This window comes from Eumetopias jubatus, unplaced genomic scaffold (assembly GCF_037043125.1).
Source record: "Eumetopias jubatus isolate StellerSeaLion01/CBP00866 unplaced genomic scaffold, mEumJub1_p1.0 scaffold_12, whole genome shotgun sequence".
NCBI classification, from domain to species: domain Eukaryota; kingdom Metazoa; phylum Chordata; class Mammalia; order Carnivora; family Otariidae; genus Eumetopias; species Eumetopias jubatus.
This window is the reverse complement of record NW_028274818.1, coordinates 55,976,722-56,048,810: the sequence shown is the minus strand read 5'-3', so window position 1 is coordinate 56,048,810 and position 72,089 is coordinate 55,976,722. Positions and strand designations below refer to the sequence as shown.

The window sequence follows — 72,089 nt, the reverse complement described above, 5'->3', positions numbered from 1 at the left end:
ATATGATACCATTTTCTCTAATTCTATCTACCATTTATAGTCAATTTACCATGTCATCAATAATTATTTGTAGACATTAAATAACTTATTGGTTCCTGCTTTGTTATTTTAATAAAAAATTATCTTATGGTTTAGATTTTCATGTTTTCATTTTTTAAATAATATTTCAGTGATTGTCTCTGCACATAAATTTTGTCCACATTTGCATCATTCTTTGGGAAAGATTTCTAGGAAAGAAATAGCAGTTAGGTTAAAGGATAAAGGAAGAAGATATTTTAAAGTGTGGCTCCTAATTTTCTGGAATTTGACTTGTAAGTATTCTACTTAGAAACTTAGCCACAGGGGCACCAGGATGGCTTAGTCAGTTAACTGTCTGCCTTTGGTTCTGGTCATAATCCTGGAGTCCCTGGATCAAACCCCACATACGGCTTGCTGTTCAGTGGGGAGTCTGCTTCTCCCTCTGTCCCTCCCCCAACTCATTCACTCTCTCTCAAATAAATAAATAAAATCTTAAAAAAGAAGAAGGAGGAGGAGGAGGAGGAGGAAGAAGAAGAAGAAGGAAGAAGAAGAAGGAAGAAGAAGAAGGAAGAAGAAGAAGAAGAAGAAGAAGAAGAAGAAGAAGAAGAAGAAGAAGAAGAAGAAGAAGAAAGAAAGAAAGAAGAAGGAAGAAAGAAGAAGAAGAAGAAAGAAAGAAGAAGGAAGAAAGAAGAAGAAGAAGAAGAAAGAGAGAAGAAGGAAGAGAGAAGAAGAACAAGAAGAGAGAAAAGAAGAAGAAGAAGAAGAAGAAGAAGAAGAAGAAGAAGAAGAAGAAGAAGAAGGAGGAGGAGGAGGAAGAGGGAAGAAGAAGAAGAAGAAGGAAGAGAGAAGAAAAGAAGAAAAGAAGAAGCAGCAGCAGCAGCTTAGCCACATTGAAAAATCTGGCCTGTGATTCTTACATCAAGGTAGTGATTTGTTTGGGAGACACATTATGGTTAATTGGTCTCTTAGGAATTAGGGCAAGATCTCAAGGAACAGTTAACCAAAGATAGTTGCAAAATGCCCGTGGAAGGTCCGTTCTGTTGCTGGTAGACCCTTTGCTTCACTGAGTCCCATAAGAATTCATCTACAAACATTGGTGGCAGGAGCTAGAGTGGACATGAATTGTTCCACTGAGTCCTCATGGTTCCCTCTCCTTATTCCTTCAGGTATCTCTCAGATGTCTCCTTACCAGAGAGGTAAGCCTCCCTATGTAATTTAACAACCTTCCCAGCTCCTATACACACACACACACACACACACACACACACACACACACACTTTCTGTCTTCTTAGCCCTTAGCCTGATACATTTTTTCTTCATGCACTTACCATCACTGACATCTACCATACACACCACCCCCACCCCTTGGGAGAAAGTAAGCCCCACAGGGGCAGGGAAAGCAGGGATTTTGTTTTGTTCACCATCATATCCTTATTACCTGGAATGTATCTGTTCACAGTAGGCAAATGACTGCCTCACAGTATGTCCTCAACTATTTGTTGAGTGCAAGCTTGAGGAGTAAGTTGCTGACAGAAAATCCCAGAGGAAAAGAAAAATAATACAAGAATGTTATTGTGTTTGAGAAGAGGAAACCAAAACAAAACAAAGCAAACAATTATTGGAGAAGAATTAAAATGTCTATAGGGGATATTTGTTAGCTAAGAGTTGTATTTAAATTTTTTATCATAAATTTATGATGGAAACTCAACAGCTACCTCACATTCTCTACAAAATCTTTAGTTAAATGTACAAAGAGTGGATCTTGGGGGCAAATGTGAAATGGTCTGAGGTCTACCACAAGTCTGACAAAGGAAATAGAGTCAAACAGCAAATTTTTTGAAAGCACTTCCTGATTCCTTAGTTCTTAACCATAGATGAAGTTGTAAAGAATGATTCATCACTTGTGATTATGAGTACATGATTTTTCACTTACACACATTACAGGTATAGTTGCTATACTTTTCAGAGTCACACAAGAGATGTAAGAAGAAAATGAATTTTTATCATGGCAGACATTAGAACAGGATAAATAACCAAAGGCACTGACAGTAACTGAATGATAACTTAAAGTCTTAAAATTCATAAACCATTCAAGTAGTAACTTGAAAACCATATTGGAAATGCTAGGCTAAGCCCGTGATTAATGAAGACAATTCGACATGATCATATTTTCTATTTTAAAATTTTATATTAAAATCAATTTAGTTCCCTCTTTATCCTGACTAGGTAAGGCTGGGAACACCATAAAATGAGTATCTTTACAGGAAGTCATTTTCTCATCATTTTCTCATGATAACACATTTTTCAGATTCCTAGACTATGGTAGTAGTAAAAATTCTAGTTGATTGCTTATTAGTTCAGGGTTTATGTCTAATGAAATCAATAGCTACCATATTTTCTGGATTCTAAGATGCCTTGACTGTCATAGGCACCATTAATTTAATAGCAACTGTGGACACAAAAATAAGTAGTCACACTGAATATGAGATGCATTCTAACCATGAAAAAAAAGTCAAACATGGCCAAAGTGCATCTTATCATTGAGGAAATACTGTACTTTGAAAATAGAAGATTTGAATTCAGCAAGTTCATTGTTTACTAGGTTTGAAACCTGTATTTTGAAAAGTTTTTTTGGCTCAGTTGTCCAACTCTAGAAGACCATTCTCTTTTTATTTGTGAGGCAGAGGAAGGGAGGGGCTGAAGAAGAAAGAGCAGACCAGATGATCTCTGAAGGAGTTTTCTAGCCCTTGGGTTCTAAGGTTGTGGTTCCATGTTTCTTAATAATACAATTATTGAAAAGAAGAAGATCCTAATTTGATTAATTCATGCAAATACTTGTGTTTTTTATTCTCACCCAAATCTTGATCACAGTTCTTAGAAAATTTCTAACATTATAACCCCTGATTTTAAGAGGGCCCCTGAAGTTGTTGATTTTAGGAGTTGGTAAGTTGTTCTTTCTACATAAAATCTTCGACGACAAGCTCCAATAGCTAAAGCAGACACAGCTTCCAATGAGCAGGACGGCAGCTCCACTTCTAATAAGTTAATCCAATGGTTTTTGTCATGAGCAAAACAAGAAATCATGTTTTTAATCATACTAAAAGGTCTCTGCATCTTGTTAACATCTGGAGTTCAATCACTTCTGTGCTAAAAACTGGGGAATGCTTCAGCAGGGCATAAATCTTGCCCCTCATTGTACATGTGATCCAGATGCTAGAGGAGAATTAACGTTCATTTATAACACATCTGGTGTCGGCAGCTTTGAGTAAACTCTAATAGAGTGCGGAACTAACGTGGCATTACACCTTCCCTCGGGCCAGGGGTTCTAGACTGAAGGTAAAAGCCTGCAGGTGTCCCTTGGGGCTTAGCAATAAACTGCACTAATCAGCTCTGGCATTGTGTTAAGTGCAGGGTGTTTTGAATTTTCCACAGAAATTTCACAGCCGAGTAGTTCTACATTCCAACTGTCTGCTTTTGACAACTCTTTAGATTTGCCACCATCTTGAAACTCCAAATAAAGGGAAGGTCCAGAACCACTGTCAGGGTTGGGCTATCCCAAAAGATGCAGGAGGGTAGATCATGACCAGAGCAGTAATGAGCAAATAACAAGACTGGCCTAAATGTAAGTATAAGTAGTGGCTTGGATTCTGTTGAGAAAGGCAGTCTGGCAGAGTTGAAAGAGCATCAGATTTAAATTGGGACATCTGAGCTTAAGTCCCACTTCAGGTATGTGTGCAAAAGTCCAAAATTATCTGGGTCAGTTTTTCACAAGGATATTTGAGAGCCAAATAAGATGATGGCTTTTTGTAACAAAAAGCTCAAGTCCTAAATTCTTAGAACAGCCTTTTAATTAACTTTGTGGTATAGCCTTCCTTTCCAACCTCCTTTATCCTCAATATACACTTAAGATTTAAATTACCACAGATACCTTGTTTTTTCAAAACCTATTGCACACTTTCGTGCTTTGGGGTCTTTGTCCATGCTATACCTATGGGTATAGGTGGTATCTATTGGAAGCATTTAATAAACTCTGCAGGATACATTTCATGTTGTTGCAGGTGGCCTCTGATTTACGTCACACTTCCATGAGAGAAGTATTTGTGATAGTCAAATGATCAGGCATGCAAATGCTACTGGGTAATTGGAGGGTTTAAGTTAGGATTTAAAAGGACATCTAGTAAACTATGAATGTGTTTGTATGATGGCATTGTGCTCTGTTGGGGGTCAGGCTCTGAGGTCAGGGAAGTAGGATGCTCACTCCACAAAAGCATCTAAAGGAAGATCAGATTCACATTTCCCCATTCACACTCTGCCTGGCTCTTGCGCTCATTAAGGGAAATTGTGGGTGAAACCTTCCACCCTATTCTAAATGTTCCTTATTTTAAGTTGGCGCAGCATGTATGGTTGAATTTTATGAGTTAAATGTGCATATGACGTGACCACCTATCATATGTTTTGAATTTGGTATTTGTAACTATAAGTAGAATGCCAGAAGAAGCTACTTTCCAATTTAAACTTGAAAACTGCCACACCACAAAATGAATCATATAGAATAAAAGAGATAAGACATGAACACTGATACACGTTTATAATCTCATTACAAGAAAAAAAATGTGAACTAAAAAAGTAAGATTGACAAGAGTATTAGTGTCTTAAAGAGATAGATCTCTAGGAGTGCTAAGATCCTGGTAACTTTCCTTTGCTTTTGGATAGCATGTATGCTTTCCCCAGTACTTTCCTATGTGTCATTCATTCATTCATTCATTCATTCATTCATTCATTTGTATTCTCTGTCTACCTGTGAAGTAATGCCCAAGATCGCCTGGGTGGCTCAGTCATTAAGTATCTGCCTTCGGTTCAGGTCATGATCCCAGGGTCCTGGGATTGAGTCCCATATCGGGCTCCCTGCTTGGCGGGAAGCCTGCTTCTTCCTCTCCCACTCCCCCTCCTTGTGTTCCTGCTCTTGTTATCTCTCTCTCTGTCAAATAAGTAAACAAAATCTTAAAAAAAAAAAAAAAAGATCAAGCCTAGGGAAGAAGGAAAACCAAAAAATTATTATATCCATCTAAAAAAAAAAAAGCCAGATAGAAAATTCATCAGTTGTTCAACAGAAAAGTTTCCTAATATCAACCCCTTATTGGATATGCCATTTGCAAATATCTTGTCCCATTCCATAGGTTGCCTTTTAGTTTTGTTGTTTCCTTTGCTGTGCAGAAGCTTTTAATTTTGATATAGTTCCAATAGTTTCTTGTGTTTTTATTCCTTTTATTTCCCTTGCTTCAGGGGACACATCTAGAAAAATGTTGCTATGGCCGATGTCAGAGAAATTACTGCCTGTGCTTTCTTCTAGGATTTTTATGGTTTCAGGACTCACATTTAGGTCTTTAATCCAGTTTGAGTTTATTTTTGTGTGTGGTGTAAGTGAGTGGTCTAGTTTCATTCTCTTGCATGTACCTGTCCAGTTTTCCCAATACCATTTTTGAAGAGGCTGTCCTTTTCCTGTTGGATATTCTTTCCTGGTTTATTAAAGGTTAGTTGACTGTACAACTGTGGGTTTATTTCTAGATTTTCTATTATGTTCCATTGATCTGTGTGTCTATTTTGTGCCAGTACCATACTGTTTTGATTACTAGAACTTTGTAATATAACTTTAAGTTTGGAATTATGATACCTCCAGTTTTGTTTTTCTTGTTCAAGATTGCTTAGGATATTCAGGGTCTTTTGTGGTTCTATACAAATTTTAAATTGTTTGGTCTACTTCCGTAAAAAAATGCTGGTGGTATTTTGATAGGGATTGCATTAAATCTGTAGATTCTTTGGGTAGCATAAACATTTTAACAATATTTGATTTTCCAATCCATGAGCACGGAATGTTTTTCCACTTCTTTGTGTCATCTTCAATTTCTTTCATCAATATTTTACACTTTTCAGAGTACATGTCTTTCACCTCTTGGTTAAATTTATTCCTAGGTATTTTATTTTTGGTGCAATTGTAAATGGGCTTGTTTTCTTTCTCTTTCTGCTGCTTCATCATTAGTGTATAGAAATGTGACAGATTTGTGTACATTGATTTTATATCTTGCAAATTTACTGAATTCATTTATCAGTTCTAGTTGTTATTTGATGGCATCTTTAGGGTTTTCTATATATAGTATCACGTCATCTGCAAATTGTGAAAGTTTTGCTTCTTCCTTACCAATGTGGATGTCTTTTATCTCTTTTTGTTGTCTGCTGTGGCTAGGACTACCAGTACTGTGTTGAATAAAAGAGGTGAGAGTGGACATCTTTGTCTTGTTCCTGACCTTAGAGGAAAAGCTCTCAGTTTTCCCCAATGGCTTATGATGTTCACTGTGGGTTTTTCATATAAGGCCTTTATTATGTTGAGGTATGTTCCCTCTAGACCTACTTTGTTGAGGGTTTTTACCATGAATGGATGTCATACTTTGTCAAATGCTTCCTCTGCATCTACTGAAATGATCATATGGTTTTTATCCTTTCTCTAATTGATGTGATATATCACGTTGATTGATAAGCAAATATTGAAGCACCCTTGCATCCTGGGAATAAATCTCACTTGATCCTGGTAGATGATTTTTTTAATGTATTACTGAATTTAGTTTTTTAGTATTTTGTTGAGGATTTCTGCATCTATGTTCATCAGAGTTATTGGCCTGTAGTTCTCGTGTTTTTTTTGTCTGTCTAGCTTTGGTATCAGGGTAATACTGGCCTCATAGAATGAAATTGGAAGTTTTCTTTCCTCTTCTATTTTTTTTGGCATAGTTTGAGAAGAGTATTTATTAACTCTTCTTTAAACATTTGGTAGGATTTGCCTGTGAAGCCATCCGGTCCAGGACTTTTGTTTATTGGGAGTTTTTTGATTGCTGATTCAAGTTCATTGCTGGTAATCAGTCTGTTCAAATGTTCTATTTCTTCTAAAAGCAGTAAATGTATTAAGATAGACAAAGTTGTGTCTTGTAATTTTTAGGGTAACCACCAAAACAAGGACATTAAAAACTATAACAAAAGTCTAACAGAGGAGATAAAAAGGAATATTTTTTCATTGATTTTTACAAAAGAAGGCAGGAAAGGAATAATTTAAAAAAACAGAAAAAGGGGAAAAATAGAAAACCGATAGCAAAATGGTAGACTAAAACCCAGCTATATCAGTAATTGCATCAAATATATATTGATGCAAATATAATTGCATCATATATATATATATACACATATGAAACATTTCAGTTAAGATTTTCAGATTGGATTTAAAAAAAATACAATTACAGCTGCATAAGAAATAACACCACAAATATAAAAATAGGCAATGTTTCAAAGTATAGAAAAAAGACACACCAAGTAAACATTAACCAAAAAGCAGTTGATATGACTACACTGATATCAAAGTAGACTTTAAGGTGAGAAGAATTAAGAGAGATAAAGAGGTATATTTCATAATATTAAAAGGGCCAATTCATCATAAGAACACAGAAACCTGAATAATCTCTATCAAGTTTGACTTAAAAAGCAAAAAGGGAGAGGAAGGGAGAGAGTGAGAGAGAAGTGCCCAACATTAAGATAAAATGGGATACATCATTACAAGCTTTAAAAGAATGAGAAATATTAGAAACAACTTTGCATCAATAATTTAACAAATTAGGTTAAATAGAGAAATGTCTTTAAAAACATGGCATTAGTAAAGCTTATGATTAGGCGGAAGAGAATGTTTTTGGTCATGCTATGCTCAGTACCTCACAACAGAGCTGAAAGAGCTACATGCAGCTTACGTTCTTCCTGCCTATAGGGACACTGGGACCTGCACAGACCCTGCTGCACCCAGACTGCCCTGATGTAGGGTGACAGTATTCTGGTTTGTTTCGGACTGAGGGATTTCCCAAGACACAGGACATTTAGTTCTAAAACCAGGAAAGTCCCAAACAAACCAAAATAATTTCATCAGCCAGAGCCCTCCCTCCGGTGGAAGGGCCCAGTCCATGTCTCTCCTGGAATCCTCAGGGGTCCAGCGGGTCAGTATCTCATAGCAGACCCATATCCTGCGGTGGCAGCTTTGGGGAAACTCAAATGAGATAACATCTTTAAAAAGTTTCTCACCTAATTTACATAATAAAATGGCTTAATCATTGTTAATTGTCAGGAATGATGGTATTCTCTATATTAACTCAGAATATCAAGAACATCTTACCCTGCACCCATGGGTACATGTATTTTCTAAATGGAATTTTGTGTTCATATTCCCAGTGATCTACAGCTGCTCTGGTCTTACTAAGCTTGCATCCTGTACCTGTCCTAAAAAGTCTTTCTCCAAACAGCACATTATCGTTCTTAAATGTGAACACAAACAGCTGTAATCCTATGCAATATCTAATCATTCTTGCATTAAATCAGGTAAGAGAAGATAATGGCGAAAGTCCATATTCTCATTTTTATGCAGGTTGCCTTTTTTTGTAATGAAGGAAAAAACCAACAGCCCCTACACAGACCTTTCATTTCAGCTTACCCTACAGTCTGTTCCTGCGGTCATTCATTTAATGTTTTCCCTTAGACAAGAAACTCAATAGCTAACTTCAGCGTGAGTGAGAAGTAATTTGGTAAACATTAACAAAATAACAGCTTAAAGCGTTTGGTCCTCAATTCAATGGTAGGTTTCTTTTCATTAAACAAGGACAGGACAGGAAAGGAGAACTAGCGATGTGGTTTAATCCTTTGGGCATAAACCTCAAGAGCCAAAAAACAAAAGATATGAATTGTTACTTTCATAACAATGTGGGGGGTCATCTCTGTTTCTGGACATAATGCCAGGATTCATTTGAACATAGGCAACACTCACTTTCCTTTTTGCTTCCTCTACAAATTAAATCCCTTGAGTGATAAGCAAACCTTGATTTGCTTAGGAACTGCAGAGACAAGGGTCATACCCTAGTAATTCAATATAGGCGCTTAAACTTGGAATTGAATACTTATTCAAATAAATTGGGATTCCCTAACTGCTTCTTAGCTGGGGTTCCAGGGATTTAAGTTGTCACCACCCAAAAGGAAGAACCTCAGTGTCACTGAAGAATATTTCCTTAAGATAAAGGGCCATTTAATTCTGGAAATCACCAAAACACCACACAGAAATTAAGCAGAAAACATTGTCTTAACCCTGAAAGGAAAAACCTCCATGCTATTATACCCGCATATCCTGGGTGAACGTTCTTCAGTAAAAATAAAGTGGAAAGAGGCACCAGGGAGGCTGAGTGGGAGGGGAGACTTCCGTCTGAATATGGGCTTTTAAAAAATGACAAAGGTTCTCTTTAACCCAAAAAGGGGAAGACAAAAAACAACAAAAAAAAATGGCCTAAGCCTACCAAAAATAAATAACTAAAGGTATGTAGGATTCCCTCCTAACTTGAGCAAATTAGCTTGTATGTCAATATTTTAAAGTTTTTTTTTTAATAAAAGGTCAAAAAGACAGAAAAATTCCTCTCTAATTGCACATCCCTGGTTAAACAGTAAAAAAGGAGCCTTTAGATAAATTTATAGGTGATGGATTCAATCATTTATTAAAGCCTGGAAAATGTGGAATAGGTGCTACTTTACATTTTCTTTGGTTTGATGCAAATACACTAAAGGTGTGTTCCCTGAGCTGGTTAATCTTGGCCGGGTGTACTTCTGTCTCTTATTTTCAGATTTACATCATTTGGTTCTATTTTGTAAATAGCATATCATTAAAAACCTTTTCTTTTTGAACTCATTTACTTTTTGCATTTGTATATTATAGATATGGTCAGTTTTATGCTAATTTATTTTGTTTTATTAATCATGGGCTTTTTCTCTGCTGCCTCCTTTCCTGACTTCCATGGGCTACATCACAATTCTCTTTATTTTCACTATATACTTTATTATTTTACCCATTCTCTTTTTTATTTTTCCTTACATACATACATTTTGCTTTAAAAAGGGGAGGAAGAATTAGTATTTGTATTTGTGCCCAAATGAGATTAGTTCTCCATTCAGCAGAGTAAGAAGTGAGTGTTATCTAGATTTAGATGTATGTTTTAAAAGACTGTAACAAAATATTTACTTAGAATGATCACTGTTTTATTGATTCTGACAGTGGCTTCTTGCATTCCCCTCTTTACAAGAAGACACAATAGAACAGGAGCCTACTGGGAACAGGGGCTCTGCCATTAGCCTGCCTACATGCAAACCTACAGTCCTTTTCTATTTGTGTGAACTTGAGCAAACGATTTCATCTCTCAATATTTCCAATTCTCACCTGTAATCTAGAGATATTAATGGCACCTACTTCATCAAACTTTTGTGAAGGTTAAATTCGATGAGATATTGAAAGCCCTAAAAATAGTGTATTAGGCATTATTAACATTGACTATTGGTAACCGGCATTAGTGCTCTTTCTTGAGGGAATATATTCTTAATATTTCTTTCAGCAAAGGTATGATGAAAACAAAATTTATGAGACTTTTTATCTGTTTGAAATGACTCTATTTTGTCCTCACTCTTAAAAATGTTTTTTGAATGAGTAATGCAAATGACACAAAATTCAACACACACAGAAGGATATACTGTGAACAGTGAATATGCGTTCTACCTCTGTTTCCCTACCCAGACAACCAGTTCTCCTCCCCAGAAGCAATCACTCTGAACAGTCCTTAGCTGTCTCTACAGAAATAACCTATGTAACTGCAGGCATGTGTATGCACACATGTGCACATGTGAGTCTGGGTATGTGCATATGTACATACCTTTTAACACTAAATTATAATGCTCTTTAAACTCAAAAATGTACTTCAAAGATAATGATGTATCTATCTCTTACTCCCTTTTGAGGGATTCATATTATTACATTGTATTTATGTGCATAACTTATTTAATTGGGGCCATATTATTAAACATTTAGACTTTAAAAACTCTTCTATTATAAACAATTCTGAAACAAATATTCTCAGAAATACACACATTTAGTGTGCTCATAAATTTCTATAAATAGAAACATGAAAACAAAATCCTGTATGCACTTATAATTTTTTTTCAAAGATTTTATTTATTTATTTGACAGAGAGAGAGCGACAGCAGGAACACAAGCAGGGGGAGTGGGAGAGGGAGAAGCAGGCTCCCCACTGAGCAGGGAGCCCGATGCGAGGCTCGATTCCAGGACCCTGGGATCATTACCTGAGCCAAAGGCAGACGCTTAATGACTGAGCCACCCAGGCGCCCCTGCACTTATAATTTTGATAGCTATCACCATATTGGCCTCCAGGGAGGTTTAACAACATACACACTCACTAATTTTGTATAAGAGTGCCTGTTTCACTCGCCCTTACCAACATATCATGCTATTAAACTTCACGATTTTTGCCAATCTGGTGTCTAAAAAGGGATATCTTAGTATTGTAATTTGTATGTTTCTCTTGTATGGGTCAGATGAAGCATCTTTTTAAAAGAGATCTGAGGGTTTTTTTTTTTTTAATTAACTATTCATTTGAGCTCTTTCAAGACACCTATTTTAAGCATAATTCATACAAAACATAGATTTGGGCTTTTTGTTATGACCAAACATGGCTTTTTTTAGTAGGTAATTTATCCATTTATATTTATGGAGGCCAATCTCTTTTGGTCTTTATTCCATCATTTATGTCATGCTTTCTGTTTTTATTGCTTCTACTAAAACATATTATACTACAGACCTATTTTCTTCCTGTTGTTCTCTGTTTATGTGTTCTTGATTTTAAAAGCTCTTAATAAAATGGGAATGACAGTTATATTTTATAATGCAAAGAAGTATATATCTCAAACATTATCTGACTTAATGGGATATGTCTACCAAATCTTTAAAAAATTGAAAATTCCAATGACATTTTAGCTGTTCCAGGGAAACTTTACTAAAGTCACAGGTAAGATATAAATGTTTATTACCACTACTTCCATTTCACATTGTCCTAGAGGTATTAGCCAACACAATTCAATAAGAAAAATAAACTATGGTATAAAAAGGAAAGAAAGTAAAATTATCATCATTTGCAGATGATATGATTGTATAATTGGAAAAAACAAGATAATTAATTTTAAAAAGTATAACTCTGTAAGGTGGCTGGGTAAAGAAATTAACATACAAGGGCAGCCCTTACACATACAAACAATTTCCATTTAGATTACCTACAGGAGAAAAGACCCCACTTAACCAAGTAACAGCCACAAAACCTAGTAATATACTTAACCAGAAATAAATACAATGTAAAGACAGTTTAAAACTTCTCTTGAGAATCACAAGACACACTCAGACACACATTCACATACATATACATACACACACATCCACATATACACACTTACACATAATGGTATAGAATGTGCTGGAAAGGAATTTCTAAAAACATTTAAAAAGTCAAAGTCACCTAAGTTAATTCATAAATTTGATACATTTATTCTAGAGAGTAGGTGTGGGACTAGGCTAATTGGCTCTAAAAATCACCTAGAAAAATAAATAAATAGCCAGAAATTTTCTGAAAAATTAAAGCAAGAGAAGGAAACTATTTCTACCAGGTCTTATAAATCTAATAAAAATTTAAAATTCTCTATTTGCACATGAATAGGCAGACAAGCCTATAAAAGAAAAAAAAAATCCAGAAGTAGATCCAAATACATACAAGATCCAAGAAACATTTCAAAATGGCATTGAAAATAGGAATTATATAACAATTTGTGATGGGAAAGCTGGATAGCCACTTGAAAAATATAAATTTGGATTCATAACTCTCACCAGAATAAATTTAAAATTGATAAAAAAATTTGAGTATAAGAAATAAAATCATAAAAGTAGTAAAATAAACCATGAAAAAAATTTTACTCCCTTGAGTGAGAAAAGAGTTTGTAAGTACAAACAAAATCCAGAAGCCATACAAAAATGAAAAATTTGACTATATAAAATTTACTTAATGTTTTGTACAGCAAGAATCACAATAATCAAAGTCAGCATCAAACAAAAGACTGAGAGAAATTGTTTGCATAAGAAACAAAACATTAATTTCTCTAATATATAAAGAATTCCTACTAATCAATAAGGGAAAAAACCAAAACCCATTAACCTAATGAGCATAGACTGTGAACAGACAGATCACAGAAAAGGAAATATAGACAACTCTCAAATACATGACAAAATGATCAAGGATTGCTACTTTAAAGCACATTATAATAGCATTTTTTTAATCTAAAAGGTTGGCAAACTTCAGAAAGTATGATACTTCTGTTTTGGCTAAGTTCAGGGAAACACTCATAAATAAACTATGTGCACTGAAATCAATAATACCTGTTTGTAGGGTATTTTGACCATAATAAACAAAATTACAAATACACATACTGGCAATTTAACTGGCAGTTCCACATTTAGGATTCTATCCTACAGATTTACTCACACATGTAGAAAAGGATATATATATATATACACAATATATAATATTATATAATATATACAATATGTATATATATACACACAAGATTACTCACTGCAAGTTTGTATGGAAAAGCAAAATATGCTAACCACCTAAACACTTTCCAATACAGTACTCCTTATATAATTGTAGCATTATACATATAATCATATATGATAACTAAAGAGTTTTATGTACAGATATGGGATTATCTTCAAGATATGTTTTTTAAATTATTTTTTTATTATTATGTTCAATTAGCCAGCACAAGACATGTTTTTAAAAGAAAAAAAAAAGGATACAGGATATTGTGTGTAATATATAAACATTTAATAAAATTAACTGATAGATTGAGAGGAGCACATAAAATATATATCTTAACCCTGGCCACTGTGGGCCACATTCCAGTAGTATCAGACTCTTACCAGTCTCCATGTACACCGATTTGTTAGAGTCAACATACTTTGGATTATATTCTTCCCTGTGTAGACTGTCCTCCATCTTTATTTTTGCTTGTCAAAATTCAACCCGTCTTTAGATGCTCCTGTAAAATTAACCTTTTGCTTCTTTTCTTTCAACATTTCCATCTGAACCTGGGCTTTTTCCTAATAAATGGTAGTAAAATCTATTAAGTCTACATAATGCTGGAAGAAGAGAAGGGAGGGAAAAAGAACAGCTACTAAATACATGCCTGCCAGACACTTTAATGCCCTATGTCATTTAATTTTATAACAACCATAAAACTCAGGTTTTATTCCAGTTACAAATGTTGAAACTAGCTTGAGGAGATTAAAGAATGTTCCCAATGTCACACATTAGTAATTGGAAATGCAGAGGTTCGAACTCAGGTATCTAGGATCCCAGGGATTTCCCTTTTCCACCATACAGCCTTATACTTAAGGGATTTTTGCCACTTTTCTGGAGAACCCAAACCTTAAGATCATCTAGTTCAACACTCTTGATTTACAAACGAGGAAAAGAAAGCTGGAGGGGTTAAGTGCTTTGCAAACTAGTTTGTTAGTGTCATTGGGGTTGGATAGAAGGTTTATAAAAACACATGTATGTAATTAGGACTAGGGATGTAAGGTCAACCTGGTACTTTACACTTTTATAGTAGAATTTAGAATTAACAGGATAATTGATAGACTTTAAAATTAAAATGTTGTCACATACCACTGACCGTGGAGGTTCAGGAACAAAAGCATAAACATCTGAGAATGAATATCCATCTGTGAAAATTAATGTCCATCTATGACATATATAAAAATGCTTTAGTGTAATTAATTTTTTGCCAAGCATCTTTCTGTGCAAAATGAGTTCTTGACATTCTGATACAAAGTCCATGTGCCCAACAATAAAATCCTGAGGTCTCCAGTGCTTACTTGCCTCCTCCCTCCAATATCTGGCTCCCATCCCGCAGCCTCTACCACTCTGGCTCAGGAAGTAGGCAATTTCCTGCCCTAGCTGAGCCGGATATTAAGACCTCTTTGTTCCTTATCTCTGAGAAATAACACCTCTCTGTAATATTCCAAATGGCTGGCTGACTCATGGTCATACCTACCTAAAAGACTCTCTGCTATTCTTTAACATTAGCGTTGACTGAGGGAGAGCTATTTGCCCACATTCTAACTGTAATTGTTGTGGGGCGATATGGAGCATAGACTGGATTATTACAGTTTGTAGATTGATTTTAGGATAAACGAGATTTTTAAAAGAATGGTAAAGCTAGAGGATCTTCCTTTCTGCCCCTCTGCTGCCCCCCAGCTCATCCACAAACAAACCTACCATTTTATGGCAATTTGCACTTGTGGAAGCATCCTCTCTCATAGGAGACATTGTAAGTAAATTCATTCATATTGGTACAGACAAAACTGAAACTTCTCGGCTATGTAACACGGGCAATTTGACTCTTCTCCTTGGAAGCAATACATACAAAGATAACAACTGCTGACAACTTCTTGGTACATCCCAATGTATAAAGACATGACGTATCGATCTGTACATATAGGCTGTGTTCTCTACTTGACTGATGGTTAGTAATACCATCTGCACATCCACAGCTTGTCCAGTTTCCAGGCTTCTTCCATTTGGTGGAATGTTCTTAATACAATATTCCTATTCAACACTTCAAAGCCCTTTCAAAACATTTCACTTTTCATGTAATGCATGCCCTACATTCCAGCTTCTTCTGTTTGGAGCTCTGGTACCAGAAAAGCTAAAAACAGTTCATCATGATAACCAACCACAGAAAATACAATTCAGAAGTAAAAAGGTAGGGAGCACAATCTACTCTCTTCCTTCATTAGCAGGGTTAAAGAAATTAAAATGTTTTAAAGGAGAGAAATCTTAAAGTTCATTTAGTCTCATTGTGTAATTGTGGAACCTAGGCAGGATGATTAAGAGCATTTTAAGTACTGGTATAAAAAAGGTTGCAGGTAAAGGGAATTACATCTACATGGACACAGGGATGCTGACTGGGCCACCAAGACACTCTGATTAGATGGGCCAATCAGGGAGGAACAGAATGTAAGATTAAATAAGTAGGGTTGAACACATTTACAAAGGATCTTGAAATTTCCATTTCCAAACTTCCAATTTGGGGATCAATTTACCGCTTTTCTGTAAATTTAGACATTGAATCATATAGTTTAGATTTGGAAAGGAACTCAAGATCTCAGCTCTTATTTCTTTTCTTCACTACACTTTATTTAGTAATATTTTTAAAATTTAATTTAAAAATCTTTGCCATCCACTAGATTATAATCTTTATAGCATCTGGCACAGTTAGGCATATAGTAAGTACTCCAGAATTATTTGTTGAATGAATGAGATCATTCATTCAACAAATCTACATAGAAATGATATCTTTTTGGAATGAGATCTTGCCATTTGCAACGACGTGGATGGAACTGGAGGGTGTTATGCTGAGTGAAATAAGTCAATCAGAGAAAGACATGTATCATATGACCTCACTGATATGAGGAATTCTTAATCTCAGGAAACAAACTGAGGGTTGCTGGAGTGGTGGGGGGTGGGAGGGATTGGGTGGCTGGGTGATAGACATTGGGGAGGGGATGTGCTATGGTGAGCACTGTGAATTGTGCAAGACTGATGAATCATGGATCTGTACTTCTGAAACAAATAATGCAATATATGTTAAGAAAAAGAAGAAGAAGATAGCAGGAGGGGAAGAATGAAGGGGAGTAAGTCGGAGGGGGAGACGAACCATGACAGATGATGGACTCTGAAAAACAAACTGAGGGTTCTAGAGGGGAGGGGGGTGGGGGGATGCGTTAGCTTGGTGATGGGTATTAAAGAGGGCACGTTCTGTGTGGAGCACTGGGTGTTATGCACAAACAATGAATCATGGAACACTACATCAAAAACTAATGATGTAATGTATGGTGATTAACATAACAATAAAAAATTATTAAAAAAAAAGAAATGATATCTTTTTTATAGCTTTCTGAATGGTTGACTTCCTAACTGTGGTCTCTATGAATACCCTTGGCGATGAAGCCTGGCCATCACCAAGGTATCCCATGCCCTTATCAAGCTGCCATCATTGAGAAGGAACCAATTTCTTTTGAAATGAAGGGGTCAGACTTTAGATTATCAGGATATTGTACGTCAAAGTACATGAGAATATTGAACGCTTCTTATGTTTCTGGCAGGCACTAGGCTTTAGGCAAGATACAAGGAAATATAATACATGGGGACCTTTTAGCACTTCTCAGAAAGCCTAATGGAATTGGACATTCCTATCCCCATTTTCCACATAAAATAACTGAGGCTAACCTTTGAGTACTTAATTAAAGACAACATAGCAGTGAAATTGATTTGAAACCAGGTCTGGCTTGGAAGTTCAGATTCTTTCTAAATTGCTACACTGCTTCTATTGTATAAAACAAAATTGCTACCCTCAAAAAAGTCACAATATAGCTGGAGAGACAGATTTGTAAACACTCAACTGTAATTTTTCTCACTAGTGGGTAAAATGCACTAAGCACCCACAAGAAAGCTATTAGTTTGGCTTGGAGTTTGGAAATGTCAGGGAAGTTTTCTCCAAAGAGATGGCTTCTGACTGGAACTGTGAAAATGATCATCAGGTGGAGTAAAACTGACTCGTCAGAAAAAGTCTCCCAAAAGGAGTCAGAGAACACAGTGCAGCCAGAAGACTTTCTCATGGGGCATAATATGTTCCAGCCAGGCTGAAGACACACCCAAGTCAACATGTAACATCTTCAGTGAAATTTTTAAAAGGTTTTTTTACTTGGTACATAAGTACCACCTTAAATCTGTCCACCTATGCAAACTCCGTAGGCGCAAGCCCACCCCACCCCCTGCCCATACATTCCGTAGTTGTGCCTGGACAGATTGTCAGTGAGCTTTCTACTAAACGCACTGCTTCTGAGCGTTAATAAACAACGCGCTCAATGTATGTGATGTAAGAGTACCACCAAAGGAATTTTAAAGAGGAGACATGGTGAACTGACTTCATCGTTACAGACACTTGTCTAGCACCAAAATTTGAGACACCAAAATTTGAGATAGGGAGTAAATACAGATTAGGCAGCAGTAGAAGAATTTCCTTAACTTTTTAAGTTAGTAACAGAAATTGGTGACTGTCCTCGGCAATTTGCTCTTTTTTTTTTTTTCATTTACTTATTTGACAGAGAGAGAGAGAGCACAAGTAGGCAGGCAGGCAGAGGGAGAAGCAGGCTCCCCGTGGAGCAGGGACCCGGAGGATGTGGGGCTCGATCCCAGGACCCTGGGATCATGACCTGAGCCAAAGGCAGCTGCTTAACCAACTGAGCCACCCAGGTGTCCCTGCAATTTGCTTTTAATGCAGATGAAACCAGTCTCCCATGGAAACAGATACCTTCCTGTACGTTTAGTGCACATTAAAAAAAAAGAAAAAGACTGTGCCTGGATTTAAGGCAGCTACACAGACCACCTCACTCTCTTGCTTAGAGGAGACTCAACAGGGAATTTAAAACTCCAGCTTGTTCATCACACAAAATACTATCTAATTCTAATGGGCTAAGAGCAAATCAAACTTGCTGGTATTATGCTATTCAAGCAGAATGACAGGAGTTATTTGAGATATTCAGTGAATGGTTGCTTTCTGGTTACTGCTTGGCTGTTAAGAATTCATTACGGAATGCAAGAGTGATAACCTTTCAAAGAAAACACCCCTGCTCCTGAGCAATGCCCTTGGTCACTCCATAAACTTGGAGTCTTTGGCAGCAAACATTAAATTTTAAGTTTCTTCCACCCGACACAAATCCATCCAGCAACCAATGTGCAGGAAGTGATTGTGTATCCAAGATGGCCTGGAGGGAACACCCACTTTATAGTTCAGCAATGATACTGAGGCTGAGGGTGGCACACGTCAGAGATTTTGGCACATTCTACTACCAGGCTAAGAAAAATATTGAAAAATGATGGTGGGCAATGATATGAAGAGTATGTGGAAAGGAGTCTAATTTGAGAGCGGACCTGATTTCCTTAGTCTTAAACTTGATATGCCTCAAATTCCCAACACTCCATGGCTTGTACAACTGGCAAGTCTTAATGAGGTCATGGAAGATGAGGTGGAAGTGCTATTAAATCCTTACAATGAGTCCTAAGAGAGCAAGTGCTACTGCTGAAGAGAATTCAGAGTTTTCCAATGCAAAGAGAGCTTTAAATGTGTTCAGAGAAGCCAGATATACTTCTGAGAAAGAGGTCCTAGAAATGGGAAGCACAGCAGGGAGTCATTAAAGAAGATGCCGAAAGCACTGACCTATATAATTAAGCGAATTAGGAAGCACGGAGAAATGGTACATCTTTAGAAAAACTCAGTTCTCTCTGGAATCACAGAAAGAAAAAAGAATATTAACCCAGGAAAAGAAAGTTGAGGAAAAGATGTCTCTAAACAGCATGGCCTTTGTTCCAGCTTGTCACATTACTTTCGTTAGGGAAAACCACCTGGGAGCTGTAGAACCAGAAGGAGTATTAGACATCATCTACCTCAACCCAGTTATTATACAGCTGAGGAAACTGAGGGCCCAGAGGTAGTGACTGACCCAAGGCTGCACAGCTAGTTACTGGACAACCAGGACTACACTCCCTCTTTCAGACTTCTGGTTTAGATTTCTGTCCTCTGGTTTGGATCAGAAGACTCTGGATCTAGTGTTTATTTCCTTAACAACTAACTATTATATAATAAAATCATTCTACAAGTTCTCTATGCTCAGTTTTCTCATCTGCCCTGTTTCATTGAATTATTAGAATAAAATGAAGATGTGTCATGTAGTGTTCATTGTAAATAGCACTATTCAAAAATAAAGAATTCCAACCAGATGGTATCTCCTGGGAGGTTAGGGACGGGAATTAACTTTGTATCTTTCCCAGGTCCTAACATACATAAATAACAATGAAATGAACTGAAATACTTCCATTATAATAAAGTCAAAATAACTTAAGATTATGTATAAGAGGGAAGCCATCTAGTAGCGCTACTTCCAAGAGGCTATATTTTCAAAATAATAAATATACCCTTTGGAAAAGCAATGCCCCTCTGCCACGTAGTCTTAGATCTAGTAAGAATTTAGAAATATAGAGCTGGTTGGAAAAAATAATTTTGATTACATTTCCAAATGTCAGAACTGAACAAATAATTTCTAATTAGTATTAAATTTATTTTCCTTATTCCTTAGTTCCCAATTTCAGTAGGAAACTAACCTCCTGAAACTAACCTTTCTTATATTAACAAACAAAATAAATTTAATTTAAAAATTTATACAGGACCACTCAGACAGTTGCTTAATAATTCCATGCAATTGACATCTACTTAAAAATATTATCATTTATGAACCAATTTACATTAAATATTTCAGTTTAAATTTATAATCCAGTTTAAGCTTAGCATTTGAACTTCCTAAAAATAGAATTACTCCATTGATACAACATGACATTCCATTTACTACCTAAAGTGGAAGAACATATATCAGATATTTGAATTCATAAAACGTTGGCCTTTAAAAATTTATTGTTTCTATTTGCCCCATATTTTATTAAATCTTTTTTTTAAAATTTTATTTAAATTCCAGTTAGTTAATATACAGTGTAGTATTAGTTTCAGGTGTACAATATGGTGATTCAACACTTCCATACAACACCTGGGGCTCATCACAGGAAGTGCACTCCTTAATCCCCATCACTTATTTCACTCATTCCCCGACCAACCTCCCCTCTGGTAACCATCAGTTTATTCTCGATAATTAAGAGTCTGTTTCTTGATTTGCTTCTGTCTCTCAATCTCTCTCTTTCTTTCTCTTTCCTTGTTTTGTTTCTTAAATTCCACATATAAGTGAAATGACCTGGCATTTGTCTTTCTCTGACTTATTTCGCTTAGCATAATATTCTCTAGCTCCATCCATGTCATTGCAAATGGCAAGATTTCATTCTTTTTTATGGCTGAATAATATTATATATATAACATCTTTATCCATTCATCAGTTAATGGACACTTAAGTTGTTTCCATAATTTGGCTATTATAGATAACTCTGCTTTAAACATCAGGATGCATGCATCCCTTTGAATTAGTATTTTTGTATCCTGATAAATACCTAGTAGTGCAATTGCTGGATTATAGGATAGTTCTATTTTTAACTTTTTGAGGAAGCTCCATACTGTTTTCCAAAATGGCTGTACCACTTTGCATTCCCACCAACAGTGCAAGAGGGTTCCCCTTTCTCCACATCCTCACCAACACCTGTTGTTTCTTGTGTTGTTGACTTTAGCCATTCTGACAGGTGTGAGGTTTGATTTGTATTTCCCTGATAATCAGTGATGTTGAGCATCTTTTCATATGTCTGTTGGCCATCTGTATGTCTTCTTTGGGAAATTTTCTTAAACTTTGCTGTTAAATAGGATATCAAATTCTTTATGTTAACATTTATTTATTCTTTCTCATCTTTTCAGGAGGACATTCATCATTCAGCACATAAAAATGACACCTTCTCTCATCTCAAAAATGGCTGAATTTTAATGGGTATATTTTGTGAAATTCAACTAACTTTCTGCCAGTACTGTGAGAAAAAAAAGGTCCAAATTGCCAAATTGTGATTTTACCTTTCAGCTCTAGAGGGTAAGAATGATAGTTATCTTCATCATCAAAAAGTTCCAGGACCAAATTCTACCAAGTTAAATGATACTGTTGCTAGGGAAATACTTAAGAAAAATGAAGTTGGTCCTCAAATTTGGTTGCTCTCACTGAAGAAATTCCAAATAGTCCTAATATAAGAATTTTTACTGCCATGAATGCTTTCTTGGGTTCTTAAATTCCTGTCAACATTTTTCAATTTGCAGAGATGGAAAGTACTCCCAGAGATGTGGTCACCATCCTCACATCTTGTGACACCAATGCCTCTCACACATGAAATCTAGTTTGTCAAAATGTAGTCTTGGGTAGACTTTGCTAAGCCAGGACAGAGAGCAATATTTTAATATCCATTGACAACTCCCTGAATTTTTAAGTTTAGAAAAAAAAACTTTAACTTATTCCTATTCTCCTTATTTACAGGAGAAGTTCCACAAGAAAAAAATGACTCTACAAGATAAAAGAAGACATTCATAGAGTTTGGCCTGAGTAAACTATAACAACAGGGACTTGCTTAGCAATAGTCTCTAGATCAGGGTCCTAAAAGGAAACCAGAAGAATGGGAACATCAACAAGTGACCTGCATATTGTCCAAGGTGGTATGAGATATTTATCAAAAGTTCAGACAAGATAGATCAAGTAAATTAATTGGCTCCAGAAGTAATTCAGTGACTATCCAAAGAATGCTGTAAGAAGGGTCAAGTGTCACTTCTGAAGGCTATATGCAGCCACACTGAAGACCATAGGCTTGGGACTCAGACAGATCAGGGTTTGAATTCTGGCTCTACCACTTACTAACTGATTGACCTTGTGAAAGTTACTTAATCTTTTTGAACCTCAGTTTCTTCATCTGGAAAGTGGGGATAACACTGACTACCCTAGTAGGCTGCTACGGGATTAGGGGGGCACATGAGTATGAATGCTTAACACAGTTTCAAGCTTACAGCAAAAAAATTGAAAAAAAAAAGTGGCTACTTGAGGGGATTACAGATCTAACCAAAAGATTTTACAAAAGATTATGTGGACTAAACAGAAAGGATCAATGTCCTATCATTGGAAGTGAGATGGCATGTACAAATGCAGGAGCTCCATTTAAATCTTCTATTTTTCTAAGTAAAATAGCTGATTACTAGTAACTACATAAGCCAAATTCAGTACTAGAATAAAAAGTACATTTCACTAATAATAGGAGATGATTTGATATGGGTAAATGTATTTTTTAGATGTATTTTCATCAGACAATTGAAAAATTTATCAACTAAAGAAGGCAAAAAGAGCTGAAAGCACAATAGTCATCAGAATACTACTTGTTGATGATTACTAATAGTTTGAAGATGTCCCCTAAGAATTCCTTCACTTGGCTGGATAAGTGGAAAATGACACAATAGTGTTTTCATTGTCCTCTGAAATTGGTTGTTGCCCATCTTGTACTAAAACCATTTGTTAAAGAACTAAAAAATTAGATTATAATTTTGAGGTATAGGTAAACCAAATTCATATTTTTATCCTCAGAGATGCTAAAAATTTATATCCTGTGCTTCAAAATTTTAGTTTTAGTTTAGTTTAACATTTTGAGAAACAATACTATTTCCATTTATCAGAGCAAGCTGCTATATAGTCTTGCATATCTAGAGAGAAGTAATAGAATCGAAGTGTGGAACAGACATAGATTGGATAAAACGTGTTCAATATTGTATTTTTAAGTATCTAAAAACAAGTAAACAAAAAGATTTTTCAAAAGCTACAGAAAAAGTTTGATATAATCTTTGTGGCCAGTGAAGAAACTCAGAAAACAGAAAACAAATGGAACAACCATCCCTCCCCCTCTCCTCACCCATCAGCGTCTTCCCCGTTAGCAGGCAGGGCATAAAATAATTTCCAGAGAAACATGAGATTTTTCTTTATCAAAGAGGGGCAGAGGTTATAAAAAGGTTGAGAAACACCTTTAGAAATCCAGCAGCTGGAGAACTATTTAAACATCACCAGGGACAAAAAATTCTCCCCATGAGGCATGCTACAGGAAAGAGATGAATTGAAGCCTTTAATCTCCTCTGTGGTAAATGAAGACCAAAAAATCAGATTATAAACATTGGGATAGTAGCTCAAGTGGTTCCACCAAAGATTTTATTGCAGTGACTGTGTCCGACCTTTGTTGCTATCTGTTCTCTTAGGAATAAATTTAAGTCAGAGGAACAAAATCCCTGAATGAGGATTCACTTCTTTATATACTGCCAATCCTATACTCATTTAAAGAGGAAAATGGAAAAACAAATATTACTTTTATAATTGTCAATTTTATATGAATTTAATATATTGCTTTTGAAAATGACCTTTCACTTAAGTGAGACACTGATACGCACAATTTTTCTGTAAGAAAAGAGTCGTTTTTGCTTACACTAAGAGTCTGATTGCCCTCTGCTGTGAAGTATTTGACTTCAGTGCCTTCCATTCTTTGCATCACTGAGATTTCTGCTTATCATGTTTTCAACCCTATTTCTTTGATGTGGCTCCTCATTAAGGTTAGATTTTTTGAGTTGAGTAATATTTTATACAAAAGAAAAATCACCTCTCTTTGGGCAATAGTGAGCAGTTCAAGATGATTTGCATAGCACTGAACAACCATAGTTATGGCAGGTTCTGATATCGTATCTCCTGTTGAATTTCTGAATGTTTCAGGGAAGTTTGTTATTAATGACAGTTCGTGGTTATGAGTACATATTTATCTTGTCAAAATTATCAGCTGATACCTGAGCTTACGTTAACAGAACTGCAGTGTTCACATTAAAGAGGGAATAGGCCTGCTAGAGATGACTGAATTGTGCCAGTACTAGGCTGTGGGTGATTGTTATGTGGGTTATGACACTTTGAGTCATGCTCAGGGACCAGGTGATAATGCAGTAGAATAAAGATGGGATCAAGGTCAAGGGGATAGTAAATAAAGAGCGCAGTCTCAGTCAGGAGTGGAGGTTGTTTGTGGAATTGTATAAGAGAAATGCCTAAGCCTCTAAATAAACGTGTTACATTTCCCTGCATGAAAGATACTTAAAGACCGTGTTTACTGGCTGAAGCTGCAGAGCAGGGCCGTTATGCAGATAAAGTGCTGACAAGACAGTTGAGCTCATCCAGAGATGGGCTGAAATAAGCTTATAAAATCAGTCATGAAAAACACAGAGCTTTTTGGACCATCTGTAGCAGCTGGTTGATCCTCCCCCTCATGTCCAGATGGGCAACTCCAGACTCTCCCACTATATGCAGATGTGTTCTCCCACTGGACAGGTTTGGACTAACCAACAACTGCATAAGGTGGCTTTAACTCCTAAGATGTTTCATGGGCAATGGGTCCCTGACATCAAACTCAGAAGACCTCTTTGACAACCTGCTGTCTCACTATGGGCAATCTGAATAAGCCATTGCATTTGTAAGACTGATGACTGGATGTTTTCATCACTTCAGTGCCTTGCAAGCTAAAACAGGTTGATATGAGCCAATTGGATAAACAAAGGGAATAGACATCAAATGTTAGATGCCACTGGTTATTGGATACAGATGAAGGAAGAAATTATGATATGGACCTATACCATTAGCACTACTTTTAAATGGAGGATTAATTTAAAAGGATTCACTATATTTAGCTTGGTGAAGGAAACAAAATCACAGTAGAGTCTCCCAAGGCTTTAGTAAAGACTGAATTATTTGCTTCAGAATAGTGAATTCAGAGAATCACTCTTGGGTTTAATGATAATGTCTATATTTTCTCTGGAACCTAGTGAATCATTTCGGGCATTTGAGTCTCCACATAATATAAAAGGGACATAACAATTTGGAGATCAGAGAAGCAAACATTCTATATATGGGTTCACTCTCAATTAATATGGGCAGGATACATTTTACAGTATTTTCAGGATTTTGGTGTCAACTTCTGTATCCCTGATATGATTAAGACTGATATTCCATATCCTCAAACCTTAAGACGTATTGATTTCAAGAATGTAAGTTCTATTTAACATTTGAATATCCATTATATACAAGAGGCAATAATCGCATACAAATGTCAGTTAACCTCAAAAGGAGGTAGAGCTACTCACCTGGGGTACAGTTTCTTACTAACAGATACAGAGTTATGCAAGGATGGAGGTAATATTTGGTGTCAATATGCATTTTTTTCCTGGTGCTTTCATCAGACTAAAAGTTGGTCAAGATCATTGTTTTGTAGTTTGAGTTATAGATTCTATTTCTACATAACACCAGATGCCTATCACTTCTGAGATAAGGGAGCTTATAGTTTATGATAATTATATTTCAGAATACCTGAAAGGATTTGAAGTGATTTTTAGTTTGAAAAATGGTTTCTCTTGGAGTAACTGGCCATAAATCTGCCATTCGATGGATCTGATCTATTGCTTGGAAAATGCAAGAGAGGGAAAGGGCAAAGTCTTAGAAAAACTTAGAGGTAAAAGAAAATCTTAAAATACTAAAAAGCAATTAGAAATGTGAAACCATGAGTAGCAGAGTATAATTCTTAACACAAATAATTGAAGTAAACTCAAATTTTAAACAAACTTAGGACTAACATTAGTTTTTAAACTACTTTTTGCTAAAGCCAAAGACACTAGGTGGTCTATTTTAGGCTTAATATAGGCAGACAGACAGACAGATCATGGATATCAGGTCACCTAAAATTCAAAGCCATGGACTAGCCTTAATTTAGTAGCCAGTTTTGGACAGCAGAATAGGCATTTTTAGTAGTATAAGTTTAAAAATGTTGTGAACGATCTGAAATAGCAGAAGTCAATATACAGCAAAAATCATCACAGCAATTAGGGGAATTGAATAAAGTTTGCCTACCTGTTTTCAAGCAAGCCAGAATTCACTATGTGAGGTATCAAGTATATCATTTGGGGCTCCCAGCATTGGAAAGGAGGGACTATCTTGTTAAATATCATAACCCTAGAGCCCATGACAATAGACAGTTGATAAATATTTGTTAAATGAATGGAGTGTGAAGATTCCAGAAACTTGGCACCCTTAGGCCGACTAGTATTGGCATCCCTGCCATCCCAAAACCTGTAGCACTTTTAAGTGTTATGTCTGGGTTCTGAGATGAATCCACAGGACAAAAGCTCTTAGCAATATTAAAAATGTGGGACCCATTTTTCAGAGCTGAGCACTAAGGTTAACAATGACCTGGAGAGCAAAGGGTACAGAGAGGGAGGACTTTGAAAACGAAGCATATACATCACATTTATTGGAACACAGACCAGCTCATATCTTAACCAGTATCTGACTGGTAAAGAAGGTAGTAGTTTATTCATTCTTATAAAGAACTGTAGTGGTTCCTATCATATATCAGCAAGTCAAGCCTTCCATGATTTAATAAATGCCTAAACATGGATTTTTTTCTTACATAGATATGCATGCTTGGTAAGGTGCGGCATGTATAAATCAGAATTCAATACAAAATTCTACTCGCAAATGACAGATTTTCAACAGTCTGACCTTAACTTTCAGTCAATAAAAGCACTTTTGTGTTCGAAATATACCTATTCATGATATGCAACTCATTTTATCTTGTTTCCATATGGATGGGACTGGCAATGGGGGAAACAATGACAAATTTGTCTGGACTGGAAATGTTCTAACCAATCCTCCCTCCTCTCCAGTCTACTTCCTGCTCCCTTGCCCCCCAACCACGTGGCTCCAAGAGAAGGAGCAGCACCAAGAGGCTAACGGGGGTGATTGCTGTTGGCTGCATCTTCGTACTTAGGCACATGTCTGTCTAGCAGTGGAAACAAAGGTCTCTGCAGCCTTACTAGCCAGTGCTATGCTGCTTCTGTCTCCAGCATTCATTACCGAGGGAAGAGAAGGGCAAAACCTTCCATTCCTGTCCTCAATCTCCTCCCCCAGCTGAGCCTGGGATAGGCATTAAGTAAGGCCGCCTTTGCGAAGAGCATTTCCCCCGTCCAACATGCTCTCACAAGCCCCCTTTGTTCCCTGCCCTCCACCCCACTATATGCTACAGCAGCAGTCACCCAGATGTTCTCTATCACAGCCTGAGCCGTGCCAGCAAACTTTGGCACGCATGAAAGTGCACTGAGTACTGGCCCTCCAGAAATACCTTATTCCCCCTCTGATTTCTGCAAATATTTTTAAATGTTAATGGGTTCCACTCACCCACAACCTAGGGGGAGGTTACAGAACAGGGCTCTGTGTGTCCAGCAAATTAGCAGCCCGAGGATACTGCTTGGCGCCTGGGTTCTGTCCCACCCTCGGGCGTTGGCTGGGGTTCTCCAACCTTGAACTGTTGAGGCCAGTTTGCCAACACATAGCTTTCTCGTGACAGGGGTTAGATGGGCGCTTGGCAGGAAAGTTACTCCAACCTACAAAAAAGAAAGGACCCTATCTCGCTCTGAAACTTCTGAAAGCAAGAGAGATCTTTTGAGCGTCACTGAAATAAGATTTTGAAATGTTTATTTTTTCCTCTTACTCATCCTCTTTTTTTTTCCCAGTTCAATACATAGGCACAAAACAATTTGATGTGTGCTCTGGTACTTTGGGTATCATGTACCTTTGGAAGTACCTTAATGATAGAAAATGGTACATTAGCGGAAGTCTCAGTGCAAAATTTAATAACATGGAAATTTGGATCTTTCGTATACAGGTAGGAGGTGATATGTATTTGGAGGGGCAAGAAGAAGAGATAGAATATATTTGTCACTGGAGCGACTTACTCATCTTACTTACATTGTGACAGCTGTTTTAGGGTGCAGCTGGAGGTCTCTAAAAAGCTCTCTAAACTGAAAAGATAACTGAAAGCCACCCTTAAAGAGTCTGTTTTTAATCCGTCCTGATAATCTCACTGGTCACTCTGGAAACAAACTGCTTATATGTTATCCACCTCTGGACCTTTATTTCTATGTAGCTAAAGCTCTCTTGTTGCTTACCAAGTCACACTGTGTGAGGCTGGTAGCCCACATTTCCTGCCCCTGCCCACGCTGGGGAGCGGAGGAACTAACCCTCGGGTCTTCTGTCTCCTGGATGCGAGCTTTAGAGAATCACGCCGTATCATGCCATGATCCAAAGACTTCAGAATGTTCCAGTTACACCATCAGTATTCCTGCTGGAGGTGAAATTTTATTCTCCCACCTTCCACTGAGGAGGAGTAGAGAATTAGGAGGACCTCGATGAGATCTGACTGCAGAGCAAATGCAGGGTTACACAATCTAGATAAATCTTGAGAATCTTGAGAAGTAAAACCATCTACCCACACATCAGCCTGGGCACTGAGAAAGGAAACCACACCTTACTGCCAACATTCATGTGATTTTTCTATTCCACTGTCTTCATTCGCTTTTTTTTTTTTTTTTTTTACTTTTCGAGGACTGTCCTACCCAACCAAGAAATGGTGTGAATGTTCATTACAGGAATTTGCCCTAAGACCCACCAATTCTTCAATGGAAAGCATTGACTGACAGGTGTGCCCTTGGAGTCTTTGAATCCCTTGCTTCAAAATCTTCCCCTTGATCTTTCTACCAATCCTGACCTTCTTACCCCATCCTAATCAATTCCCCACATTGAAAGATCAGATTTAAGCAAAACTCCCAATCCTCAATAAATTCTGACCTTACCTTTCCCCCAACCTCTTCTAGACATGGCTGAAGCTCTGTGAGGTGGTGCTTATTTCCCCACCATACCAAGCAGTAAACTCAGCCCTTTCTTACCAATGACTGCATTGCATATTTAGGGAGCCAACTCTTAAACACTCTTTTGTTTAACTATAACCTGAGATGGAACTAATATTTTGAGATTTTGGAGTTTTATACTTAAAACTGGGGGAGATGTGATGATTTTTTTAATTCTTTATATTTTCAAAATGATTCTTCTCCTTATTTAAAAAGTCCTGAGAAAATTTAAAAACTGAAAGAAGAATTTCCATTATGAGTTAATTCTAAAATGAAAGTTAAGTAATTTTAAGAAGCAAAACTTTACTTTATAAGCTAAAAATATAGGCAGGGACCATGTCTTCAATCTCCAAATTTAAGTGAGTGATAACAAATTAATTAATTTGGTGCAAACTGAAATATCTCTAAATGTTTATGTCAGTGTCAAATCACTTGGATTTTTCTGATGTGGGAAAACCTAGCATACAGAATTTTATTGTTGGCAGTCCCTGCAAGTGTGACTTGCCCTGGATCTATGCTGATAAGGTTCCAACATAAGAGATACCTGGATAACAGGCAAAAGAGTGTAACCAGGATAAAAGCACACATAAAACTTTACTAAATTTGTTTCCAGTCAGTAACCAAACAAAGCACAGTTATAAATGCCTGATATAGGTGTCTCACCAAAGAATATGATTTTAACTACAGAGACCACTAGAACTTCTGGACGAGAGGTGTGCTGGGTCAAAGGAAAGAACTATAGGATAATCACTGCCCTATTTACAAATACCTTTGTTTAAAAAAAAAAAAAAAAAGGAAGTACAAACCCAGTGGAGATTTGAGGTACATCAGTGTTTCTAAAGCTAAGTCAGTAAATTCTAGTTAAGATCCTGCAAAAACTTGGGCTTTTCTTTAAAAGAGGTCTGCAAGTTTGAGTTTGAGGACCACTGCTATACGCTCTAAATCCTTGCTTAAGCCAATATAAAGAAGACAGGACTTTTGGTTCAAGAAAGCAGCTAAATATAATTGTTCATCTGTTCTACCTCCCCCAAATCAGAGAAAGCATAAAAGTCAAAATAAATCCACAGTAAACCTGAAATGCCAGGAAGGATATCATCAGTGTCCATGAACAGAAAGAATTTTCTGGCAGATGAAATCAGATTGACTGCAAATTCCAGAAGACACACACACACACACACACACACACACACACACACACCCCTTAATCCCATACAAATGAAGGAGAGAATCTCCTGAAAATCTGAGTTTACCTAATAGAATCCTAGATTAAACCTGTGAATCAGAGACAGCAGGGGCTAGGAAGAATGGATCCTGAGTGGACAAGTAATTAAGAGCAGCAGAACAGCTGAACCCACCTCCACATGCAGAGCCACTTTCGTGTTGCCCAAAGCAGAAAGCACAAATACTGGTGTTCCATAAAAATGGGAGTTCTGATCCAGGATGGATAGAAGGGGCTATGGGAGAACTATGTGCCCCTAGCTATCATAAGGGTTAGGAAATCTCATAGAAGAAAACAAGTATCTCCTACCCCCAAGCCTGCCTATGTCATACCTCTCCTTTGCACAACCAACAAGAGTCAGGGCTCATGTACTGACCAGCAAGGGACAAGTATCATTCCCCAGGCTGATGAAATGTGTTCCAGCAAGCAACAGTGATCAGCCTAGCCTGAGGGTTTTAGCCTCTTTTATGCCATGTGGACTTCTTTGTCTGATGAAGCCTATGGAGCCCTTCTCAGAATAATGTTTTGAAATATATAATATTTAAAAAATTTATATGATTATAAAGGAAACCAATTACAATGAAATGAAAGTATCAAAATATTTTTAAATTATAATATAAAAATATTTTTTCTTCTTTATTAACACACAAAATGACAAGATCTAGCAGTAGGCCAAACACTGCCAAAGTTTCAAAACAGTGATGATTATAATCCATACTTACAAACTAATGTGATATGGAAATGTCTGACGTCTATCAGTGACAAAGTCACAGATTGTGCTAATACTCCTATAATTGTTGCCTATGTTCATAATTGAAGGAATTGCTAAATTTCATTTTGAAGCCAGTAAAATAATATCATTTTTCCCATCTAAATTCATGAACATCCTGAATTCTATCTGTATTGGTCTGTGGTCCTCAAGTTAAAAATCTCTGATGGTAGACTCATTAACAAATATGAACAGGCAACCTGTTCTCATGCAAATATCAACTGCATGAGAAGGTCAACCACATGTTTTAAAAAGTGGAATATTCCACAAAAGAGCTAATTCCTGAGGAAGAAAAATATAGGGAATAGGAAAGAATCATCAAAAAAACACAATTTGTATCTTTTTGTGAGCTCTGTGAATTGTGTAAGACTGATGAATCACGGACCTGTACCTCTGAAACAAATAATACATGTTTAAAAAGAAAGAAAGAAAGAAAAAAGAGAAGATAGTAGGAAGGGAAAAATGAAGATGGGGAAATGGGAGGGGGCGACAAACCATGAGAGACTGTGGACTCTGAGAAACAAACTGAGGGTTCTAGAGGGGAGAGGGGTGGGGGGATGGTTTAGCCTGGTGATGGGTATTAAAGAGGGCACGTTCTGCGTGGAGCACTGGGTGTTATACGCAAACAATGAATCATGGAATACTACATCAAAAACTAATGATGTAATGTATGGTGATTAACATAACATAATAAAATAAAATTTAAAAAAACACAATTTATAACTACAGTTTTAAAAGGAAAAGATGTCAAATTAAAAAAAAATACCTCAAAACGATGCGATGAAAAAGAAGCAGAGTTTTTGGAAATTATCAAGATTATTAAAATGTGACTGAACTGCAGAATGAATGAGATTTCAGATTAAAATAGTGAGCTGGAGGGGTAAGCCAAAAGATCATATCAGAATTCAGTGACAAGAACAAAGAGATTAAAAGGATGAGAGAAAAGATGAGATATGTATATCTAAAAGTTCTGCCATCCATCTAGTAGGCATTCAAGAAAGATAAAGTAACAAATAGAAGGAAAAAATCAAATAATAACAGCAAGGCAAAGTTTCTGCCAGATGAACAAAGTCTCTTCAGTAGTGCAAGGAATAACATCTAGACACGTTATATTAAAATACATGAACTCCAACATTAAGTAGGAAGTTGTAATAGACTATGAAAGAGAGTATAACCAAGTGGAAAGAAAAATTAAAACAGCATCAGACCTCTCACCTTCAACAATAGATGCTGGAAGACAATAGAACAATACTTTAACCACGGACAATTAGAATTTACATACAAAATTAAACCATCTTTTAAAAACCAGGGCAAATAATCATAGGCAAAATCTGAGTTGAACACATATAGCCTTTCTGAAAAAATACAAAATAATGTACTGTAACAAACTAAAAACTGAATTCAAGAAAGAATATAAGAAAAAAAATTATAAGCAAAGATAAAGCCTGCAGTTAAGTTCAAATAGCAATTGATGATTGACCCTAAAATTAACTCAATTGCTAAGGAATTATTCCTAAGGAATCAGGAATCAGAAACACAACAATAAGAGAGTACGTAAATATACCCAATCAATCAAAAGGATTCCAAAAGATCTTAAAATGTAAGTTGATGGTGTGATATTTAAAAAGTATGCTAAGGGATGTGCGTGCTCTGGGAGATGGAGGAGATTCTGAGATTCTGATTAATTCTGGATGTTAATAGTAAAGTTGTTATCACTATGTGACTATAAATGTATACAAATATTTTTAAATTGGCATAACATAGGTGCCTGGGTGGCTCAGTTGGTTAAGCGACTGCCTTCGGCTCAGGTCATGATCCTGGAGTCCGGGATTGAGTCCCATATCGGGCTCCTTGCTCAACGGGGAGTCTGCTTCTCCCTCTGACCCTCTTCCCTCTCATGCTCTCTCTCTCTCATTCTCTCTCTCTCAAGTAAATAAATAAAATCTTTAAAAAAAATAAAGATAAAAAAATAAATTGGCATAACATGAACACCCCTTATTATTTCTCCCCTCTGCTTTGGCCCTAAAGTTTCAGACCCAAAATTGTGATGCAGCTCTGGGAAGTATAAGACCTTGAGACATGGTTTTCATGTCCTATCCTCATTCTTGGCTCCATTTTATTTTTCATATTCTTATGTTCCCTCAATTTGGATTTACTTCTTTAAAAAAATCATATATATATTTGCACATGTGTGTATATGTCCATATTCACATATATATGTGTGTATATATGTCGAATTTTAGGTGATACATATATATATATGTAATATACCTAATATATATTATATATATATGGCCTAGGCAGGGATAGAAAGAATATACATTTATAGTTCAATAGATGATCTCAATTAACTAAAGGCAAGGGTACGGTTTAACACATTACTATTTAATCTCCATCTTATTAATGTAATCCAAAGATTACCTAGCCCAGAACTGTCCTAACCTTAAGATGGTGTTCAAACCGTCTACTCTTCTGAAAATCAATGATAGCTTCACTATATCCCTTAACCACATACATGGAAAGAACCGTGTGTAAATTAAATTACCTAAATGAAGAACTTGAAACATTCAAAGTGACCAGCTAACTACAATAATGAGTAGGCTTCTTTCAAGTAAAACAAGGCAAAACCAATACCTGAGTTGTAAGAGTGCATTAAGAGCACAAACCTGTGAGGCAGACTGCCTGGGTTAATCCCACTTAGCAAGTATGGCAACTTGAACAACTGACAGCAACTCTTTGTGTTTAGTTTTCTCATCTGTAAAATGGGGATGGGGGGAATAAGAAGGTTGTTGTGAGGATTCAGTAAGATAATGCATGAGAATATCTTAGAATAGAGGCTATCACAATAAATATTAGCTATGACTATTTTAATAAAATATTTCCCTGAATGACATATTTCCCAGAACTATATTAGCATTCTGTCATACAAATGATGATTGTTTTGAACAATCCAGCTGAAAGTTCATTCAGAACAGAACAGTGAGATTCTTTATGAATAACAACATAAATTTAAAAAACTACTTCTTTGACTTTTTCTATTTCCATTCCTTTTGTCAGACCATATATCTGATAAGTTTATAAGTAGGCATTTTCTCAAAATGCTCCATCTGAAAAATGACTAAGTCCTGTTGAAGCCTTCCCAGGTGGTGTATGCCCACAGCAACCATACTAGTCCATCTGACCCAATTAAGGCAATTTTTCCCATTAACATAGGCTTTTGTAACTGACGGCTTCCGTACTGCATGTTTAGCAAATATGAAGGAATCCATCGTCAGTGGTTTGCTGCAGCAGGCTAGCATCGATTGGCAGGAGGTGATTTACACATCTCTTACCTCCACATTTCATATTTACACTATTAGGAATCATCAAATCAAGGTGGTTTTGGCTTTTTTTTTTTTTTTCCGGAGAGCCTTTTGTTAAAAATTACCAACTCCTCACAACCTCTTGTCCAAAAGAACCAGCCTTTGTAAAGTCCCAAAGTTAAGAGTACCCACATTATCTTTTAAGATAAAGCTTTTACAATGTAAAAAGCCGGTATAAGATACCTTGATTTGCATATATAAAAGAAATATGGTGTAAAAACAAAGAACAAATATACTTATATCTGGAATATCATATTCATGAATATAACTTTCTATTCTGGGTTAAAATCTGAGCACAAATCTTTTCAGATGCAACAGTAACTATCGCAGTAATGATGTGGTTTGATTCCACATACTAAATTAACTTGGAAATACTGGTACATGATGTAAGTACTCATCAAAATTCAGTCCGTTTTATTCAAAGAAGTTTAAATTCAGAATATTTTATTTTGTTCTGGGAATTTTATAAAGGGGTTTTGCCAAAAGCATTAAATATTTGATTCTACTTGTTAAGATTTGCAGGAACTGCTTTAAATTTATTATAAAAAATAACAGCAACAGCAACACATTTTCCCCTTTCATTAAGGTAGTGAAAAAACGAACTTTAAGAGCTTTTCCATAAAAATGCTCTAAAATATTCCATTAAAATTAAAAGGCAACTGCCATTTCACACGTGGTCAGATTTAACTATTTGAAGTTATTTTAGGTATATCAGCCCCCAAAGACCAAACTACCTGAGAGTCCAGCTGTGTTCAAAGATCTGCAGAATCCGGCCTCCAAAGTTGGATAGGGTTGGTACAAAGGGTTGTTAGACCTGAGAAGGAAAGGATAGTTCTGGTAGTATTCGATGTAGTATTCAAGCTCCTAAAAATCCTCACTTGATTAGAGGTTCCTTAATGAAACAATCACCTTGCAGTGGTCAGGGAGAAATCTACACTAGAGCATGCTTAGAACAAAAGCCCAATCCAATATTGAAAGCGTGTGATCGCCCCCCTCTCCATCAGAAATGGTGAATGGAGAATCTTAATAGCAAGCAATCTTCCAGGGTTGTGAGAAATAATGGCAGTTCAGTTGAAATCTTAAGCTTTCATAATTATAAAAAGTATCTTTAAAATGCTACAATAATATGCACATTTGCTGTTAAATATTATACTCCTTCTGGTATGGTTCTCCTTGCCCAGTTTTGTTTTATAGCAATATTTATGCATTTTAAATATGGTTCAAACATTAGTTTGCCACAGAGATATGTAGTTTCCTGCATGAGTAATTTATGCATTCTTAGGGTGGTCCTTTATACATACATTTAATTAGCCTTAGAATCAGATTGTTAAATACTTGTTTAAATGTCCCGAATATCAAGAAATAAGAGTACCTCATATTTTTCAGGAATTTATTATTGACTTTTGCACTTAAACCTTAACAATCTTTCACCAGTATCCTTGTTAGGTCTCCCAGAACCCCAGCAAAATTTGACATAACTTACTTTTACCATAGTACCAGATGTTTATGTCTTTGGAATTTCATTTTTTGGTGTAAAAGAAAGTTATCCCAAAAAAGTGAACTAACGACTACAAGATAAAAAACTATGGACACAAATGATACAGTAACTACATTTAAAGGCCAACAGACTTGTCAGTATGTGTTAACATCTTACTTCCTGTACCAGTGTTAGAAAAAGGATATGGGGGTGAGAGTGTTTTTGTTTGGCTTGTTTGTTTAGTGTTAAGTGAAAAGTATAGGGCTTGAAACCATCCATACTTGGGGTATAATTCTGACTCTTCCATTTACTCATTTGTTTGACCCTGAGAAAGTTACTCGACTTCAAGTGACTTTTAGATTTCATCAGATTTCCTTTCAGATCCACCCAAAAACGAGAAAACAAAAATAATGAACACTCTTTTAATGATCTAATTTATACAAATATGGTGTTAATACTGAGAAAAACTAGAACAACAGTAACTTTCAGATTAGGCCTTAACTTTTCCTCAAAATATCCCTGTTACAAACCTCTCAGCCAGGGCACCTGGGTGGCTCAGATGGTTAACCATCTGCCTTTGGCTCAGGTCAGGATCCCAGGGTCCTAGGATCGAGCCCCACATCGGGCTCCTGGCTCAGCGAGGAGGCTGCTTCTCCTTCTCTCTCTGCCTCTCTCCTTGCTCATGCTCTCTCTCTCTCTATCTCTGTGTCTCAAATGAATAAATAAAATCTTTAAAAAACAAAAAAAAAGAACCTCTCAGCCTTTGCCTTAGGAATGATTTTTTATTGTCAAATATGGCTGGCTATATGTCATTTCTTATGCCAAGTATGGAAAGTGAAGGATTTCTTCAACTTCCCACAAACACTCAGTACTTGCTTTGCAGGCCACTGGCTTCTCTTCCACCTGAATCAAGGCAGGGGCAATTTCCAGTCTACTCGCCTACACATTTGCTGTGAGCTTTAACTCCATTTGTTGGAAAGCCACCAAACGTTTATGAGCGCCTAAGGGATATTGGGTGATCGTCATCTTTCTCTTGGTCCTTCCTGCCACACCAAATGCCCTGGTAAGGTTGCTGCACCTGGACACTGCATTCCCTGCAGAGCCCCTTGTTCCCAAAATTGTAGAATATTTGGACCAAGTTCAGAGAAGAGTTACTAAAAGGATTAAGTGATTGAGGAGACCAATTTATAAGGAATTCAGAAATGTTTGGTTAAATGGTAATTACCTTAAAAAGGTGTGGTGGCTCTGACATTAAGTTCAAATTTAAAGCCCTACTTGGCAAAAAGGGCTCTTTTCAGACCTCCCCATTCAGAAATACTCCGAAGAAGGGGCAGAATCTCCCTCTTGCTTGGCCCTCCAACCACTGCTGAGGCTGCCTGGGTGGTATTCATAGTCCAGCACCATGATCTCTACACACAGGCACAGAAGGCCACGCTACGAAGCAGAGGGTGCATTTAAGATGGCCCAGAGATGCTTACAAGAAAGTCTTCTCAGCAATCATGAAGAACAAGCCTGGGTCATGAAGGGCTAGTTCCTCTACCCCTGTAACGCATTTATCCACACCCCATTGCCAATCTCTGCTTGACGGGTGGTACCATTTAATAAGAGCTGCTGACTGAGTCCAAGTGTGCAAGTCTAAAATATACCACTTGGAATTTAAGAATGACAGTTCCCACTTGGCCATAGAGGAAAACCTGAGAACACCTGTAACAGTCAAGGAGGCTGAAAGAGATAATTCCTCTATAGCAGCATTGCCCAAAATGTTCTCCAGGTGATATTACTCTGTGTTACAAACTTTTTTTTTTAAGATTTTATTTATTTATTCATGAGAGACAGAGAGAGAGAGAGGCAGAGGCAGAGGGAGAAGCGATGCGGGACTCGATCCCAGGACCCTGGGATCATGACCTGAGCCGAAGGCAGACGCCTAACCGACTGAGCCACCCAGGCGTCCCTGTGTTACAAACTTTTAAAAAGAAAAGAGCGAAAAACTGGAATAAATGAAGTCAAACTTTGTGTGTGTGATGTGTGTGTTTTAACAGTAGTATCTCTCAGATGCAAACAAACAAGCCAAACAAAAACACTCTCACCCCCCTATCCTTTTTCTAACACTGGTGCAGGAAGTAAGATGTTAATACATACTGACAAGTCTGTTGCCCTTTAAATGTAGTTACTGTATCATTTGTGTCCATAGGTTTTTATCTTGTAGTCATTAGTTCACTTTTTTGGGATAACTTTCTTTTACACCAAAAAATGAAATACCAAAGACATACACACTCCAAATTCAAATTGGGCTTGGAATGCTTTATTCCTGAAGTACAGATTCTTGGCATTCACAGCTACTTCCAGAATGCCTTTTATAATGATGCACTCAGTAAATGAAAAATGAAATGTATGGACCAGCCTAAGCTAGAACACAGGTTTTAAATCTACTCCACTCCTCTTTCTACCACATTGATATTCTAGCTACTCTTTACTTACAAGAAGCTTTTCATCCTATATAAATGAAATGAAATTTGTTACCTGGAAGCATTGACTTGGAAGGTAGAAAAGATCAAGCTCGAGGGTCTTCTGCTTTCTTGAAGCATCCAGGTAAGTGTGTATTTATATTTTTTTCTTAAGGAAGCCCCACAAAACTGTATAGCCTTTATGTCCTGCAAAACTTGCTGCTACCATATAAGATGAAAATAGCCCAATGAGTTTTCACCAAATTTATAAGTTGTGCTTGAGACAGTTGACCTTATATTACTAATGATATGACAGAGTAAAATGCGCTTTAGATTACTCTGGGGTCACCTTTGAGAGAGAGATATTCATCCTCCTGTGTGGCTAAAATGTATATCTAAATAAAAACTAACTCTATATTCATTATTTCCATACTCTTCATAATTACATGAACTTTAACCATCTCACTTCTTAGCATTCCTCTTAAGACATTTATTACATCTACTATTTGGTTAATAAGCACCTTACCCAATAGTCTTACTTCCACCCTCGCACCTCTCGATATTTTCAGACTATGAATAGCCAATCTGAAATCATCACATTGTAAATATTACCACAGATGGAATTCCTTCTGACAACCATCTGAAGTTTCTGTATCATTTTTTTTCCATGAGTGGGGGCTGCCATAGTTAAACTTGAATCTACAGTACTGCAATTTGGCATTCTACTTCAGTTCTTTAAAAGCTTCATTTATATTGATCTTGTCTTTTGGAATTTCCTGTAGGCTGCCTCAGATAAAATAATTTCCAGCCTAATCTTCGTCTTGTCTAATCTCTAGTTTGACATTATGCCTTCAAAATCAAATCTTATCATTTAATCCAAAACAAAAACTTTATTATGAATATTAAATCAGTAATATTCACAGACTGGCCTTGGTAATTCATTTTTACCATGATTGAGAAGCCAATGTTTAAACTTTGACTACTGATACTCAAAACTTTGCAAATTTCTTCCAGACTGTTCGTAATTTAACAAGATATGCTAACAACCACACACACACACAAACACACACACACACACACACACACACACACCACTATCCAACCACTCTGTGTCTTAGACCAAATAAAGCCTTTACCCTCTCATTTTTCAAGTAAACTTATAGTCCAGATTATAAAACCAGGACTGACTGTAAAAGCCAAACATTTTACCTTCCTGTGTTTCCTTCCCATCACTTCCTGAGTTGGTGACTATGAAAATATGCTAAGCCCAAAATAGCAGTCAGCTTGGCCTCAGTCATTTCCAAGCCAAAGGGGAATTGACAGACACCCCCTTTACAAGTCTAATGTTTGTAAATATCCAGTGAAATGACTTCATTCTGTCAATTATTTCTGGAGAAAGCTGGCAGAATAACATAGTAATTAAACTGAGGACTGATGGAAACTGTTAAACAGGAGAGCTATTTTGCACAGCAATTCACATTAATGCTTTTAATGTATTTTCATTTTTAAAAAATGCTTGAAATACTAGGGCAGTTAAAAGGAACTGCCTCTTCATTGAGAAACATATTTAAAATTCCAGGGAAGGTGGCATATGGAAAAGAAGAAACTCAGTTTTCCAGTATCATCTTAGAATCAGTATGATTTATTTTAAGTATGATGAATTGTGAAATCAAAACACAACTGTATTCAAATGTAAGTAGAAAAGACACCCCAAAGCCAGAACATCATGTACTCAAGATTCAATTGCCTGTGTGCTAGGTATTCACTTCATAGTGAATATGCTGTCTGCTGCATGTTTTTGCTCCGTCCAGTTTCCCTTTGATTCCTCCAGCTGGACGCCAGCTTACCTTGATTCATCCATCCAATCATTCATTTATTCAACAATATTGAGCCACCACCTCAGGCACTCTGCTAGTTACTTGTTATGTAGCTGTAAACAAAAATACTTTTCCACATACCTCTCCTAACTGCCTAACAGTTATGTACTTGGAGATAGACAAAAATTCTAATACAAAGTAATAAATTGGAACCCATAAGCTGATGGAAAGAGCTCTGAATGCTTCCCAAAGGAAAATGCAAGTTGTTAAATTACTTGTCACTTCATTTTTTTATTTTTTAATTTTAATTCCAGTATAGTAAGTATACAGTGTTATATTAGTTTCAGGTATACAATATAGTGATTCAATTATTCTATACATTACTCAGTGCTCATCATGATAAGTATACTCTTAATTCCCATAACCTCTTTCACTCCTCTGATAACCATCAGTTTGTTCTCTATAGAGTTATAGTTCTAGTTCTCTATAGTTAAGAGTCTATTTTTTGGTTTGTCTCTCTTTTTTAATCCTTTGCTCATTTGTTTCTTAAATTCCACATAGGAGTGAAATCATATGGTATTTGTCTTTTTCTGACTGACTTATTTCAGTTAGCATTATACTGTCTAGCTCCATCCATGTTGCTGAAAATGGCAAGATTTCATTCTTTTATGGCTGAATAATATTCCATTGTATATATATACACCACCTTTCCTTTATCCATTCATCTACTGATGGACACTTGGGCCCTTCCATAACTTGGCTATTGTAAATAATGCTGGCAAAAACATAGGGGTGCATATATCCCTCTGAATTAATGTTTTTGTATTTTTGGGGTAAACACTCACTAGCATGATTACTGTATTGTAGGGTGGTTCTATTTTTAACTTTGTGAGGAATTTCATACTGTTTTCCGCAGTGGCGATACCAGCCTGCATTCCCACCAGCAGTGCATGAGGGTTCCTTTTTCTCCACATCCTTGCCAACACTTGTTTCTTATGTTTTTGATTTTAGCCATTCTGACAGGCAGGTGTGAGGTGATCTCATTGCAGTTTCGATTTGCATTTCCCTGATGATGAGTGATGTGGAGCATCCTTTCATGTGTCTATTGGCCATCTGGATGTTTTCTTTGGAGAAATATCTGTTCATATCTTCTGCCTATTTTTTAATAGGATTATTTGTTTTGGGGGTTACTGACTTGTATCAGTTCTTTATATATTTTGGATACTAACTCTTTATCAAATATGCCATTTGCCAATATCTTCTCCCATTCAGTAGGTTGCCTTTTAGTTTTGTTCATTATTTCCTTTGCCGTACAGAAGCTTTTTATTTTGATGTAGTTTCAATAGTTTATTTTTGTTTTTATTTCCCTTGCCTCAGGAGACATATCTAGAAAAATGTTGCTAGAGCCAATGCCAAAGTATAGCACTTAATTTTTAAAAGACTCTAACATACAAATAAACACCATCTTTTCTAGTACCTGATGGCATAGATACAAAGCCTAAAAAAAGGGAAACTTTTAGGTCATTTATAACAATCTAAAGAATGGAGTAAGAGAAGTTGGCAAAAATCAAGACCAACTTAGGGAAACCAAGCCAGAAAATTCCAAGGTAGACTGAAACTGGATGAGTTAGTGACTAAAAAGCACTTCTGCTACACTTCAGAAATACTTCTCATTTCTCTGTCAATATTAACTTACTAAATATTCTTCTGGATGAATAATCATACTCCTTTGAAAATACAAATAACATGGGGGTGTGGGGTTAAGGACTGTCAGTCATTCACATTCTGCTTATATGAGCTACATAAGAATTTAATGAAATGTTTGGCACAGTTCTTTGTAAACTGAGGAATACTACAAAATCAGAATGGCAGGGTAGTTAAGATCGTAGATTCTGGAGCCAAACTGCCTGAATTTGAAACCTAGCTCTACAAATACAAGCTGTGAAAGTTTAGGCAACTAATTTAATCTCTTGATGCCTCAGTTTCTTCATCTACAAAATGGCAATAATAGTTGAAACTATTCCACAAGGTTGTTGAAAGGTTTAATTAGTTAATATATGTAAAGCACTTAAAACAGTGCTGGGACTTGCCCTTTTGACCAACAGAGTAACAGGGACTGGTTTTATGCTCCCTCCTAAAGCTACCAAAAACAAACAAATAGGATATGAAATAGAATATGAAATAATGATTATCAAGACACAGTACATCAGGCAACGAAGGACAGTGATCCCTGAGATATGGGAAACAAATGAAGCAAGCCTGAATGATTGCCCTAATTTACTGTCTTGAGAGAGTTCCCAGGCCACAGTATAGAAGAGAGTTGAGGGGGGATCCAGGCAAAGCTTGCAGGGCTCCCTAAGTTGAGGAGATACGGTTCAGAGTGTGAGCAGAAGAACAACGGGGCCAGAAAGTGCAAGACAAAGTACCAGAAAGGAGAGAGTTGAAAAAAAATAAAAAGGCAAAAACAAAAACAAACAAACAAAAAAACACCAAAAAACAAACAATGGGGATCAGCAGAGTATCCCCTCAAGTATTCACCAGGGTAGTGATAGGCACATGCCATGTGAGGAAACTATGTAAGACCAGGGGAAGAACTATCCAAAAGCACCAGAGTATAGTACACAATACTCACATAGGACCAGGAATAGTGGCTATTGTCACCAGTCAGACAGAAAAACCTCAAAATACACAGAACATTTGGTAGAGTACTCAGAAGATTCTTATCCCAGTAATAGGAAATAATTAGTCTTGACTGATCATTTCTCTGCTCATTTCTAACACATTTTAAAATCATTTTCAAAGGGATGCCTGAGTAGCTCAGGGGGTTAAGTGTCCAACTCTTGAATTAGGCTCAGGTCATGATCTTAGGGTAATGGGATTGAGCCTTGTGTCGGGCTCTGTGCTCAGCATGGAGTCTGCTTGAGATTCTCTCTCTCTCCCTCTGCCCCTTCCCCCACTTGTATGCTCTCTTTCGCTCTGTCTCTCTCTCAAATAAATAAATAAATAGATCTTTTAAAAAAATAATTCTCAAAAACTATTTCCAAGTAGCAACTGCATCTCAGAACAAAGTTCAAAAATATTTAAAGAAAAACAAAAATAACAAGCCAAATTCACAAGGTAAAATTCACAACGTGAATCAAATCAAAGATTACCAGGTATGCAAAGGAGAAAAATATGAATCAAAATGGGGAAAATTAATCAACTGAAATTGCCCTAGAACTAACAGATTTTAGAATCATCAATGACATTAATTATAATTAATAATGACATCATTATTATATTCCACATGTTCAAAAAGTATGGACAGACACTAAAGATATAAAAAAAAAGACCCACGTTGAACTATAGATGAAAGCTACAATGTCTGTGATGAAAAAGATACACCAGATGGAATTAGACGAGAAAATATTAGTGACCATGAAGACATAACAACAGAAACTATAAAAAATGAAGCAAAAAAAAAAATTAAAATACAAAAAGAGCTTCAGTGAACTATAGGAAAATGTCAAGTGGTCAACAAACATGTAATGGTAGCCCCCAAAGAAAAGAGTGGGGAAGATGGAAAATATTTGAAGAAATAATGGTGAAAAAATTAACAAATTTGATGAAAACTAAAAATCTACACCTCCAGGAATCTCATATAACCTTAACATAAGAAATATGAAGAAAAGTACACCATGACATCATACTCAAAATGCTCAAAAACATGATAAAGTACAAATCTTATAGGCAGACAGAATAAAAAGATAAATTATATATGAAGAAACAAAGATAATGATAATAGATTTCTCATCATAAAAAATACCAGCTAGAAGACATGGAGTAGCATCTGTAAAGCATTAGAAGAAAAAAAGTCAAACTAGAATTTTATACTCAGTAAAATATCCTCAAAAACAAGGCAAAATAAAGACTTTTTCATTCAGGCATAAGGAAAATTATACCTGATGGAAATATGGATCTGCACAAAGGACTAAAGAGTACAAGAAATTTTACCTATTTGAGTAAATATATAAGACTTTCTTATTTATTTATATTTTTGAAAAAGATAACTGTTTCAACAAAAATAACAGTACATTGTGAGGTTTGTAACACATATATGATGTATAAAAACAATAACATACAGGCCAGGAGGGAAGAAGTAAAAATGTATATTTGTAAGTTTCTTATACTATATGTTAAGTGTTATAATACCTGAATGCGAATTGTAGTAAGTTAAAGATGTATACTATGATGCCAAATTGACCACTAAAATAAGAAAACAAGGAGTTATAGCTAATAAGTTACCAACGGAAATGGACAAAATTTAAAAAAAAAAAAAGAATACGAAAGAAGAGAGGGAAAGGGAACAACATATGAGACAAAAAGAAAGCAAAGACTGGAATGTTTTGTTTTGATTTTAGGTTTAGCTTAGAGGTTTAAGACCTAAACATAACAATCACATTAAATGTAAATGGTATCAACACACCAATTAAAAGGCAGAAATTGTTAGATTAGATAGAAAAGCAAGACCAACTATGTGCTGCCTAAAACAAAGGTACAAGTAGGTTAAAAGTGTAAAAAAAAAACAAGAAAAGGAAAAAGATATACCAAGTTAACATTAATCAAAGAATGCTAGAGTAGTATATTAACATCAGACTAAGTTCAGACTAATATTACCAGGCAAAAGAAGGGAAGATTTTATAATAATAAGTGGCTCAAATAATCAAAAGGGCATATAATCCTAAATGTTTATACACCTAATAGCAGAGTTTCAAGACACATAAAGTGGGGCACCTGAGTGGTTCAGATGATTAAGTGTCTGCCTTTGGCTCAGGTCATTATCTCTAGGTCCTGGGATGGTGCCCCACGTCGGGCTTCCAGCTCAGGGGGGAATCTGCTTCTCTCTCACCCTCTGCCTCTCCCTCTGCTTCTCCCTCTGCCTCTCCCCACTGCTCGTGCTCTCTCATTGTCTCTCTCTCTCTCTCAAATGAATAAATAAAATCTTAAAAAAAAAAAGACATAAAGCAAAACCAACAGAAGTGCAAAAAAAATGAACAAATACACAATTATAGTAGCAAATTTCAATTCTCTTCTCTTAACTGAATAAATAGAAAACCAGTAATGAGATGGGGGACTTAAAAATCACAATCAACCAAAATTGACTTGATTGGTATTAACAGAACACTCCATCTAACAATAGTAAAATATACATTCATTTTATTTGCACACAAAACATTTCCCAAGAGAGGCTACTTTCTGAGGCATAAAACAAGTCTCATTAAATATAAAAGCATTCAAATTATACAAACTACTTCTTTGATCACAACAGAATTAAATTAAAAATAAATGAGAGGTCTCTAGAAATCTCCAAATATTTAAAACTAAACAACACAATTTTAAATAATGAGTAACTAAAAGATGAAATAAAAAAACCTAAAAAACAATTTGAATTGAAGGAAAATCATAAAAACAATATATCAAAATTCATGGGAATCTGCTAAAGCAGTATATAGGAGAAAATTTATAGCACTGAACATTTATTTAGAAAAGAAGAAAGGTTTTAAGTCAAGGACCTCAATTTCTACTTTAGAAAAGAAGAGCAAATGAAATGCAAAGTAAGCATAAAATAGTAAAGATTAGAGAAGAAATAAAAAATGTAGAAAACTAATAGAAAAATCAGTAAAACCAAAAGCTGGTTGTTTAAGAAAAATAGAATTGATAAACCTCTAAGGAGAGTGATCAGAAAAAGAAACAAGATACAAATTACCAATATCAGGTATTACAGAAGTGATACCAATACAAAACCTAGTCATTAAAGGATAATAGACGTTGGGGGGTCCCCATGCCACCCTTAGTTTTGATAATTAGCACTAGAAAGACTCAAAGAACTCAGAAAAGCTGTTATACTCACAGTTACCTTACAGTTTATTACACTGAACAGATACAGATTAAAATCAGTAAAGGCAATGGGGTACCTGGGTGGCTCAGTCGGTTAAGCTTCTGCCTTTGGCTCAGGTCATGATCTCGGGGTCCTGGGATTGAGCCCCACCTGTGTCAGGCTCCTTGCTTGGCAGAGAGCCTGTTTCTCCCTCTCCCTCTGCCCCTCCGCCTGGCTCATGTGCTCTCTCTCTCTAACAAATAAAATACTTCTTAAAAAATCAGCAAAGGCAAAATTCACCTAGAGAGGAACCTAGAAAAAATCATATATAAATTTCTAGTCGTCCTTTCCCAGTGTAACTTGTATGGACTGCACTTAATTCTCCCAGCAACAGTGTGTGACAACACATATGAAGTATCACCAACTAGGGAAGCTCATCTAAACCTTGTTGTCTAGGGTTCTTATTGACAGTCATGCAGGCATGGAACACCCATGACTGACTTTAGCTACCCAGTCTCCAGCCACTCCAGAGACCAAACTGATAAAGCATGGCCTAGGAATCCAGGTAAACAAAAACAGTCATTCACCATAAATCACTTTGTTAGTATAAGCCACCTGATGAACACAAAGGCCCTAGGTTTATAAAGACAATTTTATTACGCAGGATATTCCAAGGGTTTAGAGGTTTTCTCCCAGGAGCAAGTCAATGGCTAGTTCTTTCTTTGGGATGTGCCGGGTTTAACCATCACAAACCCTCTAAGTGAACCCTTTACTGTACAATAAGAAAATATTCTGAACAACTTTATGCCAAATCAGTCAACAACTTAGATGAAACAAATATCTTAAAACTATGAAAAGTCACTCAAAAATAAATAATCTAAACAGCCCTATATCAAAGAAACTCAATTTGTGGTTAAAAAATTTCCCACAAAGAAAACTCCAGATGGATTCACTGGTAAATTCTACCAAGTATATAAGGAAGAATTAATACTAAAGCTACATGAGTCTTCCAGAAAATTGAAAAGAAAAAAAAATGTTTCTCATTTGGTGAGATGAGTATTAACCTGATCCCAAAACAAGGCAGACACCACACAAAACAATTACACACATTAGCAACCCTCATGAACATATGCAAAAATTCTAAACAAAATTTTAGCCAATCAAGTCCAAGAATATATAAAAAAAAAAGCATAATATATTATGTCTAAGTAAAGTTGATCCCAGGGTGCAAGATTTGTGTAACATTGGCCAATCAATTCAACTCACCATATTAACAATCTGTGGCACCTGGGTGGCTCAGTCATTAAGCGTCTGCCTTTGGCTCAGGTCGTGATCCCAGGATCCTGGGATCTAGCCTCCACATCGGGCTTCCTGCTCAGCGGGGAAGCCTGCTTCTCCCTCTCACACTCGTCTTGCTTGTATTCTCTCTCTCACTGTCTCTGTGTCAGATAAATAAATAAAATCTTAAAAAAAAAAAAGAAAAATCCTATTATCACCTCAATAGACCCAGAAAAAGGATGCAAGAAAATCCATTATCCATTTCTGATAAAAGCTCTCAGCAAACTGGGAATTTCAACAGCATGATAAAAGGAATCTACCAAAAAAACTAAAACTAACACCATATTTAATGGTAAAAGACTTTTATGCTTTTCCCCTAAGATCAGAAACAAGACAGGGTATTCAATCTCACTTCTATTCAACATTATACCGGTGGGTCTTGGCTAGTGCAATAAGGCAAAAAAAATAAATAAATGGCATGCAGATTCGAAAGGAAGAAATAAAATTGTGATTTGCAGACATGATCATCCATGTAGAAAATCCAATGAAATTTACCTTAAAAATGCTGCTATAACTAATAAGTGTATTTATCATGGTTGATCAACAAACATAAATCAATTTTATTTCTATATAGTAGATACACACACAAAAAATTGAATATTGAATTAAAAGTGCTATTTACAATGGGTCATGCTATTAACTATTTGGATAAATCTGACAGAAGATGTGCAAAATACATATAATGAAAACTGCAGAATATTGCTGAAATACTATTTTAAGGCTTTATAAAAAATAAAATGGTATCTTGGGATTCTTCTCTTCTCAACCTATTTTTAGTTTTTTATTTACTAACCAATGAGTCCATGGCTGCAACTAGCAATAAGTAATAAATGGGGTTAATGTTATTCACCATCACAGAAATTCATACTAAAAAGGAATCTCCAGAATACATGAAATGTGGAAATGTTTCATCTCAATACTTAACTTGGAAAGGTTTAGTCTTTCAACATTTATTTGAAGGCTCAGTAGGCATCAAACATTTTGTTATGCTCTGGCTGAATAAAAGATACATCCCCTGATCTTATGAAGCTGTTACCTAATAGAGGGAAATAGAAAATAAGCAAGCAAACAAATGCAAATTACTTAAGAGTTGTAATTAGTGCTATTAAAGTAATAACACAGAAATGAGGGTGGGTGGGAGGGGTGCTACTTGGATAAGGGGGTTATTGAAAGTCTAAGTGGACATTCAAGTCAAAACCTGAAGGAGAAAAAACCAGACTGATAAGGGAAAGATTATTATGGCCAAATAGACAGCATTTGGGAAAGCCCTGTGTAGGGCAGTAGGAGGTAGGGGGAGAGCCTGACATGTTCCAAACCTCCAAAGAAAGTCCTTTTGACTAGAGTGTAGGGACTATTGAGTAAAGGGAAAGATAAGCCTAATGATCACTTAAGATAGGTACAAAGGGGTGAGATCACACAGGCTCACACAGGAACTGGTATTTAAATTCAAAATGCAACAGGAAGTCATTTTACAGTTTTAACCAGACTATACACATTAGATTTTCATTTTTTTAAAAGATCATCTCTAGTTGTTCTGGTAGAGAATCAGTCGGAGGGAATACAATGATCTAAGTTATCACAGATGATTCCCTTTTGCTATAAACACATAAAACTGAATAACATATAACACGTTTTTATTTAAAAGAAAAAATATAGGGGCATCTAGGTGGCTCAGTCAGTTGAACCTCCAACTCTTGATTTCGGCTCAGGTCATGATCTCAGTCAGGGTTTGAGACTGAGCCCTGTTGTCAGTTTCCACATTCAGCAGGGAGTCTGCTTCTCTCCCTCTGCCCCTCCCCCCACTCATGCTCTCCCACTCTCTCTCCCCCAAATAAATAAAAATCTTTAGGAAAAAAAATATGTCCTAGAACATAAAAGAAAGCAAAAAGAGATGTAGAAAGCAAACCCAAGGGGGACTCTACCTGAATATAAGTGCTGGAGGTTGGGATTCCTGTACACATTTGAAGACAAGATCCCTGAAATAAAGTTCACAGCCTGGAAAGGATGGTCCATGTGATAACAGAGGATTAGAAAACACTCAGCCTACTGATAACCTGAGCCCTGATCATATGTGGGGGAGAGATCCAAATTTATATCACAAGTTGAAAAAATTACTTTAAATTTGATTTAAAGCAACTGAAAGTTCTAGCACCCAGCAAAACCAATCTGCAAAGACAGTCTCTCAACCCAAGATACAGAGAACTTTCACAAAGCAAAAAACTTCTTTGAAGCTAAGCTCCCAATAAAATCTTACCTCATTTGAAGAAACCAGTCACCATGAGGGAAAGCCAACAGAAACAATAAGAGTTAGAACCTTGCAAACTGGAAATTGTAATTTTATACAGATGTTGTTTTTTCACTATAATCTCGTTTTGGTTCTCATTCAAGGCTGATGCAAAACCTTTTAAAATACCATAATTTCCATCTCTATTAAGATTATTGATAATTCTTGAAATTCACCCAGAGCTAAAAAGAAAGTTTATGTATAAAATTTAACATGGGGCATACAGGGTGCTTCATTTTTACTACATGGCTATGCTTGTAAATGGGAAACCGAATTAATTACCATTGATACTGATCCCCACCTGGTAGATAATCCGTATCTTTAAAATATTTAGTCCATGTCCCCAACCTGAAGGTTCTCTCACCAATCCTTTTGAATTGCACTTTAATTTTCAAATGTTAGGGAAAATGAGTCCACGCTTAAAATGAAGCGTTTGTGAACGCTTAAATTTCAGAAATCACTTTTAAGTTTAAAAGTTCAAAGGTTAAAGAGGAATTCCAAACATCCTTCACCTTCTGGTCTCCTATCCAAACCTGAAATATTCATTTCAACTCTTTTCTTGGTGTGGCACTTTTTCATTCTACTTCATTTTAATTTGTTTAAAATATTGGCACGCTAAAGCCAAAAGTCACACTTGGGATTTTGAAATATAAGCCAAAATAATTTTTTAATGCAATATAATAAGAAACATGAAAGAGTAACTGGTCTCTTTTAAAGCGTCTTGCTCTATAAGTATTCTGCATCTTAATCTCTGATATCTTTCTTGAAATGAGAAAATGGAAGCACAGACTTGTGTTCAAAGTCGAACCAAACAATGAAATTAGGACTCCATACACCTAAGGAAGCTGGAGAAAGAACAGTAAATAAAGCCTAAACCCAGCAAGAGAAGAGAAATAATAAAAATTAGAGGAGAAATCTATGAAATAGAAATTAAAAAAATAGAACAGATCAATGAAACTAGGAGCTGATTCTTCAAAAGAATAAGATCGATAAACCCCTAGCCAGTCTTATCAAAAAGAAAAGATAAAAGAACCAAATTAATAAAATCATGAATGAAAGAGGAGAGATCACAACCAATACTGAAGAAATACAAATAATTATAAGAAATTAGGACTCCAGAAAAGCCTAGTGTTGCCCCACTCCTCAGTGCCGACATTGTTTTACACTGTCTTCTCTGAATGAAAAACTGATGAGAGATCATTTTAAAGTAGAGAGATTCAGGTATCCCTTAGGAAAGTTACAGATATGCGAGAATCATTCACAAAACATGGAAACAACCCACAATCAGAATATTTGGGAGACCTAGCTCTGCAGAGAAACCCTGTTACACATGTCTGTTCCCTTCCCATTATTATACCCCGGCCCTCTGAAATGTTTCTTCACAACTAAAGGCCTAACTGAACATTCTCTTGCGTCAATTTGCAGGATAATCCCGGGACAGTTTTGGAAAAGATCTCCACAGATGCCGAAAGCCACCTTTCCAGACCCAGGAAGTAGAGGGCTCCGCCCCAGTAACTTCCCAAAGGCCCCAAGAGACAGTTGCGACAGCTCTTTTCCGCCACAGACTTGTAGCCACTTCCTAACTGCCTGTTTATCTCCACCCTCGTCCCCAGAGCCACTTCTCCCCTTATCTCGTTAAGCTATTAAACCGACGAGAATAAGAGATAGGGAAAGAGATCAGACTCAGGTCAAAGACATAAAAGTCCCCGCGGCCGAGATTTCCACAGGCAGTTGGTCCGGCACCGCCGGAGGCAACTCGAAGGGAGCTGGGCCCTGCTGCAAGCGGGAAGGGGACCTTGTAGCCAGAACTCGAAGCGTTCATTGGTTGGTCGGCCGCGGCCGGGAAAGAACCCGGATGTGCTTGGTAGTCGTGTTGGCAGTCGAGGCTCTGAGGTTTGGGCGTTCTGGGGGTGCTGGCAGCCGAGGCGGATGGCGCGGGGCTGGGCCGGCTTCTCTGAGGAGGAGCTGAGGCGACTAAAGCAGGCTAAAGGTAACGGGACGTGCCGGCAGAGATTTAATCTTTGGGTCTGTTGAGGGAAGGGGCGGAGCTGCAGCTTTTGAAGGGGAAGGGGGCGGGAAAGAGGGTAATGTGTTGGTGTTTGGGGAAGGAGCTCTAATGGGAAGAGGGGATTGAGGGGCTCCAGAGGTGAATGTACTGGGAGCCAGGGAGGGAGGGGCGAGTCCAGGGGAGTGGGATTTTCTTTTACAAAAGAAAGTTCAGGAATCCATTTCAGGGATTTGGATTTGACTTTTTCCTGTGAAAGGAATGGGACTTGGGAGAGGAAGTGAGCCTACAGCCTAGCTGTCTCCTGTGGGAAGACTGCTGCATAAATCAATGGCTGGAGAGTTGGGGTCGGGTAAAAGAAGGAGGAGGGGCACAAACCATATTAGAATTGTGATGAATTTATCAAAGTTGACAATGGTTGGGAAGAAGGAAGCACCGGGATCTGAATAAACGCAAAGAGACGATGCTTTTCCTGATACATCTGGAGTCTTGCATTCACTTCTGGTTGCCAGACGACTTATGTAATTCTAACTCTTGAGAGTGAGAAAACCAAGAGTTTTTGAGAGGCTACATGTGAAATTATACCTGTTGACTTTGTTGTAAGCTAAAAGTTTGTGCTTCCCTCGCTGGAAGTCGTACTATTTTGTTTTCTTTTAATAAAGGAATTACTTTTGCTGTTATTTGGTGAGAAACTCTTCGTATAAACTATGCTTTGTTTGTGGTTGAAATTTCGTGAAATTCTGTTTGGTGATCCTGGTAGTGGACACTGCATCACCCTGAGTACCATAATTTATATACTTTACTGTGGGAGAAAATTAAATGAGCCCTGGCATGCTTTTTGTTAGAGTTTGTGATCAAATTGGATGTTGCTCAGGTAAGTCTGTGCATTATTAGCATAGATTTAAAAATAATCTAAGACTGACAAGTGGAAAAGGAAATAAAGTAGTAACATAAGGCCAGTGTAGATTATATAGATTTAGGAATTTTTGACTGGTCCAGAGGCCTTTAAAAAATTGTATCATGAAAGTTATACTACAGTGTGTAATTAATTGACTTTAGCTTGATGTTCTCAAAATCTTTTGTTGTGTTTTGAACATCTGTTCACATATTTGAACGTACAGAATACAAGTATTCCTGCTTTTGGTCTGACCCAAAGTTAGAGGTGTCATCTTCTGTATTACACATACTAAGATGAACAAGGCATCATCCTTGCCTTCAAAGAGCTGATAGTCTAATGAGACAAACTATAATATAATGGATAGTAGAAAATTTACAAGAGCTTACTACAGAGCTAGCAGGAACCTGACTGTGCTGGGGGTTGGGTGGAGTTTGGGAAGATTTCACAGAGATGATGTGTTAGCAGAGGTGAGTTTGCCAACTAAATTATAACAATAGATTCATTATGTAGAAGTACATTTCTAAATATCTCTGCAATTTGGGATAGAGTGGGGCTGGAAGGACGTTAGCTTCGAGGCCTGTCATTCCATAGTGAGATGTTAGAGCGTAGACACCAACCACTAGTCTATGTCCACCCTACGGAGCATCTTTGTACACTCATAGCCAAACACCGCGATTGGCATGTAGATCTCCTAGCTCTGCCTCTAAATCTTTTGCCTTGAATTTCTCATTTGTAAAACTAGAAAATCTGGATTTTTAATTTTTAAGGCTCCTTCCTTAAAAATTCTCCAACCTTAAAAATATAATTAAGTAATCCTTGAAGATGGAGTTGGTTGCCAGCAAAAGTAAGCATGACGGTACTCTAGAGAAAACCATATGCACATTAGGAAAGATCAAGAATGTTCTTAGCATTCTTTTTTTTTTAAAGATTTTATTTATTTGAGATAGAGCGTGCACACAAGCAGGGGGAGTGGCAGGCAAAGGGAGAAGGAGAGGGAGAAACAGACTCCCCACAGAGCAGGATTGACACAGAGCTCAATCCCAGGACCCTGGGGTCACAACCTGAGCTGAAGGCAGATGCTTAACCCAGTGAGCCACCCAGGTGCCCTGTTCTTAGCATTCTTATTTATAATATTAAAAAGGTGGAAACAAACCAATTGTTCATTTAAAAAAGTGGATAAATAAATTGTAATATAACCATCCACTGGATTGCTATACAGCTATGGGAATATATGAAGTATACCCACATGCATTAACGTGTAAATTTCATAAATATAATGCATGAAAAGAGCAAGTTGCAGAAGAACAACCTGATACATTTGTAGAAGATCAAAGTCATACAAAGCAGGTATATTGTTTTGGGAAAATAGGACATCAAAATACAGGATACTAGAAAGGCAAGGGAATATTACCAGGAAGGGGCAAATACATAGGGAATTTCAAAAGTATTGGTAATGAAATCAAGTTGAGACAAATTATGCTACAGTAGCAAATAGCCCTAATATATCAATTGTTTAAAATAATAAAAGATTTATTTTTCACTCTAGCTGCATGTCTAATATGGACTGTCAGGTCACTCTTTTCCACATAATTACTTCATATTGTGTTTTGGTGCTATCATTTAGGAATTCACCATGGCATGAGAATTGAGCATTGGTAACTAAATGCTTCCATCAATAAATTATAGGTGTCACTCATACTTACATTTCATTTAACAAAAGCAAGTAGTATGATTTGGAGGGCAATAAATACAATTATCTTATGTGTTCCAAAAGAGAGGATAACATGTCTATCATTAAATAGCAGTTATGTCTATTATAGTCATGTTTTATTTGTTAAAATGTTACTATTTTTAATAATCCATACAGGTTGGATATGTCTATAACACATACATGTATTTGATGTATGACTTACTTCATACTAAAAAACTGGAAATAAAAAAAACAGTGCCACTACAGTGCCATCAGTGTCTAAAGAAAATATTCATGAGTTATTTATTCTTGATACTAGTTCTTTGCCAGGTATATTATGAGTATCTTCTCTGAATATCTTCTCCTAGTTTGTAACTTGTCTTTTAACTTTTACTTTTTGATGAACAAAGTATTTAATTTTAAGGTGGTCAAATTCGTCAACATTTTTGTGTCTTAAGAATTTACTACCCTACCATTAGGTGGTAGTACCCTACCATAAGATGTTAATCCTTATATTCAGTTAAGAGGTTTTTTGAAGTTTCTTCTTTTTTAATTTTATTATGTTATGTTAATCACCATACATTACATCATTAGTTTTTGATGTAGTGTTCCATGATTCATTGTTTGCATATAACACCCAATGCTCCATGCAGAACGTGCCCTCTTTAATACCCATCACCAGGCTAACCCATCTTCCCACCCCCTCCCCTCTACAACCCTCTGTTTGTTTCTCAGAGTCCATAGTCTCTCATGGTTTGTCTCCCCCTCCGATTTCCCCCTGCTTCATTTTACCCTTCCTCCTATCTTTAAGAGTTTTTAACAATCATTTTTATTATAAGCTACAACAGATTCAAACACTGCATAAAGAAATGTGTTTCTAATAAGAATTTTAAAGTGTTGATTTGCCATTAAGTTCTTAACCCATTTGGAGAATGTTTTGTTTGTTTTTATATGGTGTGAGGTATGGATCTGATTTTATCTTTTCCATATAGTAGTTTTTTCCTCAAGTCCATTTATTGAATGATTCCACCTTTTGCTCTTGATAGGCCATGCTATCTCAGTCATATACCAGTGCTTTATACCTGTATGAACCTGTTTCTGGGTTCTTTGTTCTATTTCATTGGTCATTTTGTCTATTTCTTTGCTCTCTGTTCTATTCCATTGGTCTGTCTATTCTTTCATAATACCCACTGTCTTTATTACTGTGACTTTAAAGTGGGTCTTGAAGTCAAGTACTGCCAGTCTCCAGTTTTGTTCTTCACAATATTATGTTAGCTATTTCTGAGTCTTTTGCCTCTCCATATAAACTCGAGAAGCATTGTGTCAGTATGCACACAATATCGTGGCTGGGATTTTGATTGGGATTGCAGTGAATCTAGATCCAGTTGGGGTGAACTGACATCTTGACAGTATTGAATCTTCTATTCATGAATATGGAATATCTTTCCATTTAGTTCTTTGATTTCATTATCAGAGTTTGTAGTTTTCTTACAGATCTTGTACTTACTTTCTTAGATTTATTCCTAAGTATTACATTTTTTTTTTTAGTGCTAATGCAAATAGTATCATGTTTTTAACTTCAAATTCTACTTGTTCGTTGTTGGTACATAGGAAAGCATTTGACTTTTGTATATTAATCTTGCATTCTGCAACCTTACTATAATGGTTGATTAGTTCCAGGAGTTTTTATATCATATGTTCTGTTTTTAAGTGGACTGAATTTGTTTATTGTTTGGTTTATTATTCGTTACTTGTTTATTGTAGCAATTTTAATCTCATACACAGGTTCTGTGAAAATGCAAAATAGATTGGCAACTGCAGTACTGGATTTCATAGGGACTATTAATTCAGCTAAGTGAGTGTAACTGGGAAGTAAACAGACATTTTCTGATGGTGTGAATAAAGATCAGTGGTTAAGAATAAGTTCCTGTCCTAAAATAGAGGAGGCTACTTTGTGTTTCTGGCAAAAGTCAACAATAATAACATTTTAACAAACAACAATAATAACATCAAAAGATGGTACATCTATCTTTTAAAAATATTTTCTTTACCTATCTCATTTAATCCTTACACCAATTCCATGAGTTAAGTAGACCAGGTAAATTTCCAACCCCTTTGGCATAGGAAGAAACTGAAGTATGGAATAATTAATTGACTTGCCTAAGGTTATTGAGCTGGACAAAAGCAGTACTAGAGCTGTGACTCCAGAGCGTTTAATTCTCCTTTGGGAGATTTAAATACCAGGCTTGTGTTGCTTCAGAAGTCAACGTGCAGAATTTTAAAAGCCCTATTTAAGTTCATTTACAAGGACTTAATCACAATTTCATTTCCCAGGTATTTTGTAAATAATACCATTTACAGATCTTATTAAATATTGTGTGAATGTGAGTAAATTCTCCAGTACTCTGTCTTGAAAGGTTAACACTGGCATGGACAACCCAAAAAGTATAATAGGGGTATTATTTATTTTATAGTGCTTTTTAAAAAAATTTCTCCCAATTGTTTTATCTTCCTCTATTGGTTTGCTTAGACTGCTATTAAAATTAGCTTGCGTATATTAATTAATGGCTAACTGACTTTGGGGAACACAACCTTGCACTGCTCTGGAAAATGAAAGGGTTTTAACAATTGAGGGTTAACTAGCATTCTTAGAAGTAAGAGATTTCATTCAGTTATACTTTATGCATTACATCTACCTGTGTATCAGATTGGCCTAAGATCTGCTATTATTTAAGAAAGGTGCAGCCCATCTGTAAACGCAACCACCATTTTATTTCAGGAGAGCAGATAGAATCATAAATCAAATTTAAGACCTATCAAGAATTCATTTGTCTACCTTGTTTGGTCAAATTAGTTGATTCTTGAGGCAGTTCTCAATTCAAGTTGAAAAAGAAACCTTGCTTTTTATTCTGAGGCCTAACTCAACAGACAAATGGACTTCTTAAGGTAAATTTTGAGTTGGGACAGTATGATTGGAGAACTGTTAAAACGCTACAGGAAAATGGCTGTTTTTCCCTGGGCTTTTGTGGTAGAGGGGAGAAACCCTGTAGAATTATTATCAAAGCTTAATGTTAATGCTTTATTTTCTTAGAGAAATTCTAATTATTTGCTGCTCACACAAGGGAATTTTTCTCTATTCTCTTTTTCACACAGATCCATTTGAACCACAGCGGCGTCTTCCTGTGAAGAAAAGTCGACAACAACTTCAACGAGAAAAAGCCCTTCAAGAGCAAAGCCAAAAACTTGGACTTCAAGATGGATCAACCTCAGTACCTCCAGAGCAGCTGCTTTCTGCACCAAAACCAAGCTTTAATAGTTCAAAACCACATTCTTCTTTCCCTGTTCCTTCTAGTCCTCTTACACTTACCTCTCCTGTTGGTGATGGAAAACCACAGGGTGTTGAAAGTCAACCAAGGGAACTGGGACTTGAGAATTCCCATGATAGTCACAAAAACGCCGAGATTCTACCCCCGAAGCCAGATTACAAAATGGAAAAAAAGAAAGTGGAATTGTTAGTAAGTCTATATACCCATGAGACTTTCTCCATTTTCCATTTTTTTTTTCTCCTTTAGGCTTTGAAGAAATAATAGTTTTAACATTTTCTCTTTCGTATTCTAACCTAGAAGTGTAATGGATAACCTGTTAAAGATTAGCTACCCCCTAAATGTGTTGTAAACCAGTCAGTGTTGGGTATGTTATACATGTTATGTCACTTAGTCTTTGCAGCAGCTTACAGTACCAGTTCATGATTTTCACTCTGTAGATGAGATATCTTGGACTCAGAAAAGATAACTTTATTCCTAAAGCAAATACATAGCTAATAATAACAGAGTTGGGGTTCACATACAGGTCTTTCTGGATCCAAAGTCTCTGCCCTTTACCGTCACCAGAAGCAGTTCTTATGCGTAGTACTCACTCCACCCCCATATCGAACCTATTCTTCACCTTCCAGACTGCATCTCCATTGGCCCAGAAAAGGGTGTTTGTGAAGAGATACAAAGGGATGGTCAAAGAAAAGTTGAAATTTAGGAAATTGAGAGAACTAATAAAACGATTCAGCTCCATCATTAGATTTCTTTTTATTCTTTATTTAATGTGCTTGTATTAGAAACAACCTCCAGAATTTAGTTTAGAAACATTCTTATGGAAATTGCCATTCTATCACTTGTGAATTCTCAAAATATTTATCCTAGAGCTTATGTTTTAATATCCACTCATGTTTTGTTTCCTCCTGATTTATCAGGATGTCATTTGTTTCTGTTTTCCATTTTCTGAGTCTTTCACAGTATCTTAGGATTCCTCTGATCCAGATTCCATGCTATGAGTTCACAACCAAGAAATCATTTTTTAAAATTTTTTATTGTTCTGTTAATCACCATACATTACATCATTAGTTTGTGATGTAGTGTTCCATGATTCATTGTTTGTGCATAACACCCAGTGCTCCATGCAGAGCGTGCCCTCTTTAATACCCATCACCAGGCTAACCCATCCTCCCACCCCCCTCCCCTCTAGAGCCCTCAGTTTGTTTTTCAGAGTCCATTGTCTCTCATGGTTCGTATCCCCCTCTGATTTCCCCCCCTTCATTCTTCCCCTCCTGCTATCTTTTTTTCTTTTTTACAAGAGATATAAAACCACATGACTTATGAGAACAACATTGAACAAGTGCATATATTTAAATGTCTTTAAATGTAGTTTACCAGCATAGACCTGAGACAAGCAGGGGAGGGTGGGTTTAAATTGAGCTGGACAATTTAGATTGAATGTTGTTAGGAAAATAATTTTTTTTTTTAGGTACTTGGGAAAATTTTCATAGAAGACATGCAGTCTTAAGAACTGTCATTGAAAAAGAGGAATTCTGAGCCTATAAGAAGGGGAAAGGAAAGCTCTATCCTACAGGATGCTCAGAGATGGCATCGCATGTCTCTGGAAGAGGCAAAAGCGAGGCCAGAGAAAGTAGAGAATGAGGGAGGTGAAGAAGGATGTGGAAGCTGAGGGTTCCTGTCTGTTGAGCTCCCCGATGCAGTCGTGTATCACCAAGGCCTCTGAGAGAGAGATACCCTGGTCAAAACAATGGTTAGAGAAAATGCAGGTGTCGGCGTTGCGGCGCATTCAGGGGAGGGCACCACCTGAGCTGGACCTCTACCACCGGGTGACAAGATGCCCGCGATAGTGAAGCTGAGAGTGGACCAGTGCCAGCACCAGGGTGGAGGCTGTGAGAATGGGAAGAAAATGATAAATTTGGAAGTGGTTACTAGGTCTCGGACTAGAGAATTTTGATACAATGGCCATAAGAAATGTCAATAAAAGTAATAAATAGCTTTGTCATGACCTTGTTTGAGTTGACATCCAGTTGTTGAATTTATGGGAAATTTTAATCTACGTCTTTCAGAATTGAACAGAGGGAAAACTGTTTTCAGATCTTTGAAGTTTCTCGGTAGTCCAACATTCAAATCTTAGCTCATGGTGTTTTGCTCTGTTTAAAATTGAGATCTGGAAAGAAGAAAGCATATTGAAAAAAAATGAATAAAATAAACATTGGTTATTTTGCTGAAGGTGTTAGGTGGTAGAGACTTTCATTATAGAAAGCTCTAAAAGATAGAACATGACATTAGTTACATACCAATTTATTTTGCTCTCCATTTTGCATCTAATACGTAATTAACTTATACAACTTTGTTCTCCTAAGAAATGCCATAGTACTCTAGCTTCCAGTTTGTGGCTTCCTAGATTATATACATATAATGGATTTCAAAGGGCCAGTTTATGTAAGCCTTCTTCAAATCATAATCTTTGTTCCTATTAGAACAAAATAATGAGCTGCAGATGGGTTCCTTTTAAGAGGGTTTTTGAAAGAAAATAGACATAATCTGCTTGATTAAGTTTTATACATAGGGGACTGAGCCTGGTAAGGTATAGGATGGGGTTTCAGAAACTACTTTTTATACTTTTTTTTTCCCTAGGCAAGAAAAATCTCGTTGGGAAGTCCTCCAGCAAGAACAGCGGCTAATGGAAGAGAAAAATAAACGTAAGAAAGCTCTTTTGGCTAAAGCTATTGCAGAAAGGTGAGGCACCTGAACTAGGAGAGTTGTTTGTAATCTGCGATCAGTTCTGTCATGTTTTATATTTGTTTTCCCTTGTCTCTTTTGATAAATTGACGTTTTTCTCTACAACATTCATTTTTAATTTGTTTTTGTAAAGTAGGTTCCACGCGCAATGTGGGTCTTAAACTCACAACCCCGAGATCAAGATTCACATACTCTACCGACCAGCCAGGTGCCCCTCTACAGTGTTACTTTTAAAGCTAACTAAACAAATTATGCTTTATAAATGATACTGAAATTCCGATGTTTATTTATTAAGTAGGACTTTGTAAGCCGAAATTGTGAATACAGGTGCAATTAAAGCTTCAGAATCAGCATCAGTGTTTTCAGTTTTAGCCATCTACACATCTGAAGGAAGTGGAGAATAGCCGTCAGTATAAGTGCATTAGCAACAAGTGCAGGTTTTAATTTTGACGTGGGGATGTTTTAATCATGTGATATGTAGAAAAGTAAGATTATTTATTCCACATAAGTGACTTCCACTCCCAGAAATCTTAATTGTGTTTTTCTGTGGACGTTTTCCTTGAATAATTTACCTCCCCCACTGATACATGATACAACCTTTCATCAGTGACTCAAGGTCACCATTGTGAGCACTCTGCCCTGTTGTGTGCATTTTGATATTTCTGTCACCTCCCAGTGTCAGTTTGTCGGCATTCGCTTTTCCTTTACTGCACTGTGTTGGCCTCCAACAGCAACACTCCCATTTGAGCCACTTTCCACCCCTCACCCACTCTTCCTGCCCTTTTAGTTTGTAATTTCCGGTGTGCTGTGGCTTTAGGAAACCAAGCTTAGTCAGTGAAGCAATGATTGAGAATAGGGAGAATGAAATGCAAGCGAGTATTCTTGGCATTTTCTTTTCAGATCTCCAGAAAAGCCTGGCAAAACTATTGGTTATTGAAGCTGACGTATGTGTCGGGGGAGGGGAAGGGACGGGGCTAGAGAGAAAGGCAGGTAGGTATATGAGAGTCATTCAGAATTTTATCTGTCAGGGATATATGTGTTTGAAATGATGATTTTTTTTTCTCCAGCTGGTCCCCCTTGATCTTTCATGAAACATAGGAAACATGCAACTTACTGAACTTACATTTCAAGAAAAAAAATGTGATTATTGAAAGTGAATAGTGATTTTGGAAATCACTTCAGTAGTCTTCATTTTGGAAATCGTTGGGGAGGCTGTTCACTGGGGATTTTACAAAAAGATTTATAGGCTCAGCACTTGTTCTTTACGTGCATTTGGTTGAAGACAGTATTGGTACAGGCGGAAAGTAGGGAAATATAACCTGATTAGATTATTAATAAATGCACCAGCAAAGTACTTGAAGTAAAAGAATCATACTGGTAACTTTTGTAGGCAGAAAACAAGGGAAAATGCATAATGGAGTAGAAATCAGGAGAATATAAGTTGCAATATAGTGGTTTTCTGGGGGGGTTTATTCTGTGAGAATGGGTATGAAATTTTGAAGTAAGTGAAATCAGATTGAAGGTTGGCTTTTGTATTTGTTTATTCTGTTTCTTCAGTGTGTCATGTATTTGGAGGTGGTGAGGGGACTGAGGTTGAATGTGCTTTTAAACAAAGAAAAAAAAAAAGAGTATTGGTTTTGAGCCCCAGAAAGAATTTTGAGGAACTGTAGTGCCTAAAAAACAAGAATCAAAGTAATGAAAGTTTGGGGGAAATGGGTCCTAAAAAGGTTAAAACCAAAAATACAAAGAAATGGTGTTTAACAAAACAAAAAGAAATGCAGGCATCAGTTCTTTTGTCCACTAAGTATCAGACAAATGAAAATGGGCTTAGCAAGAATTGAAGGCTAGAAATTTAGAAAGGTTTGTTAGGTGTTCCATGTAAAGAGAATACAGATATATTCTTTCAGTGCCTGTTCACATCCTCATGGAATGAAGAGAGACCTATAAGTGAACTATTAGTTTTTTTTTTAAATCTTACTTTTTCCTTTGTGTACTGGAATAATAAGGGAAATAGCACAAATGCAGTCTTAGAGATATATCAAAATGTTGCCAGCATTTTATTTCAATTTGTGCTGTTTTTTTCTAATTTTTTTAAAAATTATACATTAATATCATATTGTATATACAGTAGGCTGCTTTTTTCACTTATATTGTATATAGATACGTGATTTTAAAATGTCTTTATTTTTCTACTCATTTTTCTAGATCTAAAAGAACTCAAGCAGAGACCTTGAAACTAAAGCGGATTCAAAAGGAGTTACAGGCTCTAGATGACATGGTGTCCGCTGATATTGGAATCCTCAGAAACCGGATCGATCAGGCCAGCCTCGAGTATTCATATGCTCGGTGAGTTGAGGAAACTCTGAACCAGGAATCAGAGTAAATTAATGTTTATTGCTACCTGGGCCAGGAGCTTTCAGGTGTGTTGTCATTGAAGCCTCATAACAATACCGTTAGTTGCTCTATTTATCCCTATTTTGTACTCAATCAAGTGTCTCTTCTTTTTGAAGTCTTCCTTAACTTTCCCCCATCTTTGTTCATATTCCTGTTAGAGCGTTTCTTGCATTATTTGCATTTTAGTCTTTCTTGCTAAACCATCAGCTGTGTAATGTTTGGGACTCTTAAGTGTCTGTATGACTTGTCCCCAAATTCTATTATTCTAACACCAAGTCTGCAATTTTTCTATTAAGAAATTTTGATTATCTGAGATGGTTCTTAGAGATTATCCTAGTTCTCATTTCAGTTTTCATCAAAGAAAGAAGACCTATTTTATTTTTTTTAAAAGCCTTATGAGTATTTTTTTAAATTTTATTTTATTATGTTATATTAGTCACCATACAATACATCGTTAGTTTTTGATGTAGTGTTCCATGATTTATTTTTTTCATATAATACCCAGTGCTTTATATGAGTATTTAAAGAAAATACCACTCTGTCTCGAAAGCTTGAAGTTTTTCCTCTTTTTTTTTTTTTTCTTTTCGATTGTATTCTGTATATAATAGTTTGCTATCATGTGTTTTCTTGGTTTCAACCACTGGAATTTTTTTAGTGAAAAATTCATCGTGGAGTATTTTTAAAATGAACTAACACATGTAAAGAATTACATGAACTTTGCAAGCAGATAAAAGGGCAAAAAATTAGGTCCAATTTCAGGGTTTTCAGTCCTTTCAGCGTTGCTTTAATCATCCTAGTTTGTCTTTTTTCACAAGGGAATGCCGTGTTAATGACTCAGTTTTGCATCTCTCTCTGTAACACTAGAAATCAATCAGAATGCCTCATTAGTCCAGGATAAACCACAGCATCAGAATGTTTATATAACAATTTAATAAGGCGGAAATGCTTGATGATGGCTTTTAATTCACTGTTTATTAAGAAAGAGGTTTGTGGTGTCCCTGTGATTTTTGTAATTGTTGCTTTTATTAATTAACTGCTTAAATTAATGCCATCAGTAGCTGATAACTGGAGGTTCCAGATTTCTATTTATAAGGTCATTAAGGAGGTAACCAAGATTTTATTAAGATAAAACTAATCCTAGATTTTTAGCATATTTTATTCTCTGTAACTTGTTTACCAGAGGAACATTCTTTTGCCTTTATAGCCCTTTATGTGAATAATTCAGATTATTATGGGTACCTCAACAGAAAATCATCTCATTATGTTTTAATTCTGTCCTAGAGGAGGCTGGAGTAGGATGCATTTGTATGTTGAACATAATATAAGAAATGTCATAGTTATAGCCTTCAGAGAACCACAAAGAAAGTGGGATTACTGGTTAAAGAAGAAAACATCCCGTAATATACAAACATGTTTAATGAAATTTTAGCAAATTTTTATATTTACATAAAATTTTACATCTTTTAACAAACTAAAGATGGCAATTTCTCATGGTACTGGCATTGACATAGTTGTATGTGAATATCCATATTGTATGTGTGAGGCTGTTTTTAAAAATCTAAGCTCTTGAGATAAGTCAAAGAGAAGCCATAGACGATTGTGACTAGGACCAGCATTGTATCTGGTTCATGCATAAGATTAAGACAACATTTTCTAAATTTACATCTGTGGTTATTGAGAAATTAGAGATTGGTGATAGAATATTGTGGTTTAGATTTATACTGGTAGCTAATCCCCAGGGCAACCAGTTTCTATTGGAGATTTCCTTGATTTTTTTTTTTAAATAAAAATAATATTGTAGTTTTATAGTACAATGCAATGTCCACAAAAGGTTCTTAGATAATGAATAGTCCAGAATTTGCTTTAAAATTGGCTTCTATAGAGCATTGTTAGAGTAGACCCCTTTAAGGAGACCAGCACTTGGAGTGAACCAAATTGAGAGTTATTGCTGTTTGCATCTGTGACTCCCAGGCTGCCGTATGCTGCATAGACCAGCTTGTGAAATAGAGTGGCTGTGTGTAGAACATTTCTTTGACCCTTCATGGACCAGGAAAAACTATAATCACTGTTAGCTATTTATGTTTAATAGACATTCCCATTAACATGTACACATTCATGTGCATACATGTACGCACATATATACGTAAATGTTTTATGTATAATTTGCAGAAGTAAAAATAGGGATTGTGGAAAAAAACTTTATTAAAAATTTTAATAAGAATGTAAGCATAGCAGACCTCTTTATGTCAAGTAACTTGACTCCCAACATTATAAAAAGCTGAAAGAATGCAGTTACATCCTTTCACAACACTTTCACAACACAAGACGGTCCAAGTACTTGTAAAATACTGTGTGATCGAGTTCTTTCTGTTGGAATTATTAATTCTCTGAGAATAACATTTCCTTTTTATCCTCAGAAATATATTTTTCAGTCATTGACTCTGATTTTGAGAACAAGTTCATCTAGGATGTGTTTTTCTGAAGTCTCATACTCGAGATTTCATGTATGTCATTGGTGTCACCATCTAGAACCTAGACTGTCTGTTTTGGCCTTTGTATTAGGTTCCTAGGGCTGCCATAACAAGTTACCACGAACTGGGTGGTTTAAAACAACAGAAATTTATTCTCTTACCTTTCTGGATGCCAGAAGTTTGAAATCAAGGTGTTGGTAGGGTCAGTCTTCCTTCACAGACTCTAGGGAAGAATCCATCCCTTGCCTCTTCAGTTTCTGGTGGCTGTAGGCACTCCTTGGCTTGTGGCTGCACCACTAATAAGTTCTGTGCCTGTGTAGTCACATTGCTTCCTCCTCTTCTCTCTCAAAACTTCCTCTGCCTCTTTCTTAAAAGGATACATGTGATTATATTTAGGGTCCAACTGAATAATTCAGAATAAACTCCTTTCAAAATTGTAAACTTAATCACATCTTTTACCGTATAAGGTAATATTCGCAGATTCTGGGGATTAAGAAGTGAATATCTGTGGGTGGTCATGTTTTTAGCCTACCACAAATCTTAGGATTTGTCTAATAGCTGCAAAATGTCTTCATCTGTCAACTTTCTCTACTTTGTCACTGTGGGCAGAAAATGAAAAATACTAATTCTGAACTGTGTTCAGTGAAAGCTGAGAACAGATTACAGATATGATGTTTCTAGTCTTTTTTTTTAATCTTTTTGAAAGATGATGTGATACTTTGAACAACACAATAAGGAAACTAAACAATGATGATTTATTTCACTGTGGCATCGTCCTTTAGGTCATTCTATCATTCTCTGTTTTCTTATTTTTTTCCTGCAAAATGGGAATAATTGATGAGTAATAAGGAAATAATTCCCAGGGTTACAAAATGGCAAAATGTTTCAAGATATAGCAACAGTATATCCTGTCTCAACAATCCTGTAATGCATCTCAGATGTATAAAAGGATCCAGTGGACCCATGTAGTAATTGCAAAATGTAGTTTTATTCTATCCTTTCTTAGGATAAAAACCTTGATATGTTGATCCTTACAGATAGTTAGAACTGCTCAGAAAAGGAACCAAAAAACTGAAAGTGGACCCATGGAACCTAGCAGCATGCCAAGGGTTAACTATTGAGTTCTTAAAAAATTTCAGGATACCATCAAGAGACAGATTCTAGAACCCTTTAAATAACATTCATTAAATCACTCGATGTCCCTTTAAAATAACAAAACAATTCTGTAATTACATTTCCAGTTCAATTTAGCTTACTGTGTTATATATAATGCTCGTATTATTCTGTTCCAAAACATGTCATCATATTCTGATTTGGTATTATCCACCTGACCCTCCAGCTCATAGTGCAGTTTGTGAAATTAATCAATATTTCAAACATAAATCACTCTGTGCAAGAATATATATGCATGTTTCTGGCCAGAAGAACTTTAAATAAATAAACAAAATGCAAAATCTTCAGTGATTTATCCAGGGTGAAAGATCAATGGAAACCTAGGGACCTATTTGCAAATTTAATTTCAATTCAGCATTCATGAGCTCCATCAGTAAATCTTTACTGACTTTGGCTGGCTGAGGGGACCTCAGACCACAGAAAGGAGGTTTGACTTGGGGGGAAGGGGCAAGGTTTTCATATACCTGTAGAGAATATTGTCAGAGCTCTTAAGCTTGATGCAAGAACATTCATAAACAGGATATGTTACAAAGTATGGAAATAAGGGATTCATATGTCCAACAAAGCTCCTTTGGAACAATTCTTTTAACATAGAGGGTAATTGAAAAACAGCTAACTTTCTCATTCTTACAGTTACTAGATGACAGTAAAAAAAAAAAATTAAGTGCGGTAAATGAACATTATGTAAATAACAGTTTTCAAGTATAAATACTGAGTCCTTAAACTTTGCATAATTTTAGTTTTAGTTAGAGTACTCATTTAGTGATAAACTAGCAATGCTTTTTGATTCTGGTGCTCTGAAGGAGAAGTTCTGTTTCTTGAGTGCCTACCAGGCACTGGGCTAGACACTTGCCCTGTTTATACTGTTTAATCCTTAACACTCCTATGAAGTAATAGTATCATCACCATTTTACAAATAAACCAAAACTCAGATGAAGATACTACCAAGGGTCACTATACTGGAGTTTTCAGACACTGCATGTATATTCTCCAGCCTCTTCCTTAGGAACCTAGCTGTGTTTTATACTCATGGTGCTGACCCTGGGGTCCTTCCCCTGGAATTCGAACACTGAGAAATTGAGTGGAGTGAATTTGATGTAGAGCCACAGCTGGTGGCCATATTGGGCTATGAGTATGATTGGAAAGCGAAAATGAGAGAAACTGGTTTCTAAGCATTAAAGAGAATAGCTTTTGATTCTGATGACATGCCTGTGAAATTGCCTCTTGTATCCTACAATAAAACCCACTTTTCACCTGAGCTAGTTTGACTGGGTGTCTGTTCTTTACATCCAGAAAAGGCCTTGACCAAAACAGGTACATACACAGTAAAAGGCAAAGGCAGGTTTTGAACCATGGGTTTTCTAAAATCAAAGCCTTTCATTTTTTTCACTATATTCTTTTTCAAGACAGAGAATCTTGTGTTAGGAGATACAACTTTCTGTTTTGCTGTAACTGTAGTACCAGAAATTACTTACTACATTGCGTTGATGTAGGCAGTCATAACAGGTAAGGCACCATGGCTTTCACAACTGGTAGTGGTTATTAAACTGAACAATTAGTTGATAAATGTGGGCCAGTCTCTTCCTGGCCAAAAAGAAAAAAGGGAACAAATTATATGGAAAAGGCAAAAGACAGTGAACCGACATATGATAATTTTTCTTTTTGTGTCAACCTAATACAAAAGAAAAAAAGAGAGATCACAGGGTGACTTCCCCAGTAGAATTACCTTATTTCTAAGATTGGCGTTGCCTGTCTTTGCAGTTTACATAAATGTAAATAGATAAAAAGCCTTAATCAAAGTCTAACAGTAATCTGTTGTTGCAGAATGGAGAGAGAACAACTTAACCCAGGGATTCTCAACTGGGGGCAGTTTTGCCCCTGAGGAGACATTTGATAACATCTGGAGACCTTTTTGGTTATTACAAGTATTGGGTGCTACCAGCAGGAGTGGGAGAAAGTCAGTGATGCTGCTGCACATCCTACAATGTACAGGACAGCTCCCCACAACAGAGAATGATATGGTCCAAGTTGTCAATAGTGCCAAGATTGAGAAACCCTTCCTAAACCCACCCTGAAATGTTTCTGTTCTACTTGATGCTTGCTTTTTGCCTCACCTAATACCATTTACATTCACCTTGCAACCACTGTCCATATCCTTCTCCACCAAAATTCTTCCTTTTCTAATCCACTAATCAAGAGATGCAGATTTTCTACTTTTTCCTTCTCCTGTTGTTTTACCTCTCATACATTTTGACCAATTGTGTGCTGGAGCTAGGTTGCACTGGTTCACAAGAACAGATTTTGTGTATCTCTTTCCAATTCTGCAATCAGTGATGGCACATTAACTGCCTGAAATTGGCCATAGTGGTGGTAGTATTTATAATACAGAAATTGACAAACACTGCAAATCAGGGCTCTCCCTGACCAGAGCTAGCTCACCACTGAATTAACCTCTCAGCCTGCTTTCATTCAAGCCCCGCTTCGGGAAGAGGAAATGAATGCAGAAGAATGTCATTACATTAGAAGGGCCCAAATGTGGATGTTGCAAAAGTTTGAGCAGGAACAGCCTGGTTTGTCTGACATGTAGGACAAGTGTGCATAAAATATTAGTATCCATGTCTTCATTATACTTCCTTCCCCCCCAATTCTGGAGTTTAATTATTGTTTTTAGGCCCTCCTTTGAATATCTTCTTAAGTGGAAAACCAATGGACCAATCTTTGTACCTGTCCCTACAGGAAGCGGTTTGACAAGGCTGAAGCAGAGTATGTTACAGCAAAGCTAGATCTCCAGCGCAAGACTGAAATTAAAGAGCAACTCACTGAACACCTCTGTACAATCATACAGCAAAATGAGCTCCGCAAGGCCAAGAAGTTGGAAGAGTTGATGCAACAACTGGATGTACAAGCTGACGAGGAGACTCTGGAGCTTGAGGTGGAGGTGGAGAGATTGCTGCATGAACAAGAAGCCCAAGCAGAGAAACAGGTGGTTCATTTGGGGAGGCCATTTCAGCCTTCTGGGGAGAGTGTGACATTAGGATTTGCCGAAGAGAACAAAAATCATCAAGAACACGCCGCTTCCCTAAAGGTAGATGAACAGTGTGAAAATCCCAGCAGCATGCCCCTTCAAAATCCAGACCAAAATCAAGAAGTTAGAACTCCTGTAAAGGCCATTTCAGCTGCTCTGACCACATGAAGTGCCAGTGTTTGTTCACTCAGCTATGCAGGATTCAGTAGAGTACGCTTCAGATTATGCCATGAGCTCGAATAAGTGTGCCTTTAGAACGGTGTTAATTTTTGAATCCCTGGTTAGTTTTAGTATAACATGTTTGACATTCTAAACCCTCAAATTATGATTATTTTATACGTAGGCACACAGTTTACCTTGATCCAGGGCCAGTTCCCTCGGTGTACCCTGATGACTGGGTGAAAACAAATGACCCAAATAAGATGGAAGAAAAACTATATGGTTAAGAGTGTTGTTGGACCAGGTAAATATAGAAAAGTAAAATGGAAAATACTCAGCACCTCATCAAACTCATTTGACTTCTAGGAGAGGTGTTGATGAGAGTCCTGTTTTATGTAGTTAGTAGAGAGACACCAAAATTAACATGAAAAAGAGCAGGAGAAAAATACTAACAAAAGTAGCGTGTTGAATTATCTATTGGATCTTACTAGAGCTGCAAAATACATAAAGAAAGACAGCTTCAGTAACATTATTTTTGTCTTCAATTTGCCTTTTAAATGGCTTTAATTCACAACCTGAGTTTTGATTGGTTTATACACACACACAAATGTACCACTAATACATATAATTTTACTATTAATGTATTGTCTTTAATCAGCACATTGATTAAATTGAGACAAAACATTTCTACAGTGAGGCTAAAACTAATACAGAAAACCTATCAGTACTTTTGATTATCAAAAAAATTGATACACTTTTTTTCTAAAGTTATTTGTAAATATGTATTGCTGTATATAAATTATCCTGTCATAAAGGATTTAAATTGCTAAAATGGTGATTTTCTTAGTATTTTAATAGTTTGTTACTTGACCACCACGTTGTGCTATATGTGAATGTGTAAATACTGTTGGTTTGTCACAGAATCTGTGAATTTCACATTAAATTGTGATCTATTTATCAGAAATTCCAAAAAGTACAAACACTACATTTTAAGTCTTAAAAAAGAACTATCATAAAAGAGAATAAGGACAAATGTAGTATTGTATTTATAATAATGCTGAAAAAGTTAGGGCCATCCTATTTTTAAATGAGTTTGTTTGAGGGTATTCTAGCAGTGTGGATGAGCTATGTATTTTTATATTATGTAATTTGAGTTAAAATTATAGCTTTCCATTACTGACTTACCTAAAGAGGCATTTATATAGATAGTTGTGTTTTTATTTATGAATGATATTCGTAAAAACTGAAAACATCATTGTCCAATACACTCTTATTTTTCTAAGGAATAAACGAGATACATCTATAATGTGGTCTTTTGTTTACTGTTAAAAAAGTCTCACTTTAGTACGTGTTCTTACGTGCTACGTGGTAGTCATGTGCCTGTATCTTCATGTGGTAGATGCAGTCATCTGCTTTTGTATGAGCTTCTGTTAAGGGGAATTCATCAGTGAATGAGGTTCTGTAACATCCGCTACATACAGGGAGCTACAATCTGATTCTCAGTCAAAATATTTATAAGGTATACGGAGAAAGGAGAACCATGAAATAAATGAATTGGAAGGGACCTCAGAGATCATCTGATTTTATCATCTCTAGAGAAGAGGAATTTGAGAGCCAGAGATTTCACTTATGGCATGTTGGCCAACTAGCTTATTTTAAACTTAAAGTGCTAGTAACGTTGCAGTTCTAAAACTTGGTGTATCTCTTACATGTATCAGACCATAAAGTTCATCGCATCCCTCCACTTGAAAATTTTGTTTTATAACCCATTCAAGGATTGTGTTTGTGCTTGTGAAATGCTTTCAAATATGTCTATAAAAGGTCCACTGATACCATTATTTTGAAAAACTTGCTTTGCTTGGCTTTCCCAGGGTGGTATCCGAGTGCTCAGGTGATGATATAAGTGACAAAGTTATATTGCATCAGTTTTGTACAAGGCAGCTGTATTCCATGTGTGGGAGGAATAAGAGCAAATGAAGAAGTGGGGGCTCGTTGGTATGAGGACCATATGCACTGGCTTTGCCAGGATAGCCCTGATATCTTTTAAAATCATAAAACACATTCAAAAGACTTTGATATATGGATTCACAAATCCACAAATAATTGTTACTTTCTGTGAAGGAACTTAGGTTCAAAATTACTGCCCTGAGTTTATTGGAGCACTTTGTAGAGCTGTCCCTCTCTGGAGTTGAACTCCTCTTCTCTTGCTTCTACTTCTCAAATAGTTGGAGCAAAAAGTTGTCAGTGCTCTTAATGTGTAATTTAGGAGTTAACTACTTCGTGTTCTCTCACTTGTTCTCTTTGAAAGATAACCATTGGTAGTCATTTTCACTTGCCTTAAAAAAAAAT

At 36.4% G+C, this 72,089-nt stretch overlaps 1 protein-coding gene and 1 long non-coding RNA gene across 7 annotated transcripts; one reads left to right on the top strand and one right to left on the bottom strand.

Annotated features, from left to right (window-relative positions):
• Positions 1-26,906: 26,906 nt before the first annotated feature.
• On the bottom strand, positions 26,907-51,350 carry LOC148162812 (uncharacterized). 5 transcript variants are annotated; one of them, XR_015766495.1, is made up of 7 exons: positions 49,496-51,350; positions 47,502-48,609; positions 38,638-38,783; positions 35,375-35,454; positions 33,945-34,033; positions 28,553-28,760; positions 26,907-27,988 (listed from the first exon to the last, which is right to left on the bottom strand). It is a non-coding gene; the product is annotated as an uncharacterized LOC148162812 (long non-coding RNA). The 5 variants fall into 5 exon arrangements; XR_015766498.1 differs by having other exon boundaries at positions 28,625-28,760; XR_015766497.1 differs by having other exon boundaries at positions 28,553-28,728.
• A 352-nt stretch (positions 51,351-51,702) lies between these two features.
• GORAB (golgin, RAB6 interacting) lies at positions 51,703-71,510 on the top strand. 2 transcript variants are annotated; one of them, XM_028123068.2, is made up of 5 exons: positions 51,703-51,847; positions 57,604-57,961; positions 60,414-60,515; positions 62,724-62,864; positions 69,293-71,509. In XM_028123068.2, exons 1-5 carry the CDS (start codon positions 51,787-51,789, stop codon positions 69,747-69,749), a joined length of 1,119 nt encoding a protein of 372 aa, XP_027978869.1. In that variant the 5' UTR covers positions 51,703-51,786; the 3' UTR covers positions 69,750-71,509. The 2 variants fall into 2 exon arrangements, with proteins under 2 accessions (XP_027978869.1, XP_027978870.1); XM_028123069.2 differs by lacking the exon at positions 51,703-51,847 and having other exon boundaries at positions 57,878-57,965; positions 69,293-71,510.
• The last annotated feature ends 579 nt before the right edge of the window (positions 71,511-72,089 follow it).

Excerpts from the sequence above, each read along its gene's own strand:
- GORAB (XM_028123068.2), top strand. The coding sequence starts at position 51,787 with ATGGCGCGGGGCTGGGCCGGCTTCTCTGAGGAGGAGCTGAGGCGACTA. Across the intron at positions 51,848-57,603 it reads GCGACTAAAGCAGGCTAAAG|ATCCATTTGAACCACAGCGG; the intron begins GTAACGGGACGT and ends TTTTTCACACAG. Across the intron at positions 62,865-69,292 it reads CTCGAGTATTCATATGCTCG|GAAGCGGTTTGACAAGGCTG; the intron begins GTGAGTTGAGGA and ends CTGTCCCTACAG.